This window comes from Spermophilus citellus (genome assembly GCF_964194105.1).
Source record: "Spermophilus citellus genome assembly, chromosome: 14".
NCBI classification, from domain to species: Eukaryota; Metazoa; Chordata; class Mammalia; order Rodentia; family Sciuridae; genus Spermophilus; species Spermophilus citellus.
The window spans coordinates 52,527,347-52,592,759 of NC_138194.1; the positions used below are offsets into that span (position 1 = coordinate 52,527,347).

A 65,413-nucleotide genomic window follows, 5' to 3' on the forward strand; every position below is an offset into this window, starting at 1 on the left:
TTCTACTGCACTGGAGGTGCCGATGGTTATGGAGAGTTCTGTTGCCATGATGATGATGACTCCTGGCAAGCAGCCTCGGAGACACGTCTGGAGCTTGCGTGACACAGGACATGTTTTTCCCAACAAAAGGACAGGGAGTCAAGGCTTTCTGACCTCACCTCTGAAAAATGGCCTGTACTGGAGACTGAGAGCGACTGTAGCTGAAAACATGTTGTATATGGAAAGAGTATGGGCCACTTGTTCAGAAGGTAGCAGGGATGGGGTAGCTATCAGAGGGAAATAGAGAAACTGATTTGTTGCTAAAGAAAAATAAAAGGAAATGGATGTACTTCCTGATATCACTTAATATTGAGAGAGATGAAGGGAACCATAAATATTGAAGACTATCAATTGCATACTCTTTTTTATATTTGGAAGGCAATATTTATCTGTTTTCTTAAAATGTTAGGAAAAGAAGAGGCATCCTTAACTTTCATGCTTTATAGATTTATGCTTGGCACCAGGTGGAAATAGAAAAATTTTCCATCAACATTGGTAGCCTTCTCCCCTCTGAATTGTGAAACTTGAGATAAACTTGGTGGGAACAAGAGCTCACCTCACATGTGGGGCTGCTAAATGAATTGTAAAATGCTAGAAATGTCATCTTCCCCGCAAAAACCTCACCTAACAAATGTAACTCTGACAATAGTGTTAAGAATGAATTAGATGCGTTTTCTCTATGACCACTTTGGCTCTCTCTCATTAATTGTCACAGGAAGCAAGACTTGATCATCCCCTGATATATGAGCAGGCCTGGAGTGGTCACAATACTTGTTTGGGAAGAAAACAATGGATTCCTGAGGGGAGTGGAGGGGATATGCCAATTCTACAATATTTGTTTTTACATCATTACTGTCCTGGATGAAGCATTCATTTTTTTTCAGAGGTCATTTATTCATTTTGATTTATTGGGGATCTGACCCAGGGCTTTGTGCATGCCAGTCAAGTTCTCTACCAATGAGCTATATCCTCATTCCCCATTATGCTTTGGTGAAAGTAAACTTGGGGATTTTATATTACTCCTGCCTAAGGAGAAATGCTTCACCATCATTTGTTCCTGGAAAATAAAATCTGGGGATTATTAGATTGTGATAGTAAAGAAATTGTACAATATCATTTTATCTCCTGAAAAAGCATTCCCAAGCTTCAGGTTCTGTTCAGATAAACATTGGCCAAGAGCCAATTTCTTGCTTCTACCCTAGCTCCCCCAGGTCACGGAAAGTTCCAGGAGTGACAGATTTCTTCCTGTATGTTATCAGGTATGAACTCCACCCTGATATTCTAAACAAAAATGGTTTAGTTACTGAAAAGAATGCAAAGGAAAAAAAAAATGAACAGAGCATTTACTCGACTTCTTTTTTTTTCAGTAATTTTTCTTTCTTTTTTATTTATATATGACAGTGGAATGCATTATAATTCTTATTACACATATAGAGCACAATTTTCATATCTCTGGTTGATACAATTTGTGTCTTCATACATGTAACATGAATCAGCCTCCTTACATTAAAGAAAACATTTGGTTATTTGGGATTGGCTAACTTCACTTAACATTATCTTCTCTAACTTTATCCATTTGCCTGCAAATGCCATGATTTTATTCTCTTTTAATGCTGAGTAAAATTCCATTGTGTATATATACCACATTTTTTTTATTCATTCAACCACTGAAGGATATCTAGGTTGGCTCCACTGTTTAGCTATTGTGAATTGTGCTGCTATAAACATTGATGTGGCTGTGTCCCTGGGTCCTTTGGGTATAGACTGAGGAGAGGAACAGCTGGGTCAAATGGTGGTTCCATTCCCAATTTTCCAAGGAATCTCCATACTGCTTTCCATATTGGCTGCACCAATTTGCAGTCCCACCAGCAATGATGAGTGTACCTTTATCCCCACATCTTCGCCAACACTTATTGTTATTTGTATTCATAATAGCTGCCATTCTGGCCGGAGTGAGATGAAATATGAATTTAAAATAAATAGTTTGAGAATGTCATCTGGTGCAGCATTGCATAAAAAGACAGTATGCAATGATAAGCTTCATCCATACTGCTAATTATGATTTAGCAATGAAAATTAATTTGATTAATATGCACACTTACGGATCTCCTGCATGATACATGGAACTTCAGGTTAATGAAATCTATACTATTTTGGGCATCTAAGGGAATGAAATCTGATGTGAACCTTACAGAAGGTTATTTCTCTAGCAGGCATTAAGAACATTCTGAAATATGGTGAAGTCTAGTGTGATTTAAGAGAATACCTCTTGATTAAATTATAATTTATGCTCCTTTTTGTTAGCTTAAAACATACAGCACTCAAATATGTATGACTTATGGACATTTCTGGCACCTTAATGTCAGTTTTATTTATGTTGGTCTCGACAGTTAAAAAGAGAGCTGGTCTGGTTTTAGCAGAGGAGAAGGTGAGAACACTGGCCAAGTCCTGAATATATACTTGCAGTTATTTATTTTAATATCTTCCCACTTTTCCCCTAATAGGATATCATGTTATATTCTAACAGCAACATTTCATGGTTATTATACCTTTTAACACAGGTTAAATTGGAAAATTTGAAGAGAGACATAAAATTACCTACTTTCTATGATTATGAAACCACTTAGTAGAAAACACCAGTGACATTATTTTTATTCGAAGGACAATATAAAAATTGGGGCACTGGAAAACTATTTAGGAAATGCAAATTTTACCATAATGAATAATTTCAATTACATTTTTCTATGTAAGAAAAATAAAATGCAGAGATTCCATGTATTGTATACGTTAGAAATTCACTTCAAAATAATGTAAAAATTTGGAATGAAACCCAATCTTATCTAGAAAATTAACACATTGGAATTGATGACTAATTTCACAAAGAAGCCAAAGAAATTAAAAATGACATTTGAAGTACATTTAGACATAATGCTATTTCTTTTTTCCTCTCACTTTATTAAGATATCATTAACAAATGAAGACTATATATTGGAGATATACAACATGATGTTTGGACTCAGACATTATAAAAACACATACGTAGTTGTCTGTGTTTTCTCATAGCTCACTGATCTTATTTAAAACAATTATTCTGAATTCTTTGTCAGACAGCTTGTGGATCTGCATTTCTTTAGGATTGATTACTGGTGCTTTATTTTATTCCTATAGTAGTTTCAGGTTTCCCTGTTTATTCATGATTCTTGTGGTATGTTGGCATCTGTGTATTTGAAGATATAGGCAGCTATTCCAGGATTTATATTCTGGCTTTGATAGAGAAAGCTCTTTCCTAGTCAGCCTGGCCAGAGGATTCTGGGTGGCTCAATGGTCACAGCCCATGGGCAGACTTGCCCATTACTTGGGTTCTGCCCAGCCTGGTTCCTGGGCATGTGGATGAATGGGCCTGCTTTTAGAGTCCAGCTTGAAGCCTGGTTCCACTAAGGTTAGTAAGGGGCTGGGGTGGGCCCAGAGCCTGAAGAGTAGGGGTCAAGTTTGGTATCAAAGTTCCTTGGGATGGGTCTGGTGCTGGGGGCTGGGAGAAATTAAAAACCCACTTCACTTTCTTTCTCCCACATGGAAGATGTTTCTTTCCACGTACTGCACTATACAGACTTTGGGGAAGAATAACATATGTACTGTGAACTATTTTCCTTCCCATCCTCTTCTTATTTTTTTATTTCCATGCTCTATCAAGGTGCTGTGATCTCTCACCTGGACTCCTTAGCTCTTGTGAAGGTATTTTCTTGTGTGGTGAATATCCCAATTAATGTATCCATGAGAGGACAAGTGTTGAAAATTACTATTTTAGCATCTTGATGACATTATTTCATTGATTTCTCGTTCAATAATTAAAATCACTATCAATACAAAATGCACATTTTAAACAATAGTATTGAATAAGTATTGATTACCAAAAAACTTAAGCTTTTTGATAAAAAATGATTTTAAAAAAGCTTAACTTTTTTCTTAACTACTCTTATTAAAAATTTTAATATAAAACTTAAATGCTATTGCTTGTAATACAAAACCCAGATAATTCTTAGATAAAATTGCTCAGCAGCTATTGCATAGTGATGATACCTATCATCCCTGCCTAGCAATAAGACTTGGCTGTTTTTTTTTTCCCCATAAAAAGGCACTTTACCAACAATTTTTCTATTAAAGAAAATTCATGCTTCAGCCTAGATAAGAAGGAAGCCAGTTATAATCAATATTGTTGCTAGGTTTGTCTATTAAATTACTTCTTATTTAAAGGATGGACAGAGTAATGGGGTGCAATCAAATGCTAAATAAATAACACATTATTAAAGAAATGGGGATTGCATAGCTGAGATGACATTAAAGAGTAGAATAAAACACTCCTGGGTTGGAGTTGTGGCTGAGTGGTAGAGAGCTTGCCTAGCATGTGTGAGGAACTGGGTTCTAGCTTCAGCACCACATAAAAATAACAAACTAAAATAAAAGGATTGTGTCCATCTACAACTAAAAATATTTTAAAAAAAAACACTCTTTACCTAATAAAAGGCACAGAAGAGTTCTAAAGTCTCTTGAGCTATCAAAGTCTGAGTCAGACCAAAGACAAATACCAAATATAGGAATATCAAAATATAAGAATAATTACTAATTTTTGTATAGTGTTTTATTTCCACAGTTCTTTCAAGAAAACCATATTTAGTCCTTGTAATAAACCTTAGAATATTTGAGGGTAGAGTCTAAAATTTCTTACTATTATATTTAATAAAATTTTAATGGATGAATAAAAGAAAAAGTAACTTAGTCAAAACGAACAAGGTGGAGGAAATTGGGTTTGATTTGGTCTTATTGTTTCAAATACCTGTTTATTTTAGAAATTTTGCTTCATCTTTCTATAGAGAATAACCAAATATTTGATATATCTTTTCTCTTTTTTGGATTCCAAAATTAAATTTGAAGAGTTCTTCAGAACTCATACACTCTTTCACGATTAGTTAACAATAATGTATTATATATCTTAAAATGGAGAGAATTTTGAATATACTCATCACAAGGAAATGATAAAAGTTTAAGGTAATATGCTAATTAGTCTTATTTGAGAATTATACAATGTATATACATGAACAAAAACATCACATTATGCCTCATAAATATGTACAATTATTATATGTCAACCAAAAATATTTTCAAAACTCAGGTATTGACCATTTTTTAATAAAAGAGCAGACGGTACACATTTTTAGCCTTTTAGATAATTTTTTAAATTTCCCAATTCTTTCATTTTAGTATTAAAAAAAAACACACAGGGTGGGGAATTAGGGAAGAGTAGAATTACTTTGGATTAGACAAAAGAGAGTGAAGAGAAGGGGGAATGGGAATAGAAAAGATAATAGAATGAATTGGACATTACTATCCTATGTGCATATATAATTACTTGACCAATGTAGTTCTACATCCTGTACAACCAGAAGAATGAGATGTTATACTCCATAAAAATAAATTAAATTAAATTAAAAAAAACACGGATCACATGTAAATTAATAGGTGTGGTGTGTTCCAATACAACTTTACTTATGAGCGCTAATATTCCAATTTCATGCAATTTTCTTGTGTGTCAAAATATTTTTTTCTTTTGATTTTTAAAAAACAGAAGTGTAAAAGCTGCTTTTGGCTTCTGAGCCCAACTAAAACAGGCAGCTACTTCATAGATTTTACTTTACCAACTCCTGTTTAAAATGGTGAATTCTATGTTCAGGGAAAAGAGTATTTATTAGAATTTTCTTGTGAATTCTCTTTAATGCTATCTAAATGGGTAAAGGTGGTAAATATGGAAAAGTTATCAGTGATAGAGTGTTACTTTGTTCGGGTGACTGATAAACAGTGGCAGAGAGATTTGGGAAAAAGAAAAAATTTCCAAAGTGTCCTCTTTTTCTACAATTTTATGATGTGCAATCAGTTCAGGACTATGTCAGTGTTGAATCTATCCAGGAATCAGGAAAGGAAATGCTAGCACTAACAAAAGAGAGTTTTCCTGCCTGAAAACATAAATCATACTATTTATTTTTAAACAAAGTATTTTTTTGTTTGAAAACCAAACGTGCCTGTCCAGGCATATTTACAATCAGAGAAGAGAGTAAAACTCAAATACTGCATACGCTGTGGGAAAAACAAAGACATCATGCCTAGTATCCACGGAGTAACGAAGAATAAATTCAGTGAAAAAAGATACAGAAGTGCTCTCTATAGAAGGGAGAAGTGGTGGAAGAAGGAGACATGTCTAAGTTAAAGAGACAAGAAGATAAGTCTTATTTGATGCAGAAAGAGAAGGGTCTGGCTTTCTCCTGGACTGTGTGTTGCATCAGTATTTCAAGATGGCTAAAGTACTGTAGTGTCTTCAGAGCATGACTATAAGGTCATCTGTCATGTTTCATGAATACTGAAACTTTAGGATAAGAGTGTGATCTCTGCATTCATTCATTCACTCACAGCTTTTTTTCTTTTATTCTTGCAGTTGGATAAGAGAGGGAGAAAGTGAATCATCTCACCCGTGGGCTCCTGATTTTGAGGGGGTCAATTTCAAGTGTGTTTTTGATCCATCCATTCACTGTTAACTCTCAAGGAGCACATATTCATCTCATTTTGAAGAAGAAAATATAAATCTGAAAAAAAAATTTCATCTGAGAACATCATTTTCCATTATTTTCCAAGTTCCCATGGACACATGTTTGGATTAAATTGTTATTCTTCTGCTAAGTCAATGAAGACATTCTCTACACCTGGAATGGTGGGATCATGTTTTAGTAGAGACTTTGTTAAACATTCTCATGAGAAACATACATTCTGTGTGAAAACTAGGCAAACATCCCCCTGAAAACATTCTTTTGATCTCATGGAAAGATTTTCCTCATTACAATCCACAAATCAGGGCAGGCCAAGCTATGTAGGATCTTCCTTCTCATTTGACCTAAGGCTTTTGTTGTGGTTTTACTCAACAGGAGGCAAGACATGAAATCCTGGAGAGGCATGAGTTCTTTGACAACACCCAGCAGAGCCTGAGATGGTGCTTGCCAAGTACAAAGTTTAAATTTTAGTTTGGACTGTTGACTTGTTGCTTGTATATAAAGCTTCCCGCTTTCAATGTTGACTTTGGGAATCACATGAAGATTTCAGGTTTCTCCTCTGCCATTTCCAGATGTTTATTTCCTTAGAATTAATGAGAGTATATTTCCTGTGTGTCATAGGAGTTTCCTTTCCATCTTTCTTTTTTTCTTGAAGTGGAATATCAGACTTTGACCTCCTGTTCTTCAGTAAGTCCTTTGTCTTCTCTGGACAGTCTCTATGGGAAGAAGGTATTTACTCCTTATTAGCTCAGATTTTAACAGGACTTAAAGAAGAAAGACCTTCCTGTTGGAGGAGTGTCCTGTTTGGTACCAAAAAGGACACACACTGATCAACAATGAAAAACAAACAGAGTGGTTTGTGTTAGTTCTGCATTAATAACTTTGAAACCTTGGGAAATGCACTAAATTTCTTCTAGGTTATTCATCTATACACTGTGGTTAGTTAAACTGAATTTCAGTCAGGATAGGCTTGTTTTTGCTTTGGTAACAAAGATGCCCCAAATTTCAGTTATATAAAGAAACAAGGGTTTTCAAATGTCCATGGTGGATTGGAGGTTCTTAGACCTGGGTAGATACTTAAGGACTCAGGCTCAGTACCTTGTCAAATGCTGCCCAAAGCAACCAACACCTCCTACAAACTTATTAAGATCTTGAGTTAACTGAATATGCAATATGCTTTCAGTTAGTTTCAGGTAAGTATTTACTAAATATTTTGCCACTGAAAAATACAGACTACCATCCTTTAGGCCTCCAACAAACAGTTTTTTCACCTAACACTACTTGGTTCCTAAACTAATAACATATCTTTATTTATATATAATAATTTCTATATATGCCCATAAGTATGGATTATGCTATGATGCCATATAATTTCCATAAATAATTTCTTAAAAATCGTGAAAAATGTCTTCTCACTGAAGACATATCCCATTAGTGTTGGTTGGACATTTATTCATTTCAGTCACCCAGGGTCTAACTTCAACAAAGTTTATCCACCACATCTAAGATTCTTGATTTCTATTCCAAAGAACTAAGAAGACCATCGAGGGTTTCACAGCAGCATAGGTCCCTTCTACTCAGATCTCAATGGCAAGAAAAGGGCACATATTCCTACTAAAAGGACTTAACTTCATGCCCAGAAAGGAGAAACTTGTAAAAAATTTGATGAAAGGCACTGATGACTATCAGAAGCTAGGTAAACTTTATTTCCCTTTTATATTATTTCTATGACATATCATGGCATATTACATTATGACATTGCATATTGTGATATTTATGATATTCAATGATATTATTCTGATTATGACATTGCATATTGTGATATTTATGATATTCAATGATATTATTCTGATTACTTTATTATTACTTTATTATTCTATGGTTCAAAGAAGTCTTTGGGCCCTCACCCTAGGCCACTTCTGTGATAATCATTATGTATGTAAGAGGTAGTTTAATGCCTAAAGAAATATCCCTGGATCTGTATAAATTTCAGTGCCTATGAATATGTATCTATCCATAACACTAGGAGAAAGTATATAAACAGCATTCAGCTCACACCTCCTAAGCTACTGTGCCATGATTTCTCTGGGACGAACATAGTCAATTCTAGAAAAGTCTCAAATCAGGGTTGGAAAAAAGACACAGCCCTCTCAGCTGTTCTCACCCAGTGCGTGGGTTGGCATTGACAGCACTGAATTTGTTGGCAGCCAATTTACCCCCATTTCCCGGCTGTTCTGAAGGACTTGCTGTGACAGCAGTCATGAACAGAGGCATCCTTGTTTGGTGAGGTTGTATAGTATTTTAAGCACACTGATTGATGTTTAGCCTAGAAATCACTGTAGCTTGGTTGCATAAAAGTTGCTAAGCCCATATATTGACACAAAATATGGCTTGTATAATGGCCAGAGAGACATATTTTCCAGTTCTGTCATCTTTTTGTCCTTTCCTTACAGGAAGTAAGGGAAAATAGATATGCTCTGTTGTGATTGTCTGTGCAAATGTTAGTTATAGTTATTAAGACTGCAGGTAAAAAATAAAGAAACTTTCTTCCCCAATATGTGACCCACAGCCTGCAGACAAAATAACAGAGACAGTATATTTTATCAGGAACAAGTATAGCTTCATTCTGGGGAAAGGAATGACGGGATTATGTGAAATTTAACTAGCTCCCAACATATAATTATGTCCTACAGAAGTTTAGTCTTCTAGATGAGAACTTCTAGACTCATCTTTGGCAGCTGTGTCTGTAGCCTTTCAGCTGTAGGACTTCATGCAGTTATTTAATCTCTCTGTGCTTGTGTCCTCATAAGTGGACACATTACCATATGTAAATCCCTTGGTCCATAGTAGGAAGTGTGCAACCTCCATGGGCTCAGAAACCAGTAGAGACTGATGAATATACAATCTACTGTAATTTTACCTCTAAGTAGTGGACAGAGGGAAGATTCTTCAAGGCCTTCATGAATTTAAGGATGCTCTTGGAAAGGATAATACTAAGCAGTTCCCCCTGTTCTACCAGGGCTTCCTGCAAAAGCTTGAGTTCAAAAAGTCTGGTTTACTTCTGTGTTTTGAAACTCAGAAGATTTGTTCACAAAGACTCAAGTTCAGAATTTTCTGCATCCTGGAACATTATGAAACATGGACTCCATGTTTTGGAGACTTGATTCAATCTACTCCTCTAAATCCTTTTTGGGAGAAAAGAATTTTCCCTTACTGAAAAGTTGCCAGCAACTGCCGCAGTCTTGGCTGGGCACAGAATCACAAGCCACCACACAGCTTTGTAGATTCAAACAGCAAATCTTTATTCCCGAACTCACACCAGCCTCCACACACGTTCTGGGACAATCCCAGTTCTGCTGCCACCCAATTCACCTACTCCACGAGGCTCTCTTTCCCAAAATCCTCTCTGAATCTCACGAGAACTCAATGAGAGCTCAGGCAGCAGGAACGCCCTAATTCCAGCAGCAATAATCCTCAACATCGAACTTCCCTAAAATCCAAGGTCTTAAACTGGGAACGCCTTAAACTTGTCTTAAACCGGGAACGCCCTAAACCCAAGGACTGGGATACTTCCTCAAACTGCAGGATACACCCTAATCCTGGATCCACCCTCGTCCTTGGGCAGGGTCACCTAACATGCAATGTCAACAGCGAAATTAACATGGGGTACGCTGGCAAGGAAATTTCCTACTTGGTAATGGCCCTCAGCAAGCAACAGTAACACAACTCTTCATAACTTGGAATGCCATCTTCAGCTACCTTCCGGCACTTAGAAAGTCACTCTAGGACTGTGTTGGAGATAGTTCTCGTTCAACATATATTCAGTTATTCTATTCCCAGAAATGACCACAGAATTCCCAGGAGAAGAGAAGGATGTAAAGAACAATTTGAACTTAAAATCAAATCGATTACTTTTATTTATTTTTATTTTTTTTAGAACTTTGGAAAAGATGTAGAATTCTATGTGGACATCTTATATGGGGGTGTAGATTTGGCAGCGGCAATAACAGTGTTATAACTGAGAAGGAGGTTTGTTTCACTTTCCTGTGCAAGTCTAAACTATATAGTAGCTCCCTCCCTGCAAATCAGCTCCCTGCAATTCCGATCCTCCATCTCTGGGATATTACCCTCATTGCTATGGTACTAAATGACTTCCCCCAATTCCACATTCCAGAAAACAGGAATAAGTTATTTCAGAAATGTATAACACAAATTACTGAAATGTAAAGTGCAAAAATACTAGAACATGATTAATTTTAACTTATGATGTAGCCAGTTTTTAATTGAGTGCTTCTAAAACAGATCTCATTTTAGTTTTGTGCCCGCACCATCTTTCTTGCATTTAGCTGGGGATGCGTTTACTTTATAACTGGAAGAAGGATCCATTCTTGGTTCTTCAGGATTTCAAGCAGGACTGTTTCCTCCATCTCAAGGACAGGTCTCTCTTCCAACTCCAGTCCCTGGGGAGGGCGCAGGTTCACATCTGGAAACTCCATCATGTTCCTCCCATCACTGTGACGTCACTCTTGTGTGCTTTTAATCTCCTCCACCCCTCTTACTTACAGAATAGATGCTTATGATACAGCATGGAATTTTTACTTCCCCTTTTTTTGTGCTATCTTTAAATATATGAGGAAAGCATTTTGGAGATTATATCAAGAAGGTTCAAATTTCCAAACTTACTCAGTAACTTCCCAAATTACAAAGTCACCTTTTATCCCGAAGTTGAAAGCTTACAGAGATTTGGTGAAGAAATCTGATTTTTTTTTCAAAGATGTTCTAACTTTTGTCCTTTAATGATGATCTGCCAAAGACTAGCATATTCTTTGGAATAGAAACCCTGGGGTCAGAAACATTGGCCCACGGGTGTAAGCATTTGATGTTTTCTTAAGTGCCATGTGCAACTCCATACATGGTGGAACACATGCTTTCACAACATGGAGATTAGTGACAATGGCTTTGCTAAAGAAACTCTTCTCAGAAAAATGTGTCTGTTGATTCCTAATGAAGAAATCCCCAAATGTCAAGTTGAAAGTTTCCAGATGTAGAAGGGATATGAAGAGGCTTTGAGGAAATTTGAACAAGTACAGAAATCTACATAAAGCAACAATGACTTTTGGTAAAAAAGGAAATAGATCCAGGGAACATGGTGGTGGTATGGGCTCTGATTGGCTTTTGGGAAGCCTGTGGACTGGGTGGGAAAAGTGCTGGAAATTTCCCAGAGTTCCTGTGGTAGGCTCCAGCTTGACTGCTCATCTCAGCTCTTCCTGTGATATGCTTGAGAGGGTTGCTGACAGGGAGAGCACGTGGACGAGTACAAATTGTTTTCTTCTCTTCCTTTGCTCATGATTATGCTTAGCTCCTAATCAGGAAGAGGCTGAATATCTTTAAGAAAATCTAATAGACTTGATTGTATGTCCCTGTCATCAGAAAATAGAATTTAGAAAAGGTGACTGCAGATTATACTTCATTTTCATTACAGTAACTTTCCACCTTTTCCCAATCTTCTTGATGTCCTTAATTTATTATTTTCTCCCCCCATTCTCTCTTCAGATAGGCTGTGCATGCATCATAGTAAAGTAGCCAAAGGAGCTACTTCTAAACTACACTTGGAGTCAGAAAACTAGTGGCGTGTGATTGGAACAGGTCACCTAACTTACATCAACCAAAATTTTCAAATCTATAAAACAAGAATTATGACCCATACCTAATTCTCAGCCATGCTGTGAGCATCAAGTGTGATTATGAAAGCATTTTGTAAATTGTAAAAGGATAAACAAATATTGGTTGTTAATTGTTGGTCTTATTTTTGTCTTGGAGGAAAAGAATTGATATTGAATTATGAATTTCTTGGATGATTTGAAGATGCAGAAATAAAACTACCAAAAAAGGATCAATGTCCCAAATTTCTCTAATTGTTAGCAGGACAAAACATATCTTCAGGAAGATATCCAGTGTACTTTGGTGCACAAACAAATCACCTGCAGCTTTTGTGTTTTGTTTTGTTTTTCCCAAATGCAGAATCAATTTGAATGGGATCTGAGATTATGGTTTCTAGAAGCTTCCAGGTGATGTCTATACTGCTGGTCCACAGACTGCACAAGGGGTTGCAATGAATGAAGGAGATTGGGGTGAAAGCAAAAGTTAACACAGATGAAGAGTGTGATAAGGACAGAGACTTCCTGTCTGCTGTTCCTTCATCCTGGTACATGCTGGCAAAGTGACTTATGGGGTAATAGTAGTTGTTAAGAAATCTTCCTGCTACTTGAGAGAATTATGTTAAGAAAAGTAAGCCAAACTCAGAAAATTAAGGGTCGTATGTTTTCTCTCACATGGGAGAGGAAAAAGAAAGAAAATTTTAAAAAGATGGAGGTTGGAGATCCTATGAGCATGGAAGAAAGACCAGTAAAATAGAGAAAAGGGACTAGGGGAGAGAGGGAGGAAGGAAAAAGGGACATAGTAGGGAACAATATAGACCAAATTATATTGCTATAGTATGTGCATGTACAAGTATCTAACAATGCATCCCATTATTATGTATAATTTATATTACATCAGTAAAAGATAAATAAAATGGAAAAAAAAAGAAGTCTTTCTGTTAAAACTGTACCTGGATGTGGTTTGTTGTTCTTCACTGATCATCTTTCTTAGGAAATAAATCTAGTGCAAGAAACACAAAAGAAAAAACTGTGGCCTCACTAGGAACATATCAGTCCTGCCTATGGTCTTTGACCTACCTGGTAGAAGACGAGGGAAATTCAGTTTGTAAAAGAATCATGGCGCATTCTGCCAACTGGGAAGTGATCCAAGGATGATAAAATCATTAGTTACTGTGACTTTAGCTGTATTTAAAAGGTATTCTCTTGGGAGTCCTGGTAGAACTTGCCTTGATTGGACATTGTGAACTAACATCCTTGTCATTCACATTTAGAACCAAATGACTTCCTTTTGGCATTTGCACAGTGATTTGGTAGCTTGCCATGATATTATGCATTGTTCAGAATAATTTTCCATGTTACTGAGGTCGATTTCCCTGATTTATAGCTATTTCTAAAAGTTGGCTCTCAAAAGAGGTGGAGAAGTCAAGGAGAAAATAACTTTATAATAAACTACTGCAAACAAAAAGCAGATGGTGAAATTCTTGAAATAGTTTAGTATTCTATAAAAGTATAGGCTTACGATATATGACTCTTGTTGACCAAATTCTAATGTGCAGCTGTTACACATTTTTTTTTAAAGATTCAAGAATGTCTTGGTTCTTTGTTAGCAACTGAAATAACTACCCTGTGAAAATACGCTGTTCTGATTTGTAACAAAGCTACCCAGGCACGTACTTGGTTGAGGCACTATTCTCTTAAGATTCTCTGCTTACCAAGGGACCCCACTTGGATTACCAGAATCTTGATCTCAATGATCTGTAGGGGAACATACAGTGAAATATTCAACCACAACAACTGATGGGGACCTTTGAGTCAATATTTTAGGTTCAAATCAGAAAAGAACTCACTTTGTTGAGTGAATCCCATCTATATAATAAGAACTCTATTCTATTAGGGAGAATATAAGAAAACAGAAATAGTACACTAGTTTGGCTCTATTGCTAATTTCCTGTATCCTTTAAAAGGATGAACGTGGCTGATGCACATGCAATCAATGTGCAGTCTCTGTCCAAACTGGCAGTTTGTGTCAGCACTGAAATCTGTTTTAGGTTCCATGTTAACCTTTGTTACCCTGGAACGATCCCATTCATGTGCAAGGGTTTTTAACATTGCAGGCAATTCTTAGGCCAGCAGTCTTATTACTCAAAAGTCTAATGCTGAGTTTTCACTAAGTCTATTTCTACAGCTTTAGCTATCTCTGTTAAAGGGGTGGTCTGTGCCACCAAAACAATGTGGAAGGTCCCTCTGGCAATTGTTTACAAGCTGGGGGATGGCTGTTGCCTTTCCACGTTTTATCTGACATCAGGTGCTAATGGTTTTATCACTCTGAATGTGGCAGAAAATCCTCTTTCAACCTGATTACAAATAGAAAAAGGTCTCTTTTATTCTGCTACAATATGGAAGGTACTGACTGAACTCAGTGCACCCCTCCTTCACCTACATATGAAGTGCCACTGTCAAGAGGAAATGGATGATTTTTTTAAAATTCTCTTTTTACTGAGAGCACCTGGCATTAATATTTTTGTGATATCTGTAGAATAAACAAGTGAGACAAAAATTTTTTCTAAAATAAAACTATCTTTCTGATATATAAGTGATTTTGCTCATGTGGGAAAAAATATGTAAAATACAGGAAATCATGAAATCCTTACAAAATCCCATCACTTAGAGATAATCAGAGTTAATATTATGCATGAACACTCTGAAAATAATGCTTTCTTCATATTCTTGAGCAAGTTAGTCCATCCTTCAAAATGTAAGCATCTTTTCCCTTCCTATAGAAAGCAAACAAAGAATAGTACCCATCATCAAGGGTGTTTGGAGATTTAGATGAATTAGTTTATATAAAATGTGACTTACTATCTGTCAATAAACAGCTAAAAGAAAGCCGGGCATGGTGGCCCACGCCTGCAATTCCAAAAGCTCAGGATGCTGAGGTAGGAGGATCACAAGTTCAAATCCAGCCTCAGCAAAAGAAAGACACTAAGCAACTCAGTGAGACTCAATCTCTAAATAAAATACAAAATAGGGCTGGGGATGTGGCTTAGTGGTCAACTTCCGCTGAATTTAATCTCTGGTACCCCCCCAAAAAAAGATTTAATCATATTATAATTACCATGTATTCATATTTACAATTAATAGGAATATTATTTTTTAAAATGGGATAGAATTGTATATGTTACTTTGTAGCTTTTCTTCACTTAGGAACATGTTGAGATTATCCTTCCACATCAAGTGAATACAAACTTATGCCATTATTTTCAACTGTTGCATAATATTCCATAAGACCAACACAGTCACATTTGTTAAAGTTTTGGTTTTTCCCTTGATTTTCCTCACTGGTACATCTTTGCACATTTTCTTTAAGTTCCTAAAAGTGGAATAGCAGGTCAAACAATCCATATCTAAAAGTAAGTTTTTTAAATATCTCAGCTTAAGGAACTAAAAATCTAATTTATTTTAACAGTCATATTTGATAGGCAAATGAGAGAAACCTGGTGATCTGCTGCATACGTAAGTGGTTATGACAATGGCTTTGAGGGAGTTTACCTGATTCAGATTAAGATCCACTGCTGGCTGGTTGTGTGATCTCAAATAACTTAATCAGTCTGAGCCTCAGTTGCCCTATCTGTAAAATAGGAAATATTCTTTCTCTCTCTCTTTTCTTTTTTTACAGTCCTGGGGCGCCAACCCATGGCATCACACTTTAGGCAAGCACTCTGCCACTGAACTATATCCCCAGCCCTAGATAGGAATTTTTAAAAGGACCCACTTTATAGGTTATTTTGAGAATGAAATAGAATTATACAAACAAGGACTAAGAATAGTGCCTTTGAGTAAAACCTCAATAGTTATTTGATTTTTTTTCCCTCATAGATTAAATGAGATAGAAAAGAGTAATTGTCTACTGAAATTGATCTTTCTGTAACTTGGAAGAAATAATCTAATTTTTCACAACTTTTTTCCCAAAAAAACTATTAAATTTTTTTGATTTGTTTTAAATTCATTTTTCCCCACATGTCTGATCTAGAATTACTAGGGGAAGTGCTTTGATTTGTGGCCAATAGACGTCCAAATTATGTGAGCTAGACAGGCTCTGAGATGCTGCTTTCTAATGCTGTCATTTGCACAGCGATTGCCTTAAACCCTAAGGCACTAACAGAACGAAAGCTTTCCTTGGCTCTGTTGGATGCTTAGCAATAAGATAGAAAAGAAAACAATTTTTAAAAGGCTGAAAAGTAACAGCTATTCTATTTTGTTCTGCAAAATGAATTTATCTTGTTTCCCCAACTGACCCTCTCAAGGTAGTGTGTTATTACCAAAGGAGTAAATTTAAGGTAAGATGCAGGGGTAGGTCTTAATTGAATTCTTTAAAAAATTTTAGAATATGTCTTGACATTTGTTTTGAGTTTCTTCTTTAGACTCTCTCAGTTAATGTCATTCATCAGTCATGCAGACTATTTAAAAGAGACAAAAGTAGAATTTGACCTTTGTACTTAAGTAGTTTCCCAGACCAACAAAAGTTTGTAAAAATATCTAAGATCAGTACTGAGTGTCATAAGAATTTCCACTTCATCAAAAAAGTAAAATTGCCAGATGGCTCCTTTGAACACAGGAAGATTTTCCCATAGGCTCACATAGGCCTGGCCTTGCTGCATCTCTTTGGCCATGAGACTGCAGAGACTGCCAGTATAGCAGGTAAGAGACCATGGTGAGCAGTATGTCCCTGGGGCATCCTCTGAGACAAACGGGTAGGCAGGGCAGGGAATGTGCACTTCATGTCAGGCATGGCTAAGCCATTGCAGCAGCCTTAAGATAAATATTTTATTTAAGTGGTGCTATGGATGCTGAGGTTGTAGGAATGTCACTAAGAGAACCTCTAAGGAGTCTTGCTGTGCCATCCAGGTAAGATTCTTAATAAAGGGCAATGGATGATATTGCAAAGGACTATTCCACATCTGTGTTACATATCACTTATTCTCCTTAAACCCAGCCTCAAAAAAACATGGATGCATGAGATTTTTTTTTCTCATCCAACCTCCCTCAACAGGTTTCTGTTCTCCACCCTTCTTCAAGGTAGGACAAGCCTACCTTGAAGGCAGGGCTTGTCCCCATTCATCTTTCTTTCTCTACTATTTGTTCAATCTGTCTCTGCCCATGGAAGCTAGGTTGTGATTTGCCAAGCAGGGTACTTGTTTAAGGAGTTGTTGTGAAGAATCTTGAGAACAATCACTGTAGAAATTGCATGGTGTTTTTTTTTTTTGTTTTGTTTTTTTGTTTTTTTCTGTATTCTCTGAGATTAAGAAAGTAGAATGGCGGGGAGTGTTATTTTCTGTCCTGGCAGCTTTGAATCATGCTTTTGCTTTCTGGAGTAAATGCTGCCAACCGTGAGAGCTCTTATTTATGGCGTGATGACATTGCCTTCTACTTTCTCCAGTGAGAACATCTCATTAGGAGAGATTTATGTTCGTTTATGTCACCTGGGAGTTATTTCAAGTACCTTCCCTCCATTTTCACCCAGGATGACCAGACAGTTTGGACTGAAAGTAGACAAATAGGCTTAAATGTAGACCTTTGCTGACTGTGGAAGGTCTGACTAAAAGTGACCTCACCTGTCTACCTGCTGAATCAGCAAAATGGCTGTAAATCAGCAGGAAGCCTGATGGATCTCATGGGAATTCTGGACTCAATGAGCTATAAAGACAGTTCATAAAAATCACAGGAGAACTGAAAGGGCTTCCTTCTGTACTTTTCTGACTATTCCTTGCATTTACCCCACTCCAATGTTTAGCACTCGTACCAACATTTCAAAAAGTTAAAGCCAAGATGTGGCCAGTGCGTGATACACATAGTGGGCCACTGGAAACAAACTGATCTAGTTTGTCCTCCTTGTTCAAGCAGAAATAAGTTTTAATCATATTACTCATTCACAGACTCCCTCACTTGTCTTTCATGATTTTTAAATAGGAGAATTCCTCTGATTTCCTGTGGAATCATTTCCGGTAGAATCTCTGGATTCTGTATGTAATTTTCCAGAGAAACGGAGAAGGACACAGGTTTCCTGTTTATAGTTAACACTCCAGACCTAACCATTTCAAAAGGGAAGAAAGGAACATTAGATGTGATTGTCTATTAAAACAGTATTTTGTTGTTCTCCACTGTTGGTGAAATTCCAAGGAGAAGAATTTACCTTGACTAACTTCTGGAAAACTCATCTGTCTGCTAATTTGGTGTGGATTGAGGACTCTGTGTGCAGGATACTGTGGTCAGAATGGGTGAAGCGGTACTCATTTCTGCATCATTTACCCAGCAAACATTTACATAGCCTTGTCTATAAATCAAACACTGGACTGAAAATTTTTAAAATTTAAAAAATTAAGGCCTGACATGGTGGCATCCACCTGTATGTACTCTCAGCAACTTGGGAGGAGGGTTGAAAGTTCAAGGCCAGACTCAGCAACGCCCTTAGTGACTTAGACCTTGTCTTAAAATTAAAAAATAAAAATAAAAAAAGAGGATCGGGCATGTAACTCAGAGGTAAAGCACCCCTGGGTTCAATCTCCATTCATGAAATAAAAAAACCAACAACACATGAATAAAAATTTCAATTGGACTCTTGATCAAGAATTAGAGATTTAAATAAATTGCTACACAGTGATGGTGGCACATTGAAGTTATTAAACACACCTCCTTTGAGGCAAGTCAGGTAACTCCGCATTGAATTTTTACCTCTTAAAGGATGGTAGGGGATCTTTTGGTGGGAAACTGGGTCGGGTGTGGATGGGGAAAAAAAAAAAAACCATAAAATATATATCGCTCTCCACATGGAACTTCTGGAAGAAAACAGGCAGCTATTAAATAGAAAATTCACAAACATATAAGATTATTTCAATATTAAATAGACAATATAAAATTTAGAACTAACTAAGGTCTTAGAGACCATCCAGATCAGCCCCTCCTTTTTCTTAAAAATATTTTTATTTTATTTGTTTATTTATTTATTTTTTTTAATGTGGTGCTGAGGATCAAACCCAGGGCCTCACAAGTGCTAGGCAAGCACTCTACCACTGAGCCACAACCCTAGCCCCTAGCTTCTCCTTTTAAAAAATGGAGATTGCAGTGAAGAATGAGCTAGCAGGAAATGCAGCAAGAGCTAAGGCTGTCACTTCAGAAACTGAGCAATATCCTATTTAACAGCATCTTTTTCTTAGTTTTGCTTTACTAGTGGAATGAATCAGACTGTCTAATATAATTGAATTCATTCAATCTATATTTTTACAACTAATCATTCAGGACCCTGATAAATAAAAACATCTCTCTATACACTCATTATTTGGAGAGCTCATATACAAAAAAATCCTCCAAAACAAACAAAAATCTCCTGTATCCTGAATACAAGGATCATATTTATAAGTACTAAGAAATATAGACACAATTATGATATTTTATGTATGAAAAATGCTTTCTACTTCATGAAGTACTTTCATATGTACACATCCACCCCTCCCTACATGTCCTAACTATGTGGAGGTAACTATAGAGTCCTGTTGGACGAATTAGGAAATTGCAAGCTAAAGTTTATGACTTCATGCCACACAGGTAAAAAGTGGTAAAACAGGTCTGTAATCTACATTTCTACTACCTGTGTGGTATTCTGGCTAGTTCCATCACCTCTTTAATGCATGGAATATGTGATAGATGCCCTGATGTCATTCAGATAGTTGATTCATACTGGCTATGAGAGATTTACACTCTCCTGAAAGCCTTCATGGACACAAAGAAGTTTAGGACACAAAGCAGTTTAGGCATTATGGTCCTACCCTCAACAGGGTGCAATATTGCCAAGGGAGATGGACTTGAAATTAAAAAAATGGTACATTCATGAGATAGGTCTTCATAAAAGTCTAATTTAATTTTAATAAAAGTCTAAATTTAATTTAATAAAAATCCAAATTTGGGCAGTAAATAATTTTCAGATATTAAATTATATTAGGAAATAAAAGTCTACCAATGATTTATTTTGGAAATACTAAAACTAAACTCTATCATTTATTTATAGTGCATTATTCAATTTACTTAACGAAATTTACATACATTGATCGTGCATTAATAATTTGAAAAAGATTAATTATAGGAGATCAAGAATAATAGTACTATAATGTCAAATGACAGGTTGTAAAAAATTCATGTCTGTTTTAAATTTCAATAATAAAAAAATCATATTATTTGATATTCCTTGGTCTTTTTATTGTCTGTGAAACAGCCCTGTCACACATCTAGTTTCCAAAACCCCCCACTGCAAAAGCATCAATTTTTTAAATATATATATTTTAGAGAAAATTTTATTCTAGATACAGACAGAATAAAATTTTATTGAAAGACAAAAAGGTCAGAATTTTGAAAAACTTGATACATCCATTTGTTTTGAAAACAATGTTATCTTTTAGAAATGTGATATCACACGTAGAAATGAGGTAAGACGGATAGAAAGTTAAATATCTCTTTGCAAAAAAAAAATAATTTAAAATAGATATTTCTAGGAAATATCAGGATAATTTAGGCCTTTTATATATAGTCCCTCCCTGTGGAGATTTGAAGCACTGTATTAGGGTAGAACAGGGTTGTTGCAAAAAAAAAAAAAAAAAAATGAACCTAGAAGTATCAGCAACCTAACAATACCAGTAAGAACAAGGATAAATTTCTGTTTGATTATACCCAGTTGGTAAGGAACTTCACTCCACATGTGTTAGGGTTTGTAAACAAGTCTGGATGGCGCCTGGCAAAATGTCAGAGGGAGTGGTTTGAGAAGTGACGCCAGCGAGCCATTAGGTGTGGAGATTTCTTATTGGTTGACTGCTGTATCTAGTTTATGTTAATTAAGATAAGCTGTGTGGAATGTATAAATATCTCTCCTGTTCTATAATAAACGGCTCCCACTCCTGCTGTATCAATCTACACAAGTTCTTCGTCATCCCCCCGGTTATTTTGCTGCAGCCGGACTGCGGCACACATGGCTGCTAAAATCCATGCTATTGGGTACATTGGACAATGTATAGTTTCATCCTCTGAAAAGGAGCTTCCTTTTCACTCATTGGAACTTATCAATGGCCCCACCTAACTCTGAGAAACTTAGAAATATAAGGGAGGTCTATGGAATCTTGGTGATTAGCAAATATCTTTGCTCAAATTACCTACTTGGTTTGGTTACATCTAGGCCAACCAATAGCTCAACTATATAGCTATATAGGACTTCAGGTCAAAATCTTCAACTCTCATAGAAAGTTAGAAACTATCCCTATCTTCTTGGATAGCCAGAACATATGGATCTTCTTTCCACTGGAAAAACATCAAGTCTTTGATGCAACTGGAATAGTCACTCTGTACCACCAAGCCCATTAAAATGATTGCACAACATTTGGTTAAGGGGAGGATTTTATATTTCAATAGATACTGCCAAAATTCACAGCCAGATAGATAACTGGGACCTGAAAGCTTGGCATTCCATTACTAAATTTTTTAATAGCAAAATGTGGAAAATATTTCAAAAATTAGTTCTATACTACATTTTTTTTGAGTAACTTGATCTTTCTAAATTCTACTGAAAAATCATTTATATTTTGCGAAGTTTACTTTATAGCTTTGTTTTCTCCCTGGATCCACGTTTTGCTATTTTTAAACCTTCACTTTTCCACGGGCATTATCATGAGTAATAATAATTGTGTTGCCTCCTGTGGAAATAACAAAGATAAGAGGTAAATAGTTGCTTCCCTAACAAAGGACTTGATTACATCTGAATTGTTTTTAAGATTGTAATTTTATTACCACTGTTACATGATTTCACATTGAGAACTCTTGGTACTCTTGATTTTGATCACCTTTCACTTTATTTCAATTCGTAGCAACATAATAGCAGCCTACCATGTTCTTAATTTTTAAAGTTGGAAGACTGGTACAGTGGATCTCAAACTGGCCACACATTGGAATCACCTGGAGAGTTAAAAAAAAAAAAAGTGTTGAAAAGTAATTGGTTTTGATTTTCATTTGCCTGATTGCTAAGAACACTGAATTTTTTTTCCATATAATTGTTGGTACTTTGCATTTTTTATTTTGAGAAATGTCTGTTTAGTTTATTTGCTCGTTTATTTTGATTGGGTTATTGGTTTTTTTTGAATTCTATATATATTCTGGTTATTAATCTTCTGTCAGAAAAGTAGCTGCCTCTTTGCACTCTTGTTTCCTTTGCTATGCAGAAGCTTTTTAATTTGAAGTCACCCAACTAATTAATTCTTGGTTTTATTTCTTGAATTTAGGGAGTCTTATTAAGGTAGTTGGTGCCCGTGCCAATATGTTGGAGTGTTGATCCTATGTTTTCTTCTAGCAATTGCAATGCATCTGGTCTTATTCGTAGGTCTTTGATCCACTTTGAGTTTATTTTTGTGTGTGATGAGAAATAGGGACATAGTTTCACTTTTTTTACATATGTATCCAGTTTTCCCATTTTTGTTAAAAATGTTATCTTTTCTCCAATGTATGTTTTTGGCATCTTTATCAATGATCTGATGATATCTGTATGTATTTGACTCTGGTCTTCGATTCCATTGGTCTTCGTGTCTGTTTTTATGCCAATACCATGCTGCTTTTGTTGCTATAGCTCTGTGCTATAGTTTGAGATCAGATATTGTGATGCCTTCAGCATCATTCTTATTGCTCATGGTTGCTTTGGCTATTCTTGGTCTTTTATCCTTCCTTATGAATTTTATGATTTTTTTCTAGTTCCATGAAGGATGTCATTAGTATTTTGGTGGGGATTACATTGAATCTGTATATTGCTTTTTTGTGGTCATATTGACTATATTAATTCTGCCTATTCAAGAGCATGGTAGATCTTCCATCTTATAAAGGTCTTTTTCAAATTATTTCTTCATTTTTTTTCTATAATTTCACTGTACAGTTCTTTTACCTCCTTGGTTAGATTTATTCCTAAGTATTTTATGTATTTATTTTTTTGAGGATATTATGAATGGAATTGTTTTCCTAATTTATTTTGCAGGGGGTGGGGATACTGGGGATTGAATTCGGGGGCACTAGACCACTGAGCCACATCCCCATCCCTATTTTGTATTTTATTTATAGGCAGGGTATCACTGAGTTGCTTAGCATCTTGCTTTTGCTGAGGCTGGCTTTGGCCTTGCAATCCTCCTGCCTCAGCCTCCCAAGCTGCTAGTATTACAGGAATGCACACTATGCCTGGCGTTTTCCTGATGTCTTTCTCAGAAAATTCATTATTAACATTCAGGGGAATGAAAATCAAAGCTATGTTGAAATTTCATATTACTCTAGTTAGGATGGTAATAATCAAAATTAAAAGTAATAAAAAAAAATTCTGGTGAGATGTGGTGAAAAAGGTACACTCACACATTATTTTGGGGTTGGAAAATTAATACAACCACTATGGAAAACAGTATGGAGATTTCTCAGAAGACTAGGAATGGAACTACCATATTATCTAGCTCTCCCACTCCTGGGTATTTATCCAAAAGAATTAAAATCAGCATACTAGAGTGATGCATGCTGTTTGTAGCAGCACAATTTACAATAATCAAATTATGGAATCTCTCAACAGACAACTGGATGAAGAAAATGCAGTATATATACACAATGAAATTTTACTCAGCCATAGAGAAGACTGAAATTAGGTCATTTGCTAGTAAATGGATGAAACTGGAGAACATCATGCTGAGTGAAATAACTCAGATGCAGAAAGTCAAGGGTCAAATATTATCTCTTATATAGAGAAGCTAGAGAGAAATAAGAAATCAAAAGGAGAAATTTCATAAAAATAGAATGAAGAACAGTGAAGTAAAGGAAAGATAATGAGGGGGAGGAGAAGGAATGGGAAAGGGGAGGAACAGAAGAATGAAATTATCCAAACTATGTCATGTTCATGTATGAATATCTCAGTGAATTTCACTCTTATGTATAGCTATAATACACCTGTTTTAAATATAACTTAAAATGTAATTGTAATTAGGCTGAGATAGCTCCAGAGTTCTGGATTCCTACCTAAATAAAGTAAAACACAACTCAGTGGAAAATAAAATAAAACCTAAATGTAACCAGTCAGAAAATATCAACTAACCTCCACTTAGGGACTTCCCACTTCAACCAATCAAGTAGTTTCCTCCTTTAGCTCTTCTAAATATCCTCATAAGCATTTCCCCCAGCTGGGTGTGAGGGCATATGCTTGTAATGTCAGTGACTCAGCTGAGGTAGGGGATCACAAGTTCAAGGCCAGCCTCAGCAACTTAGCAAGACCCTAAACATTGTAGTATTTTGAGACAGAAGACATCATCTATGAATGAGGAAGACACTTATCAGACAGCAAATCTGCCAGTTTCTTGATCTTGGACTTCCCAGTTGCCAGAACTGTGAAAAATAAATTTCTGTTGTGCATAAGTCATCCAGGTTATAGTGTTTTGTTATAGCAGCAGAAATGGACTAAGACCTAAGGTTCCCCCAGTTTCTTTTCTGGTTGTTTAAAAGTCCTTTTCAAATCTAGCAACTTGGACTACCTGCTTAAATGATTATTTTATTTTCCTCATTATCAGTGCTTCACTTTTCCTATTATGAAAGTAAAAAAGTACTCGTGATTTTTGTAAAACAAATCAGAAATCAAAAAATAACATCCAGACACTAGTCAACAGAAAACTGAGAGGAAGGGAAATGCTTGCCAACTGCCATGCTGCGGGATCAAACCCAGGGCATCACACACGCTATGCAAGGATGAACTACATCCCCAACTTTTAGGAACCTTAAAGGGAACAACTTTCAAATATACAGAAAAGTGGCAAGAATCATATTAATTCAAAGAAAATTCCTCAGCTCTTCAATTTTACCTATTTGCTTTATCAATTTTTTTCTATGTATATGTATATGTACATGTACACACACACACAAACATACACACATAGATTTTTTTTGAAGTTTTTTTTTTTGAAGTTTTTGAGAGTAAACTGCATGCACATGGCCCATGACCCCAAACTATATCAGTATGTGTTTCTCAAGAAGGTACCCTTTTACATGCCAATGTACTTTTATTCCAATCTCCCATCTACCGTCTAATAGATCTAATATTATCCTTTGGAGCATTTATTTTACCTTTAGCACAAGATACATTTTAAGATTTTTTTTTTTGTTATAGTTGTCACATGTTTTTAGTATAATTTAATCTGGAATATTTCCACATCCTTTCTTTGTCCAAGCATTTTTTTTTAAAAGAATTCCGTCAACTCCCTCCTGCATGCACCCCTCCCCCTTTTTTTGATAGAACATTCCTCTTTTGGAATTTGTCTGATATTTCCTCATATTCAGATTCAGGTATGGATTCCAGGCCAAAACACTACAAAAATGACCTTATCTCCTTCTCTACACATCATATTTGAAGGTACATCTTGTTCATCTGCCCTTTATTGTCGAAGTTAGTTTTGGTAACCCAGTCAAGGGGTTCCGTGTTTTCACTGCTTAGAACTATTATTTTTTTCCCCCTTGAAAGAAAGAAATCCGCAGGTTTTTAAAAAAATTTTTTTAATGGTTGTTCACAACATTACAAAGCTCTTGACATATCATATTTCATACATTAGATTCAAGTGGGTTATGAACTCCCAATTTTTACCCCAAATGCAGATTGCAGAATCACATCGGTTACGCATCCACAATTTTACATAATGCCCTTTTAGTAACTGTTGTATTCTGATACCTTTCCTATCCTCTACTATCCCCCTTCCCCTTCCCTCCAGAAATCCGCAGTTTGCAAGGAGATGTTGTAAGGCCAAGCTAATACTCTGCTCCTCATCAGAATTTCACCCTAGCTTTAGCATCCATGATAATTCTTGCCTGAGTCAATATATTTTGTGATGCTTGGAAAATGATGGTTCTCTGGTTCCAGAACTTCTTCCACATTTACCAGGAAGCACATGCCATTTTACTGTAAAGAAAATACCTCCTTTTCATTTCTCTCTCTCTCTCTCTCTCTCTCTCTCTCTCTCTCTCTCTCTCTCTCTCTCTCATTATCATTATGGATATATGAGTTCTATCTTTTCATTTCTCTCTCTCTCTTGTATTATCATTATGGATGTACAAGTTCTACTTTTTTCTTAATGGTTTACAATTTATGATTTCTTATATTTTTGCATTCAAATTGTCCTAAATTTGGCCAACTCGAGTTCCTTCATATTTGGTTATAATACCTCTATTATTTCTCTGAGCATTTAAAAATTTTTCTAGTGCAAAAAGACATTTTAGGCTCATCTTGTACCTACCCTGCCTTTGCTTTGGAATCAACCATTTCTCCAAGGAACATTGATTCCTTTAGTTGTGAATGATATCAGACATCAAAATCTGAGTCCTAAGCATGCTCATTCCTACTGAGGTTTTACTAACTTCTTTTGGCAGATAAAACTGCATGTGTATATGTATGTGTATACACATAAATAGATATGTACATTGCACACACATATGCATGCAGATATGTATATGGAATTATTTCTATTTATACCCATTGTTATAGTTTGGATCTGGAATATCCCTCAAAGGCTCATATGTTGAAGGCTTTGTCTCCAATGCAGCAATGTTTAGAGGTGGGCCTTTTGAAAGTGATTGGATCATGGACTCCGCTCTCATGAGTGGATTAATCCATTGATGGATTCATAATTTGATGGCATTATTGAGAGATGGTAGAAACCTTAGGAGTGTGTGTGGGGGGGGGCTAGTTGGAGGAAATGGATCACTGGGAATATGCCCTGGAACAGTATATCTTGTCCCTGGTCCCTTTCTTGCTTTCTTTCTACTTCCTACCTGCCATGAGGTGAGAAATTTTCTCTGCCATCCCCTTTCACTGATTTTCTGTCTCACCACAGATCCAGAAACAATAGTCAGACTTGAACTGAAACTTCTGAAACTGTGAGTTAAAATAAACATTTCCTTCTTTAATTTGTTTTTCTCAGGTATTTTATCATAGCAATGAAAAGCTAACTAACACCATATAACATATTCATGGGTTTAGAAACCATGAGTTTACATAGATCCATTATATTCCTACATGGTTCCTTCTTTTCTTCCCTCATTACATATTTATATGTGCCTTCTTCCTCAATGAACATCCTGTTTCTTACCAACATCGATGCATTTTCTCATTTACTCAGTCATATAATACAGTTTCATTCATACTTGGGCACAGTGGTCCCCATTCTTGCCTTTCAAAAATTACCAGACTCAATAACTCTATGAATATTTATTTATCCAAAGGACGGAACACATATGTCCACAAAAAGTCTTGTACAAGAATGTAGCAGCTTTATTCACAGTAACCAAAAATTGGTAACAGCCCAATTGTATTAACTGAAGGATAAACAGATAAAACGACATAATCATACAATGGAATAGTATTTGGAACAAAAGGATCAAACCACTATTACATGCAACAATAAGGATGAATTTTAAAGAATACTAAGTTTAAATGGGCAAACAGAAAACACTATGGTTCCATATATAGGAACACACAAAACTAACTTATGGTGATAGAACCAAATCACTACTGTATTTGCTTTCGGTAGGGATGGTTCAGGGCAGGGCATTGCCTGGGAAGGGGATTGAGAAAACTTTCTGAGATTAAGGAAATGTTTTGTATCTTGGTTTAGATGAGAGTTATATGAGTGCTTGCATCTGTCACAGTGCATTCAACTCTGTCCTCAGTATCTGTGCCTTTCACTGCCTATAAACTAGCCCTTAATTTTTTAAAAAAAAACTGGTTGAAGTTGAGTTAAGGCTGCTCCTTTTAGTTGAAACTAGAACTCCTTCATTTAAAACTGCTCTTTCTGAATTGCTTCTTTGTGGCTTCCTTATGGGCTTATAACTCTCTGGTCCCAGAAGGCGTTTGAGTTTGCTACCCCCATAAGTAAACGTTTACATCCTTTTACTATCCCATTACTTCTTTTTAATCATTATTTTAAATAATCAGAATACCATAGATTATAATTTCTTAGAAATTAACGACATTAGCAATTATTTAAGTATGGCTAAACATAGATGAGTTAATATAATAAGGACATGTACACAGATTGAAAATATTTAAATAGCAGTGGTTTTTAGATTAAGACTCAGTTAAGGGCTTTGTCAATCTGGCATGTGAAGACAAAAACCCAAACAAAACAAAAACAAAAACAAAAAAATTCAAACCAAAAAGCAAACTGGAGAATAGTTGGGTCTTGCCAATGGAAGCAATTTATTTCCAATATTAATGACTAAATACCACTCAGTGGGTAAATGTTTTTCTCAGACCTTCTCGTAAATTCTGGTGCACACCACGCCCTTCATCATACATTCCTTAAGAAAAGAAAAAAAAAAGATTAATTATCTAAAACTCAAGACAGAGAACAACAAATTTATGATAAAAGTAGAAATTAAAAATAAACATATAAGATGAAATTTAGAAAGAAATAAAATATCCCAGTATGCCAATATCCAGTAATTTAGGATGATGACCACTGAAACTAGAGAAATAGTTTTAAAGTTGATCTTTTACTATAAAGGAATTTTTTAAAGTGGCAAGGTTTTTGCATTATTTGTATGCATTTAAATATTCTAAAAGAGTGGTTTTCAAAATGATTTACACTATCTGGAGAATATTTAAACATACTGATCCCACCCTAGGAGATCTGCATTCAATTGATCCATATTGGGCCCCCATTTTGGAATATACCCCTATGTTAATCTATTGTGCAGCAAGGGCTAAGTACCTCTTAAAAGTAACATTCCTAACACGACAGGAATCAGTTTACATTTGATGTATTTGTTAATTATTAAGCATGGAGCCTTAACCTTAAAAAAATTATCAGAGGTCATCTCAGGTAACCTTTGTCATCAATCTCATCTACTAAGAAGAGGTCTCCCTGGAACTCAGCTTGCCTGATAACATGGTTCGGTGTATGTTACTATAGATTCGTGGAAGCAGAATGCTTAGGTGTCTACAAATATTCTACAATTGAGCCTTTCAGGATGCATTTTGCTATTAAAGTTTAGACATGTATTTTAGAGTTCAAACCAGTAAGAGATTTATTCATACTTTCTTGAATTTTACTCTCACTTTGTAGATATTGTTATTTCTAAAAATAACAAATCAACTTTGTTATTTCTAAAATCTTGATCCAGTTTTTGCAGATGAGTCTTTTATGATTTAAATATCAGTCAAGCATTAATCTTGACTTTATTCTTTGCCATTTTGTCCTTTGTATTCCAAAGAACAAAGAACATTTTGAAAATAATATAACCCTCTTATTTACATAGCATTACTTTGGTATTTAGAATTAGAAATACTCTTACCATTACCAGTTTTCCGTCCACCACTTTTCTCTTTATGGTGGTCTCTTTGCCGTCCCATTTCTGTACTTGATTCAGTGAGCCTTTCTCCAGGGTTACAATGCTCTGCAAACACAACTGCATGTCACTGACTTGCTAGACTTAAGCTGATCCAAGAAGCCATTCATTCAGTCCTGAACCATTTCATAGCAGATGTCTCGAGAAGCATGATCATTTCAACTCTGTTAAAATACTAGCAGCATAACCTTCTCTCTCTCAAGCAGTTGCTTGAACCAACAGTAAAGAAAAATGTTAAAGATTACCTTGGTTTTCCTATTGTCAGCTGTGGTTTCTTCAAATTCCTGGCCCAGCTTGAAGGTGATCTCTGTGTTTTTAAAAGCACTTTCAGTTCGTATAGTAATATAGTCCCCTTTCTTGCTGATGATCACACTGGGTTTGGCCAGATTTCCCAGTTTCCTGGTGGCTAACCCCACACCTGAAAACCAAGGTAGTGTTATAACATTGTGTTGACAAAGAGCGCACCTGGGGAGGCTAGGGTGACCTGTCCAGTGCTCATTGTCTGTTATATGTATAGGTAGGCAGGTAGGCCCACTTACTACTAAGGGCCTCCTCCCATGTTTCCCCACCCAATAAAAATAAGAGTCTGCTACACATATATTTTAGGGTTTATTATTACAAATAAATATTTAAAAAGTAAGTTTAATTAATACCTGTAGATTTAAAAAAGTAAACATGTTCAGGGGAAAGAGTGCACGTTGTCTACTTTTGCCCTAATCCTACTCTTCACTGTAAGTCAGTAATTAGGGATTTGTATGAAACATTGAAGATGTTTAGTAGCTCCAAAAAAATAGTATATGTACAATTTTAATGAGACTATGCTATACACAGCAGTTCTGTGATATTTTCCCCATTAATAATATACTATGGCTATAGAGAAGAATTACCTTGATATCCTTGATATCCTCATTTCTGAAATTTTGTGGCTCCTAAGTCTAGCTGGTCAGAAAAAATAGCCACCTACCTTCAAAATCTGTATGGTTACAAATAGCCAGAGATGAATGAAAAGATTTTTTCAAAACTTTTCTACATTTGAAAAACTAAACAAAATTGGGCTCAAGCCTTATTGCCATCGCTATCAAATACATGGAAAAGAAGAAATGTCATACAAGAAATAAATGAAAAGAAATATAGTTTTCTAAGACTCCAGTTGGGAGCCAAAATTCTTTATTTTTCCACATTGAAAACAACTTGTTTATCTCTATCTATACTAAATAAGAAGTGAAAAGTTGTAGCTAATATATATGGACGGTATTCTTTCTTCTAATTCTGATTAAACTTTCATTATTTTGTGTGATTGAAAACCATGTTTTTCAAACTATAATCTTCAGAGCCGGTGAGTCTACATTTACCAAGCCCCCTCAAGGGATCTTGTGCACTCTGTAATTTGAAAACAATGAAATTAGAAAGTTCCTTGTTGAGACCTTCTTGAATTTTCATTTTTCCTCCAGCTATGAAGTTAAGTCCATAAATCTAACCAGTCTCACAATATGGACCCATACCCGTAAGTTCTCAAAGTTTACTAGGCAACAATGACAGGCTTTTGTTCATTTATCTAAAATTAGAAGTGTATACATGAACTTCCAAAAGGTAAATAAAGCTACAGGCACTTTGACAAACATGGCAACCTGATGTTATCACCGTCATTCTTTACTATATTTACACAATTCTGGAAATTCCCAAAGATTCTTCTTATCTATTATGTTTCTGGAACATTCTCTAGAAATGGTATGAAGTACAGTTGTAACCAAGGATGATTTTTTAATTTCCATCTTCTGCTCCAACATCAGGAAAGTCTGATGTTTGGGTAACAGAGTTTGAATTCACTACCACAAACCTGGTTTCTTTTTCCTCTCAGCACCTGCACTAGGCCATGAACATCCTACATGATTCTGTAATAATGGACAAAAATAGAAAAAATTTTTTAGTTTGCCTCAATACCAAAATTTTAAACTGAGATTTTTGTCTGTTTTGTTTTTAATACTGGGAATTGAACCCAGAGCCTTGTGCACAGTAGATAATTGTTCTACCACTATATACCCAGGACTTTACAAATTTTTTTTCAGATTGAGTCTCTCTGAGTTGACCAGGCTAGCCTCAAATTTGTGATCCTCCTGCCTCAGCCTCCCAAGTAGCTGGGATTATAGCCATGTACCCAGCTTAAATGGAGGTTTTCTATCATTCAACTCCTTATTTTACATGTACCTTAGTTGCTATTTAAAAAAAAAATTATCATAAAAGTCAGTGAATAGGTTGACTAAGCTTCTAAAATGTCTTTCTTCCAGGTTTCCAATGAAAACCTTATTGGTATGAAACTACCTTTGGATCAGTGTGAGTTCCAGGCATTTCAGTAGTTTAAATTCAGTTCTAGTACAACTGGCATGGATAAAACACAAGTACATTATCTGAATGACATAAGATTAATCCCAGGACTGTACTTCAGCCTGTGTAAACGTCCCCAGACTCCTAGAAACAAAGTCAGAAGGAAATATTAGGCAGTTTTCCTAAAAAGGATCTCTGCAGCCAGAACAAGGAGCATTTCTTACCTAGAGCCTTCATGTAATCATCAAAGTGCTCACTGGAGACAAGTTTCCAGGTGCCCAAGAATTTGTTGCTCATGGTGACGACTGAGAGTTGAACACAGTACTTGGTAGGATTCAGGAGACTGAGATGAGACACGGAGGCCTCAGAAGATTCTTTTCAAAGATATCCAGAGCATGTGACTCTCACAGAGACCCAATGGGGAGAGGCAGTGTCAGGACTGTTGATGAATGGCTCTTCAATCACCAGCTGCCCATCCATCCTAGGAAGACAAAACCTACATAATGTTTCCTATTGTTTCCAAGAAAAAAAAATGTCTAAAAATGAATGAGAGTTCTATTTGAGCCTTCAAGAAATTTTTGGCTGGTCTCACATTGATAAATCATCTTACATTTTTACAGTCTTTTAGTGCTTCAGAAAGGACTCCACAGAGGCTATGACTGCAAATGAATGTGTGTGTGTGTGTGTGTGTGTATGTGTGTGCATGCGCATGCGTGTGTGCGTGCTGTTTAGGCATCTTAGTCACTCTTGATGCTGAGTTTGCACAATTAAGAATTCTTATTGACAGAGAAGAAAATGTTCCTGAGTACTGTGATAAGAGTCTCAAATATGTTGTGGGAGAGAAACGCAGGGGAGCAGTGTGAGGAAGCATTCAGAGGTGAGGGAGGCTTGGCATAGTTCACATATACATCCCAGGCAGGCAGAGTGGGCAGACAATGAGGGCCGTGCAGCACAGTGGAGTACAGAAATTGTATTCATGTAATAGGACAAGAAGTTGCACTGTGACATGCTCTTTGACCGCAGCTAAGATTTTCATCTAAAAAAGCTTAAGTGCCAATTAAGCAGGTTCCTAATTGCCATGACAACTTTGAGTCATTGAAAGTAAATCTGCAGTTTTATAAAGTGGATTTTTCTATAATAATAGTAATGGATATTGAGAGTGCACTGTGGGCCAGTCACCGAGCTAAGCACTTAATACAGATTGTCTCATTTAATCCTGTCAGCACCATAAGAGTTAGGTATTGTTGATGCATCCATTTTCCCAGTGAGGAAGACTGGAGCTCAGAGAAGTTAAAAATTGCGTCCAAAACTCATATAAGAAGAGGCAGGATTTGGACAGAGCATCATTCTCCACTACCTACACTCTGGTTGATTCTCTTACCCCATCCCTGCATACAGGGTCTGACCAAAGATCCAGTAATACAGACATTGCCACAATTGCCTAAAGGCCCTCATTCTCTTTTCAAAAATCAGAAGAGGTGCCAACCAAGAGAATCAGATGATTATGATACTGCAGAGCCCCATCTTTGACCAGGGAGAACAAATGAAAATCCACGTGGAACATACTGGTACTCGTGGGAAGGCCTACTTGCTGTTGTGTCTTTCCTAACAGCTTTTCCTTGATAGCACCAATTTTGACTATGAGAAAACTAACAATACCAGGTCTTATAAATTTAGTTCATAAGTTGGCACCCTTCACAACAATGAAAATATCACATGGTGAATTTACTCAGGGCAGGCAGAATCCTCGACTTCAAAGTCTCAGGTAACTGGGTACCATAGCTGTGCCCTAACTATTGCAGTTATGTGGTCTGGTTTCAAGCTGAATGAAAACAGAATGTGGAATCATCTAGAGTCAGGGCAAGTCTGCCACATTACCAGTCCCTGGGGAGGAGAGTAGGAAAAAAATACTGAACAGGAAAATTCCTCAGATAACCCAATGACTGGACCCTGGACCCAAGGAATGTGATTGGAGGGAGGACATTGGATTGGGATGGGAAGAAAAAGAAAACCCAGCATGAAAAAAGGGCTTTTGTTTCATGGAAACATTGCTTTCTTTTCCAGACCACTATAAAAATGATAGTAACACTTATACTTCCAACAATTTTTGTCAGCTCCACTCTATTAAGAAGTGTATTGTGCTATAACCACGACTACAGAAAGTGATGCTGTACATAAAAGTTGTATATAAATGGTAAAATAATTACTTGAGGTTCAACAGATGACTGAAAAAGAAATGCAATATTTAGCATTTTGGTTTCCTGCCTACATCAATGAAGGACTCTAAACCTTCACCCTGGAGCTGGGCCCTGTATTCAGAGGTAGAACTATAGGAGAGTTCTGGATTCTCAGTAGTCCTTGACTGGCGCATAGGAATGAGGGTGGAGTTTAAAACACACATTGAACCATCTATTGGCAAGGCAGAAATATTATGAAACTGAATTAATTTTAGATCAAGAAAACGATTTTCTACTTTAGGCTATTGGCAACTGGATCTGACTGCTCGGATTGACCAGATGAGTTTGGACTAAGACGGAATTTAGAGGTCAATGTGTGGGTCAAAGGTACTGATCAAAGCAATGAGGGAAGATCCAGACAACCCATTAGGTCCTCCCTAATTCGGAAAGGCATCATATCATATCCTAGCAGGAAAAGAGGCATACTAAACTCCAGAACCTTTTGGTAACAGAGGCATGCATTTAGGCTGGAAATGTTAGTAAGACAGATATATTTTATCTACAGTGTGGATTCACTCCTCTTCCTTTCTGTAACTTATAGCCCATGCAAATTCTAATCAGGGGAGTTATTTAAATCATACTCTGAAAAAGACAACCAGAGATCCAAAGAAAATGATAAGAAAAACTTGCTCTACATAACATGTCATAGAAATGTCCCTTAATTGCAGTTTTCAAGCTACATCAAATTGTATATTTGGGAAAGAGATAAGACCAATCATCATGTAGCAAATAAACAAAGAATTCATAATCTTTCACTTGGATGCCAGAGAACCAACTCTGTTTTTTTTGTCATTCATTTAAGTACAAAATTATTTATTGAAAGCCTACTAAATGCCATCCACTGTTTGAGGTGCTGGTTAAATCCCATTGAAAAAATTTCTTGCCCTTGTGGAATTTACATTACAATCATGATTCCATCAAGGCTTGAGGTCAGACGTTTTAATTTTAGTGAATTTAAAATTACTATTAAAGAGAAATACCATGATAATAGTTGTTGACAAAAATGCACATCATATAGTACTAGAAGGAATAATTATTTTTTAAACAATTGAGAAGATAATAAACATAGACTTGGAACTTTCACTTTCATAGATGAGAAATGAGGACATTAAACTAATTTTTCACCAGGTATGGTGGTGTGTGCTTCTCAGGAGGCTGAGGCAGGAGGAACACAAGTTCAACACAAGTGAGCCTGGGCAACTTAGTGAGACCCTGTCCCAAAATAAAAATTAAGAGCTGAGTGTGGTGGTGCATGCCTATAATCTTGGTGACTTGGCAGGCTGAGGCAGGAGAATCACAAGTTCAAAGCCAGCCTCAGCAATGGTGAGGTACTAAGCAACTGTCTCTAAATAAAATATAAAAAATAGGGCTGGGGATATGGTTTAGTGGTTGAGTACCCCTGAGTCAATCCCCAGTACCCTCCCCCCAAATTTTTTTTTAATAAATAAAAAATAAGAAAGGACTGGAGATATAACTCAGTAATAGAGCACTGCTGGGTTCAGTCTGAAGTATCACAAGACAAACAAATAAAGAAAAAAACTTTCCGACTGCGACATCAAGAGGGACAAAGTTAAAAGGAAAATTCTCCATGGCACCAGAGAAAAAGAGAAAAATTGAGTCTAGGATTAGGAGAGAAAGGAAAATCCAGAGGGGTAAATACAGTATTTGGGGCTGCTGCTTCTCCAGGGATCTATGAATTTGTAATATCCAGGTGACAGGCAAAATCTGAGGAACATTTGTGACGATGTTACAGTAAGAAAGAGTTCTGGCTAACCATCATACTTAGGGCTTGAAACTTTGAAGAGCTATGACATTGTAAGAATGATCTGAAAATAAACTGTGTTGGTATCAATTCAGTTGTTAAAATTAGATTTATGTGATTGGAGACAGAGAACATAGCTACTAGAAAAAACTAATTAAAACCTCTCTGAAAAAAGAATGTCACCCCAGGTCTAAATTTATCTTTATAATTTTTTTGTATGCATGGCTAATAAAAAATAAATCTCTTAAAAGAGAATAAAATATGGTCAAAAAGCAAAAGAAACAATCGATAGTAGAAATAAATGACCCACAGAACAAATGTTAATAAAATAAGAATATAGAATAGAAAACATTTACAAACCCAAAAACATTTTTAAGACTAATAAAATTGATAAGGTCCTGGGGCTGGGGATGTGGCTCAAGCGGTAGCGCGTTCGTCTTGCATGCGTGCGGCCCGGGTTCGATCCTCAGCACCATGTACCAACAAAGATGTTGTGTCCGCCGATAACTAAAAAATAAATATTAAAAATTCTCTCTCTCTCTCTCTCCCTCTATCACTCTCTCTTAAAAAAAAATTGATAAGGTCTTTGCAAGATGGATTAAAAATAGAGAAGGCAAAAGTTACTGATTATAGAAATTAAAAAAAGGCACATTAATAGCCTGGCACAATGTCACATGCCTGTAATCCCAGAGGCTTGGGAGGCCGAGGGAAGGATTGCAAATTCAAAGCTAGTCCCAGCAATTTAACCAGGCCCTAGGTAATTTAGTGAGACCGTGTCTCAAAACAAAAAATGAAAAGGTCTGGGGATGTGGTTCAGTGGTTAAGTACCTCTGGATTTAATCCCCAGTACAAACAACAACAACAACAACAAAGGAACATTAATAAATCCTATGGTTTTAGTCAAGAGCTGATAGTCAGATTTATGGTCAGAACTCAGGAGGGTATCTGGTGCCCTTGCAGATTCCATTTTGCTCTGGATATCCCTAAACTCCTCTGTCAAGTTTCAAATAAATGTTTTCTCCATGTTTAATGATTAAAATTGCTTTCTTAGAGCAAATCATTCCTGTGACTTCCTCAGCTACCCCTGGATAGTTAGACTTTTGGTTACTATGGTGACAATTGCATTTATTCTGCCCCAAAGGTAGTCAATAGCTTTTCTTGTGTTGAATAGCAATAAAGAGAATAAAGAAGTAGTCTGTGATTCCTCCAAATAATGCAATTAGCTTGGCTTTTTATTAGAAGCTAACATGTATGGTCTTTTTTCCAAAGGCTAGACTGAGTCCTAATAGTACACCTGAGTATTGAAGTTTCTCACTGGGGAGGGAATATAAGAAAGGATTTCTGCATTTCAGTTTCTTTCTCTGCCATTGTAATATACATTGGGCCTCCCACAGTTTTTCTATTCCCTTTGCATTTCTCTAGGACAGAAAGTAATACTGCTGATAGAAGAAAATAATTCCTTAAAAATTATTCACCTACAAAACATAGTGAAAAGTGTGTTGTGTGTGTGTGTGTGTGTGTGTGGTATGTGTGTGTAGTGTGATTTTATAAAGAACCAATAAAAACTGATAGACATTTGAGTAATCGTTAAATCATGTGCTATCCAGGCAGCAGCTTACCTTATTTATTTCCTTGATTGTACCTTACAAAATGTTTTACACAACTGATATACTGTGAGAGAATGTTTAATTTACATGTAGTCTTTTCCATAGAAAGAGATTTCAGGTAAAACTAGATCAGACAATCAACTAAATTCATGTTAGATCAGAGAATCAGCTAAATTCATATTTAAACTGTGGTTTCTTTCATTCAACCAACCCTACCTTTATTCTCTTTAAACAACTGAAAGCTAGATTTGTAGTTACATTTCAGCCAATAAGAGGCTTGTGACACGATACACTGTAACAAAGAAATCTCTTAAATTTTGTTTGAACACTAGCTGCTGCAATAAACTCCAACATTCCAGTGGCTTAACCCAGATGTTCTTGTTTGATGTCCCAGTCCAGTGTAGGGGCTCCTAGTGTATGGAGCTATGAGGTCCTTCAGAAGTCTTGGATCCCTTCTCCTATACCATTCCCCAAAGTTTCACAGTCTACCTGCTAGCAGACAGGCATGGATTTGCTTCTTCACCGTCTTGACTCAGAAGTGGCACATATCAATTCCACTCAGATTGCATGCAAAGAAGTAGTCATAAAACCCAATGCACTGAGCAGTGCCACACCTTGATTATAGGCTGTTCTAAGTAGTAACTCAATGCTAGGGAAGGGCAACCTCAGGTTTCCAAGGGGCAATTAATCACCTGTCTTATTGGCATTTAAATCATAATTCACAGAGTTGTGACATTCTTTGTTTCTTTTCTCATGTCTGCTTTTGCAGTTTTGGGGATTGAACCCAGAGGCTCTTGCATGCTAGGTAAGTACTCTACCACTGAGCCACATCCCCAGTCCCTATGTCATTATTTTTTAATGTAAAAAGATGAAATGCTATAGTGAATTTGTATTAAGTTCTCACCTAGCTTTATTATTTGCTAAATGGGTAGCATTTGGGATGCTATCATCTGTTTTTATCATCTGTTAAAACACAAATTTATTTGAGGATCAAGAAAGATAACTTGTGAAGTTGCTTTATAACTTACTTATTGAAAGTTTTTATTTTTTATAAGTAACCACAGAAATCTGAATTCTGTTTTACAAAGTAAACCATAATCCATTTTCCTGAAAGCTGATTTCTAATTGGTTGCTTCAAGCCTTTGCCTTAAGCTAAACCCTGCTGAGACTCTTCCCTCTTCTTCTTCTGCTCACTGTTTTGGTAAACATCCCCACCAATTATGTTCTTCCCATTCTAACTGCTTTGTCTTCTGAGAAGAGGGCTCAGGAAAACTGCAATACTTGTGTGGTCCTTTTTAGACAATCTCCTTCACCCTTGCCACAACCCTGGGAAATAAGTCAGTGTCCATTTTGCAAAGAAACAAACTGGTCAAGCAGCTCTTGCAGACTTGAGGAAGATGTGGAAGAGCATAGGCAACCAGGGCATGGCAAGTGGACGTCAGGGGGCAGACTCAGAACAATGGAGCATGGAGATGGTCATCTAATGATGTCAACTTCCTGGTTGATGAAAGTGCTCATGGACACAAACAGGGGACCTAATTAGACACTTCCTTACCCATGCTCCTAAGTGGGGGATCCAACAAAAAAAATTAAAATAGGTGTGTGAACAAAGGGAGCATCAATCAATTATAGTGAGGAGAGCATGAACAGGGGAAGAGATAAGGAAAGGAGGAAATTCCAGAGACCATAAAATGAACAGGCCAAAACTCCCCCACCGGATTCTCGTCTCCTGGGCTCCTTCTCTTCGTAGAATTCTGTCTCTGTTGCTTTTGTAATAAACCTGCTGCTTGCTTGTTATCTCTGTGTCCCATTCTTCAATTCTTTGCTGAATGAACACCCCTAGATGGTAACAGGCTCTCATGTAGTCATAGATGTAGAAGCAGGATTCAAGTCTGCTCTGATGAGTCATCAAACCCCATTCTACTTCTTCACTGTTTGCCCCCTGTGGGGCAACTAATAACTCCTGTTCTCCTGGTGGGGCTGGTGGTTAGATGGTCTCTCTCTGACTTTCTCAAAAAAAAAAAAAAAAAAAGACAAAGGGCTTGGACACCAAACATCAAAAAAAGGTAGACATATTTTCCCCCTAAATATTGGAAGTAGGAATTTCAAGAACATATCATTTTGGAATTAGGATATATCCCAATACTTCATCCTATAGTTCTTTCTACTTTTGGTTACTCATGGGCCAGTCCATTGTCTTTTAATGTTTATTGCATTTTGGGTACAAAAAGTGTGATAGTAAAATACTACAGAGAATGTTCAAAACTATTCTTGTCAAAGATTTACCACATAGTGTTAGGTAGCATAAAAGAAAAGCTGGTGAATTATTCTTGGATAATAATACTAAGGATGGCATAATGGGATAATTAATGCTGTCTTACAAACTTCAGTATCAATCTGAAGTCTAATGATTTGCTACTGAGTTTTTCAGGCTAAAATATTTCAAAATAAAATACATTTTCCAGTGTGGCTTATACAAACTGCTCTCATTTCTTTTATTTCAAACCTCTAGGAAAGTAAATAAGTGATTGATGAATTCACTATAATGAAAAGTTCCATTGTTTTCTTTCTCCTTTAAAACCCAATGCAATGTGACAAACATACATGTTATCATTTCTTAGAGATAGATGATGATTTTCAAAAGCAAGTTAGATATATCCAAAGGCTGATTGTGTGAAAGTTCTTACTAAATACTGACCAGTCTAAGTATAATTTCTAATAATTTCATAACAAAAATTTTGACATGATTTAATTGAGGATAAAAGGAAAGGTTTAGTGTTTCAAGATGGCTCTGTCTCGTGAAACAACAAACGGTAGTTGTAGTTGGGCATGGTGATGCACATTTGTAATCCCAGTGACTTGGGAAGCTCAGGCAGGAGGATCACAAACTTGAGGCCAGCCTCAGCAACTTAGCAAGGCCCTAAGCAACTTAATGAGATCATGTCTCAAAATAAAAATAAAATAAAATAAAATAAAATAAACAAAAGAAAAAGCTGAATATGTTGATCAGTGGAAAAGGCACCCAGTACCTTAAGAAAAAAAAAAGAAAAGAAAATGCATTTTGACCTTCATGACTAACTTGGCGCTATTTGCCAGCACCTAAGAGTGTCAGACACAGTGGTCACCAAGGTAGAACTTGGATGAATGAGTGAATGATTCCTAAAGAGTAGTACATTTGATGCTTCGTATAACATACTTAACACCGGGGTCTTATTTCTCATTTAGGCTCTTTGTACTTGGAGTGGTGATATTTGTGAGAAGAGAAATGTTTCAAAAATTGAGAACTTCATTATTTTTTTTTAAATCATGCTTCTGTAAAGACACAGATTTGAATGGCATTTCTTCTTCCTTATGATTGTAGGAAATGCTCTGGCTCCTGCTCTTAGGGGTCCCTAAAGCAGCTGTGGTCTCCAGCTCACTATGGAGGCTGTTTGAGGAGGGGTTGTCCTGCTCCTCTTTTCCCAGGACACCATCTGGGTGAGAAAGCCTCTTTAACCTCTGAAGACAAACGTGGTCATGTTTTGTATATACCTGAGTCCTTTAAAAAGGAGAAGGACATGTCATATGGGGATAAATGTCATCGTTCCCCCCTGGTGGATACCTGGCCAGAACCAGGGCTACCACTCTGGTGTAGAGCCAGATGCTCGGAGATCTTCAGGTTTAAGATGACAGCCCAGGTGGTTCCTACCCTTAGACAGGGAATCAGTTCACAGCCCAGCCCCAAGCTGTAGTCCTGCTGTTCATTACTCTTCAATTTCCTTCCTAAATTGACCATGCCCCTCAGTTTGCCTAGGGCAGTCTGTATTTATGGTTAAGTCCTTAACAGTGCCCCTTTGTCACTTTTAATTCTCACCCAGTTTAGATGACAAAGTGCATGGGCATTCATTCTACTCTGGTGTATATAAGTATGACTCTTAGTAAGGCAGGAGAAAGTGTTAAAAGAGGCAAAAAGGAAATACGGGCCTCTTCCAGGTCAGGTCTCTGTATAGCAAGGCTGAGAAACTATAAGCACAAGCCAGACATCCTCAAGGTCAGCTTGATTCCTGTGCTAGCAGAAAAACTAACTGATAGTGAGATACTGGTTGCTTAGGATCCAGACCTCCAGTAGCCATTCTCTGGCAAACCCTGTCCTTCAGAAGCTCTTCTTTCTATTACTTCAACAAATCCTGCTACATATCCATGGATTTTATTCTTTAAATTTGTCAAAGAACTCACCGAATCACACTCTGTGCTACATTAGGACTTAGGTTTGACCAAGGATTGCCCATTTTTAAATTTAAGGTACAACGTGATTATCTACATAATTTCTCCACTTTCTTCTTTTTATCCTCCCACTGCTACAGATGGGCTGAGTTTTCTAAGCTTTATTCTTTCATTTACCCCCATCGCTGTGTTTTGCTCTGAGTTCTGAGAGCCCTTATATCTAACAACAGCATTTGGTGAAACTATCAGGGGACATGGTGGAGTTCAAACAATTAAATTCTCACCAGACATTCAGAAATTCAGAACTGATATCTAATAACACTCCATTCTTCAAGGATTAAGCTGTGAGCGGTGTGACAGATGCACTAGCCTAATTATTATAAATGGATTTGTGAAGAAGGGCGTCAATGACTGTTTTAAATGCTCATCTGTCACAACTCAACCACAGTATGTGAAGTCTATTTTGTACTCATGTATCTATCATCTATCTCTCACTATCTTCTAATCTATCCATCTTTGATTTTGTGTGTACAGTGCTGTCTTCCTCAAGCAATTGACAGACCTTGTAAAAATGAAAAAAAAAAAAAAAGATCAACATTGGTTTTTGATTTGTGCTGACCAAAGTAGGTATCAAAGATATAATATACCTCCCCTTGTGGTCACATCAATTTCCACATGGATTTGATAAAATGAAAGGGATACATTGTGAGAATGGGTCCAGGACTGTGGAAATCAAGTGGGCACAGGGCAAAGGAGACTTTAAAGCTGTTAGAGTCACACTATAGGCCAGTATCTTCTTGTTTCCCGGATTCATCAGACTTTCCCTAACCCTCATCATCAAACAGCTCCCAAACTGTACTTACTTTGATGCTTTTATTGAGTAAGCTTATACTAGATTATTAAAAAATTACAGGCCTTGAGGCATATTTTCTTCAAGTACCAGTTTCCTCTTGGTGGACTAGTGCTCCTTGATGTGGACTTTTTTTCTTCACACCTTTTCATAGGTTCTAGTGCTGACAATGTTATTCATGGTACATTCCTAAAAGCAAAAAGGAATGATTAAAGTTGGGAGGTGACAGATTGTTCTGCTCCTTTTTCCCCAGGCCAGACCTTCAATGCAGGGTGCATAAACTAACGGGTAGCTTGACAAGCATGTATCAAACAAGAGACATAAGAATTTAAATTTAGAAAAAAGAAAAAACTCACCGCCACCATTTTTCCATCTACAATTTTTCTTTTGATTGTTGTCTCTTTGTCGAGCCATTTTTGGACGTGAATCATTGAGCCACTGTCTAATGTTACGATGCTCTATAAATGTATAAGAAAATCTGTTAGAAGTAGAATTCACTGTGTTCTATCTGACACAGGACTAGATATCCATCTTTCTATCTGTATTTTTAAATTCTGCTCTTCAAAATCCTCACATTAGTTCTTGTCATAATTGAATACTGTCAAACTAGAAGGTTTGAGAGACCCTTTTAATTAATTTTCTCTTCTAGGCAAATAATTCCTAAACTATTTGTGCCTAATTTCTCCCTTCTATCTGATCTTTAATATAATGACTAAGTGAGATCAGGAAAAAAAAAGTGAGAGTAAATTGATTTTTTTTTTTTTTTTTTTTTAGCTTCACTCAGTCCTCAGAGTAATTAGCAAAAGGAATGACTTTGGAGATGTGCAGATATATATAAAAAAACATGCCCAAACCAACTTGATAATAAGTCAAATTACATAGCACAGACCACGCCTCGCCACCCCAGGTTTGTTTCTGACAGCTGAACACCAGGAAGATTTAGTTCTGACCGACCTTTACATTTCGGTCGTCTGCAGTAGTTTCATCAAATTCTTCCCCCAGTTTGAAGGAGATCTCGGTGTTCTTGAAAGAGCTTTCTGTTCGCATCTTCACCTTATCTCCATCCATGCTAATAATTACGTTTGGCTTCACTAACACTGCCGCGTTGCGAGCCGCAGCATTCACTCCTGGAAGGCAGAGAAAGCATCACACTTTATTCAGACATTTAGACAGATGTGTTAACAATCATTTTGGAAAGGAATTTCCTAAAACAAAACAAAAAACAATTTCTTCCCTCATTCAAGTTTTGGATAATGTATGTCGTGGTCTTTTATGCTCTCTGTTATCTGGACTGAGCCAGATCCTCCCAATCAGAATGTATAGCTGGCTAGTATTCCATCTGATATTTTGAAAAGCTAAATTCACTTTCTGAAGCTATTGAGCTTCCTGGAAAAATGTTTATTTGCAAGGTGCCTTTCAGGTGATCAGATACTGGCTCTGGACCTCACAGAAGCTACAGAGTATAGGAGGAGTTTGGCTTAGAGCTGGGTCCTGTTGCTCAGTCTGGGGATTTCTATTGTCAAACTTCACTCCTACAAAAGGTGGGCAGAAGAGCTGACTCCTTCTCTGTCTCTCTCAGTCATTATCAGACCGTTTCCCACTCAAATTATGAAATGGATGTGATGCACTTCACGGCGGAGTAGCAGTTTTAGATCCAAGGATCACAAGCAGGATTGCCTGGCTCCAATTTTGCCACCTGCCAGCCTGGGTGTGTTATGCACCTTCTCTACCCTTCAACTCTCTTGGTAGTAAAATGTGTTTAAGTGGTTCTAACCTTACAGGTGTGTTGGAAGAGTAGCTAAAGGACTTAGTATGGTATTCACATAGAGGAGCTCAGCTGCTATTGAGACACATCTAACCCAGCTCCTAGTCAAAACAAGGACTGCCTTGACATGGTGGTGCACACCTGGAATCCCAGCGGCTTGGGAGGCTGAGGCAGGAGGATCTCCACTTCATAAGCCTACCTCAGCAAATTAGGGAGGCCCTAAGCAACTTAGTGAGATCCTGTCTCTAAAAAAAATTTTAAAAAAGGGCTGAGGGTATGCCTCAGTGGTTAAGTGCCCTGGTAAGTTACTAAAAAATTGTTTTATTTACAAACAAACAAATAAAAAACCCATGAGGATTGTTCTGGCCCTAAACCTTGAGTTTCATTAAACCTCCAAATTTTATTCAAAATAAAAGTATCTTTAAATCCATGGGTAAGGAAACCTATTTATTGCTCCCTGAGAATGTTAATACTGAGACAAAAGAGGAACAAATAATATACTTGGGGTTTTTTTGGGTTTTTTTTTTTTTTTTTTTTGGTACCCGGGATTGAACTCGGGGCACTTGGTCACTGAGCCCCATCCCCAGCCCTATTTTGTATTTTATTTAGAGACAGGGTCTCACTGAGTTGCTTAGTGCCTCACTTTTGCTGAAGAGGTCTTTAAACTCGCGATCCTCCTGTCTCAGCTTCCCGAGCTGCTCGGATTACAGGCGTGCGCCACTACATCTGGCCAAATAGTACACTTATAAGCACACTAACTTATTATGCAGGATAAAGCATGGTTGTTTCATTGTCTAGAATGAGTAAACATATTGTTAATAACAGTAAGCATCTACTGATCATTCCAAACAAGTTAGGAAAAAAAAAAAACTAAAGAAGATTCTTGGCTTCATACATAGTTATTTATCATAAAAGAGATTTCTCTTAATTAAATATAAAAAATAAGTAATTACCATTCTTCTAGCATTCAGAAAAAAAATCTGTGCAGCTATTATAGACCCAAGTCATTATAATTGATGTTTGACCATTTAACTTGAGAGGAAAGGATAGGTAGGGTTTATACTTCTGAGAAACATCCCATCACTAGACTTTCAATGAGTAAAAGTGTTCTATTTCTCCCACCAAAGGAATTTTTCAAAGTAATGTCTTACAGATCACTTATATGAATGAGAACTCTAAAAATTAACTGCCTAGAAATTTTATTTGTTACTACTACCTTTTAAAATTTATAATGTAAAGCAAACTCTGAGATAAGTTTAATTATAGATGGTGATTACTGTCTATAAATTTGAAACTGGAAAAAACTGTTCAATAAAGTGACCAAGCAAAATAGATCCTCATTCTAAAGGTTAGCAAGAAGTATTATCAAAAGGATAAATGGCCTTATACATGGATTTTGACTGAAGGTATCTATGAACCTCATATTTTTTAAAAGACAATTTATTACTAATACTAAGGGAAAGCAAAAGTAGTAGTAATAATAAGTAGGATCATAAACTATGTTAGTCTCAAATGAATATACCCCAGAATCACAAAAGAGAGAGAATTGTAGGAAAATTCATTGTAAAGTGCAAATACAACCACATCACAAAGTGCTTTGCTAGTTTCCCCCATCCCATAAAGGTATTTCTCACCCAGCTCTTTCATATAATCCTCAAAGTTTTCACTGGAGACCAGTTTCCAGGTTCCCAAGAAGGGCTCCATCGTCAGAAGGCGAGCTGAGAAGAGCCACTCACACAGGAAAACCAACGAAATGCAGGCACTGCAATGCCACCAGGAGCTTGATTTAAAGAACGTCCTTATCATGTGATGCTCCTGGTGTGGCCAATGAGCAGCAGCAAGACTAAGACTCAGCATTTGAGTCACTTTATTTACCTCCACATTAAGAGGCAGAAAATTAACATGTGAAGTTTAATTCAGGTCAACGATTACAGCTTCTAGCAAAGAGATTTGTACCCGAGTCACCTGATAAGTACTATTTGTGGAATGGAGACAATTTTCAATAGAGATCAGCCTTTTGAACAATAAATGCTGTTACCCTGAAGGGGTGTCCCAATGAATATCTGATGAACAACTGCGTGGAATGTTTTTCCATCCAAGACAAGGGCATCTACATCAGCTGTTTCGTGTTTGGGCAAGTCATAGTGCCAGAACATTCTCTTCATTAAAATAATCCCTTCCCTTCCTTGCAGGGTTGATGTATTGATATTAGTTAATGTAACCACAATGCCTGCAGTGGCTTGGAGGGAGGGGTAGGGCATTATTAATACTATCATTGTTGTTAATCAAGGGTAATTGAGGATGGGGCAAGAAAGGTGACTATTATCACTGAGTAGTGACTTGCAGTTTCAACCTTAAAAAGAAGGTAGAGCCTATTCCTGGAAAATTCGTATTTCAGTTCTACAAAGTAATATTGAAGGCTGTCATAAATAATTAAAGAGAACCAATTAAAAAAAGAAATTGTGAGGGTAAATTTTTGGAAGTTTTAGGAAGAAAAATGTGCTTGAAATCTATATGCTAAAATAAAAACAAAGGTAGCAAGTAAATTTAATCTCTGTGCAAATAGTCCTGAAGTCATTTCAGGCAACCCAAGTAATGGAAGTAGACTTTGTGGGTATTGAGTTTACTAAGAAGAATTAATCCAAGGGCTGGGTTTTACTCCTAGCTTTGAACACTATTTGTTTTCAAATTAGTGAAAAGGCAGAGAGAGAGAGAGAGTCAGGGACCAGAAGAAAGATATTCACACTTTTATATGCTTTGTGTCAAATATTCCTTCCAGTCAGAGAAATATCTGTTCAAGTGATGTTTATGTGGACAAAGCAAAAAAAGAGGTTAATGATTTGGCACCACAAAGCAAGGACTTTAGTAAAATAAAGGATTTCCTTTGAAGAAAACATGAAGATGTGTATGTTATGTCTTTGTAGGTGGAAGAGTTATTAAGATATCTGGAGGACAAAATAGGGTAAGTAAAAATCCTAGAGTCAATTTCAGGAAACAGACTCAGGCTCAAAGTAAGTGCCTGAGAAGTTGAAGATGTATTCAGATGTGATGTTCCCATGGAGAACAAGTTACTAGAGCTTGCTTGACCGGTTCTAGAAGTGTATGCACTCTCTATTTGAAAGAGCATAAATGTCTATGCATGTTGGCCAGTGGGGTAGTATAACCAAAGTTTCCCATTGGTGTAACCAACCTTGTTGTTGTGAATCTCCTGTCATTGATTATTTCAGAAATCAATGTGGTGGTTCATTTTAGAAGTCACCTGGCCCATGTGACAAAAAATGAAAGTCAAATTTCTGGCTTCTACAAAGTCCCCCATCCCTGAGAGGGAGTTAGAAGGAGAGACACCACTAGTCTTCCTCTGCATGTTTTGCTTTCTTATATGATATTTGCAGTGCTATATCCACTGAGGTACCCACTCAAAGACAGAACCAGAATGAATGATGGCAGAGACGAAAGGTGGGAGGAACTGAGGATTGCTTTATTTCCAGAAGTTCTATCATGTGAGTTCATAAACTTCATTATTAAACTGTTTTGTGCCTGAGCGTTTGCTGTTTGCAGACTAAGCTTTCATAATTGATATGCCTTTGTTAACAGCTTCACCAAATGGTTAATTTGTACTTGACAGCAGCCAATTACATGTGTCCCGTGCATTGGCTTAGAGCACAGCATTCAAATCTAACATCTCCTCTGAGATGCTGATTCAGAGCTGGTTGATCCCTACTATGTGATACAATTCTGCCTTTAACAGAAGTATTTTGGAGAATATACCTCATAGTAGTGTGATGAATTCTCCCTCAGCTGTCTCATGAGCTATTCTGTGAGTACCTCCAGAAAGGATGATACTTCTTATTTATCTGTGTATCCCTAAGATAGTACCTGACAAATAATAAATACTTAATAAATGTTTTACAAATGAGTGGCAAAAGAAATAAGCATTCTTTTTTTTTTACTTTTTAAAATTTGTTCTAATTAGTTACACATGATTGGTAGAATGTATTTTGACATATTATACGTATACGGAGTATAACTTCTCATTCTTCTGGTTGTACATGATGTAGAATTACTTTGGTTGTGTAATGCACATAAAATAGTAATGTCTGATTTATTCTACTATCTTTCCTATTCCCATTTCCCCTCCTTTCCTTTCATTCGCCTTTCTCTAATCTGGTGTATTTCTATTCTTCCCTAAAACCTCCCACCCTTATTGTGAATTAGCATCCACATATCAGAGAAAACATTCTGCCTTCATTTTTTTGGAATTGGCTTATTTCACTTAGTATGATATTCTCCAGCTTCATCTATTTACCAGCAAATGCCATGATTCATTCTTCTTTATGGCTGAGTAATATGCCATTGTGTTATACAGACGTTCTCAGTGTTGTTTTTTTTTAAATCTCTATAACAATGACTAAAGGTAGGGTTTTTGTACATTGTCCTCTCCTGACCTGTCCCTATTCTGTGCCTTTCATGCTGGTGGTCTTTGGATGATGAATGGATCCCCAGACCCCTGTCATCTTTTCTGGTATCTCATTATTACTATAGGGTCTCCCTTCTCAAGTGACAGAGTTCTCTGCTCTTCAATATCACTTTAGTTACTATGTTTATTATTCAAATTTCAATTGTCTATTTATTTTATTTTTTAGTTGTTGATGGACCTTTATTGTATTTATTTATTTTTACGTGGTGCTAGGAATTGAACCCAGTGTCTCTACATGTATGAGGCAAGCACTCTACTGCTGAGCTACAACTCGAGCCCCTCAATTATCCTTTTTTGTATGTAGTTCATACTTATAATAATAATATTCCAAAATGTATACTAATCTAAAAAACTAAAAAGTAATTCAGCATTATAAATATTTCTTTTTAAGATGATATTCTCTTCTCCAATATGGAGAACAGTTATTCTGAAATTTAATTTTGGTAATAACTGGTTCAAATGTGAGATGTGCAGTTGAAATATTCAGTCCTTATTTTGCTAGTATGTTCTACTTTGGAGAAAATGGTGTGAAGTTTGAGAAACTGTTTGCTTAGAATAAATGACATATTGTGTAAACCTCATTTTAATAATTTGTATACATTTGGAGGCTTTGAGAAGAATTTTTATATTGTTTTGGTTTCTGTATTACCTTTCTTACAACATAAATTTTACTCAAAATAATCATGCCAAATTAATTCTTAATTCTTAGCAAATATATTTTTAAAATGAAAACTTCCAATTTATTTCTTCTGCAGTATAAAATAAGCCCATCTCTTATCTACTATGTGTTATTTAAAATATAAATAAAAATAAAAGTAGGAACTCCTTTCTAAAGAGCTAAGTATAAAATTTTATTAATGGGTAAAGAATTTTTTGAATGGATTTTTTTTGACAATTGGTACTTTCTATTGCTTCACCCCACCCCACACCTACCTTATATTTTTGTTGATTTTTTTGCTATAGTAGTAGTTCATATTAATTTGGTTTTTTTTTTTTTTTGGTTACCTTTCAATTTGGAAATAATTTCAAAATTATAAAGAAGAAATTGAAAGAGAAATACCAAAAGTACACTCTTTGCCTGGCATTCCCAGGTGTCAAGATTTTAATGAACTTGCCCCACCTCCTTTTCTCCTTCTCTTCCCACCCCCTCTCTTCTCTGACAGAGAGCCTTTTTTTTTTTTTTTGAACCATTTTAGAGAAAGCTGAGAAATTTACTCCATTTCTAATATGGTTTGGATATGAGATGTCCCCCCAAATCTCCTATATTAATGCAGGAATGTTCAGAAGTGAAATGATTGGATTTTTAAGAACTGAATTTTGCTTCGTTCAGTTTCATCTTTTGGTTGTTGTCCACTATCTGTACTAAAGATCAGGTTGAAGAGCCAACTTAAGGTCTTTTCTGAACCTTCCCTCGGCATGCACAGTGACTTTCTAATTTGCCCACATAGGTAGCTTCTTTTGAATGTCTTAGTGTTTAATGACTGGCTGCCAAAAGGGAAAAATCAGAAAATGAAGTGGGGAGGAGCCAATCCTCTAAAAACCCTGAGCTTGCTTCAGTCTAAGGAGAGGGACTCGCAACAATGAGGGTTGTGTGACAGTGGCTGTTGGCATCTGTGAATGCACATCTGTGATCGTAAGCAGCCATCATCAATTAAAACACAGATGCACAATGTTTGGGAAACACAGGGTTCTTATTGCCTATCCTGGCTTCTACAAACTGTGTGCCATGGGGCTGGGGATGGAGGGTAAGTGTCTGCTACTATGGCAGGAGCTGAAATGAACAAAAAATAATGTCAGTTTTATCATCCAGGACTTTCCCTGAATGTTGCAAGGATCTAGTAGACTCCAGAGTTTCAAAATAGTTCCATCAAACAGATTCTTCCAATGCAAGTATCGTCTAGGTAAGGAGTATATTCCTGGTGCTTCCTAGTCCCTGTCTTCTTAGGATCCTCTCAAAATCAACCTCATCACATTTTATGAATCAAATTACCATTTGGACACTGATGATCAGATCTACATTCCATCCAGAATAGCTCTCTTAAATTTTAGATTCCCAGACCTATTCTCTATTTAGTTTTATGGGGACTGGGGATGTAGCTCAGCTAGAGTGCTTGGCTAGCACACATAAAGTCCTGGGTTACATCCCAGGACTGAAAATAAAACAACAAAAAAGTCGCCTTCTAGTTTTATGATATTAAGTTCTGAGTTTCGGTCACCTCATTTGTAAACAGAAATCCGAAATCCTCTCTCAGTGTTTTGATGATAAATGACATGAATTATGCAGATTGCCTAAACCATTGTTAGCATCTAGTAAATATTGGTTTACAAATATTTGTCCTAATTGGCCCTCCCAGATATCTATGTAAGTCCTCCACATCTCTAGTGAGCCCCAACTGACAGTCATACTCTTTGTTTTTGGAAAAAAACAAACTCTTATGACCAAGTCCACCTCTCTGTTCTGTCCACATCATGGTGTTACATATATGACAGCTACTCAGAATTGGACTTATTTTTAAAGTGAACATACAAACTGAATGATATCAACTGCAGTATATATTTTATTTTTAATTTTCCATTAACACATAGTAATTATACATACTGAGGTTCCATGTGATACTTCAATACATGCATACAATGCTCATTGATGAATCCAGCCTCCCTTCCTAACCTCCATTAATCACTATTCTACGTTAGATTGACTTTTGTTTCTCTTTAACTTTCACATAGGAGAGAGAATATGTGGCACTCGTCTTTCTGTGTATAACTTATTTCACTTAACATAATGTCCCCTATGGTATACACCTAAACAGATTTTTGTCTTACTATAAATGTAACTGTGTGATTAAGAAATTTTGCCCTATATAAGTGAAAACCCAATCTGTATAATCTGTAGAAGTGCTTCATGGCTTTTACAGGACACAGGAGAAACACACACACACACACACACAAAACACACACTTGGCAAACCTCAGTATACTTTGTATGTTTTGAATATTAAGATTACAAGGAGATTATATTTGAATAAAAAGTTTTGCTAGTAAGAAAACAATAAATGTGAAACTACTACAATGACGTGAATCTTTACTCATGGACAAAACTGTCACCACTTTTGTGGAATACACTATGGAATTATTTGCACTGAAGTCTGTAGCTTTCAGAAATAGACTGTGATGGTTTGGAAGTTGTTTGTCCTATAAAGGGTCATGTACTAGACACTTGGTTCTCTATGTGGTGGTAATGTTGTGATAACTTTAAGAGGTGGAGCCTACTGTAAAGTAGTTAGATCAATGGGGGACATAGCTCCCCAAAAGAATTAGGGAGATACTGGATAGACCCTATAAGAGTGGGCTGTTACAAAAAAGCAAGACTGATCTGTCCCTGCTCTCTGGCTTTCTGTCTCACTACATGATCTCTCTTCATATGTACTCCATCCATGATGTAATTTGTCATCAGGTCCTCACCAAAGGCTAAATTGATGTGACAACCTCATCTTGGATGTTCAGCCTCCAAAACTGTGAGCTAAACTTTTTTCTTATAACACCAGCCTTGGGAATTTTGTTATAGCAATAGAAAACTAAGACACCTGATTCATCAATATTTTGGGGGGTGGGGGGTACTGGAGATTGAACTCAGGGGCACTCAACTACTGAGCCACAACTCCATCCCTATTTTGTATTTTATTTAGAAACAGGGTCTCACTGAGTTGCTTAGTGCCTCACTACGTTGCTGAGGCTGACCTTGAACTTGCAATCCTCTTGTCTCAGCCTCCCAAGGCGCTGGGATTATAGATGTGTACCCACTGACTAAAAATTACAGACTAAAGATTTTTTTTCTACAACATGCAACAAGAATGTACAACTCACTTGCAAAGATCCAGGACAGGGCAGGTATGAAACATAAGCATTTATACCAGCTGACAATAGACAATTTTACTCTATTTAAAACTACATTAAGTCTCCAAGAGATAGTTTCTTAATTAGATATACAGAGAAAGGGACCTAATATTCAGTCATGGTACATATTGCCTCCTACCTGGGCAAATAGAAAATTCACAGATATTAATGTTTTTTTACCTTGCATTATTATTGTGAAAGATCTTATGACTTATATGAGAAACAAATCAATAATGCAATTATTCTATTTTCTTCACTCAATTATGAGTAAATGAAATTACAAAGCACAATAAATATATCATCCATCATACCATGTTCTAAATCTAAAAAGTTTTATTTAACCAAACCAACCATATTTAGCAAAATCCAGCTCGGGAGAAAATTAGTTGCTTGGTAATTATGGGAAAATAATAATATCTTTTTGAGCAATTCATCCAACAGAATGTCGTGGAGTTTGATACAAACTTCAGTCCAGGTCGCCGTGTCTCTTGGCTTATGCTCTCTCATAAACTCTGGTGGAAGTGACGCCTTTCATGACACATTCCTAGACATGCAAAATACAACAAAATGAATTCTCGGTTACTCACTGGGACTACACTATGGGTTTAATTATGGTGTTTCTTAATGTTAGAAAGGAAGCAATATTCATTCAAAAGACATTTGTTGTGGTAGGGGCACTGCTGCAGACAAGCTTTTGTGCCAGAGAGGGGGCAGGAAATGCCTTCTGGGAGATAGCATGCCTGGGCTGAGCTTAAAAGCACAGAGGGACTGGGGTGTGCCTCAATGGTGTTATGTGTGCTTAGCGAGTACCAGTGCCTGGGTTCAATCCCCAGTATCACAAAAAACAGAAAGGGAAATAGCCAGGGTGGAAAGATAATCCTAATAAAAATTACTAGGTTATTTCATGATCATTATTCTACTTAAGGAAATTCACCTTGCTTATAAATACAAAATTCTAGATCCTAGTAGTAGAATCTTGAATAAGTTCCTAGAAGATACTCACCACCACCAGCTTATCATCCTCTCTTTTTCTCTTTATGGTGGTCGACTTGCCATCCCACTTCTGCACCTGAACCAGGACACCCCCATCTAAGGTTATGATGCTCTGAAGACACAATAAAAAGTGATTATAATCTGAATATGAAGGCAGAAAATAAAATTTTAAAATATTACCCTGTTTCAAAGATATACTTTGAGGTCATTAGTAATTCTAAATGAGAAGAATGTATTCAAAAAGTGAGTCTTAAAAATAACAGCATAGGACTGGGATTGTGACTCAGCGGTAGAGCTCTTGCCTAGCACGTGCAAGGCCCTGGGTTTGATCCTCAGCACCACATAAAAAAATAAATAAAATAAAGGTATTGTGTCCAACTACAACTAAAAACTAAATATTTTTTAAAAATAACAGCATAGAATATATTGTATGTGTGTGTGTGTAATGACTATAATATGCAAAATTGCATTTGAAAAAATATTGTGGAAGAATATAGATCATAAATTTATACTGAGATGGTAAGATTATAGGTGATTTTTTTCTTTATTTCTTCCATTCTTATATAAGCTTTTTCTAACATGTTTTATTACTTTAATTCCTTTCAAATATTCTATGTATTATGTGACTTATAAATTATGTTAATCATTTTTTTAAAAAAATATGAGGTCCACTTAGTAAAAAGGGGAAAAATTTACCAACTACTTATTGAAGGCAACATGGTGTAGATGGTGGAATTCAGGGATCTTGGCCCACGAGAGAACAGTTTTTCTGCTTTTATTATGCCTTTTCTTGCAGGCAAAGGCAATTTAGAAACCAGGTGTTCACTCTGCCAATACTCTGCTCCTCACCTTGACTTTCCTGTCATCTGCAGTGACTTCATCAAATTCCTGGCCCAGTTTGAAGGAAATCTCAGTGTTTTTAAAGGTGCTTTCTGATCTAATGGTGATCACATCTCCATTCACACTGATGATCATGTTGGGTTTGGCCATGCCAGCCACTTTCCGGGTGGCAAAGCCCACTCCTGCAGTTAGGAAAGGAAAAATGTAAGGTTGACACTTTCTCTCACATCAGTAAGTCAGAGAAGTGTGGTGTCAGAGGAAAGAGGGAAAGAGATACCCGCGAGTTTCTTAAGGCCTCACTTAAATAGTTCCTGAGGATAAGCACACTAGGCTAACATAAGAAAAATTCTGAGGCTTAGTCTTTAAACTTCTCCTTCTTTAGTTCTGGACATAACTCCTCAGGAGACCCACTGTTAATTCTCAACAAAAATATTTATAGAAATTAAGTTTTATGGAACATATATATACACACACATATACACACACACACACACACACACACACACATATGCTCATACACACACAAACACACACATACAGACACATATCTATCTCTATTAACGTTATTTTCTATTTATAGAATATGGAAATACTTCAGGCAACAGAACCACTTCATTCTTTCTTAGCTTTTAAAAATTTTATTAAAAAATCCACAGTCAGAATTTTAAATAGGACTTTGTGGGCTATTATAGAGTTATTCAGGTAAGAGATTATCTATTTTGAGTGTACAAAAGTCACAATTCCTAGCATTTACTATCAAGTCTAATTTTGTGGGCTTCTTTCCCAAATTATTCCCCAATGGAATGAGGATTTGGATTAATTCCTATGAAAGGGGGGAAAATGTTCTGTAAATACATATCATTTTATAATGGTGATAGAATTGCCAGAAATTTATAGGAAATATTAAGGAGAGACTAGGCAACGAGTGTGTGAAAATATCAAAATTTAATAAATCACTATTTCTAGGGCTGGGTATGTAGCTCAGTGGTAGAGTGTTTGCCTAGCAAACATGAATAATAAAGCAAAGAAAGAAAAAGGAAGAAAAGACTTCACTGTTTCTCACGAAAACAATATTTTGATTCCTTATCACCTAAGTCATGAACTTTTTAAATATAAAAAGAGTAATGTATTTTCTTGTATAAAGTATGAAGTGAACAATTACAACGTAATATGAACTGTGGTAACTTGCCATCACTACAGATACAGAACTCACGAGAGTCATAGATGTGTTGAATTTTTTTTTTTTGACACATGCACATAAATGTAGGTTCTCTCTTTGATGAAAAGCAACCAAAGGCTAGAAAGAGGAAGAAACTGGGAGATAAATATGATGTGAAATAAGTATTACTGAGGCTCAGATTTAGCTTCCTATTCAAAAAGTGGCACAGTGGGAAGATGAGACATTGCTTCAAGTCCCTGCTTTGTTGCAAAATACATTAAACGTATGTATTGAATCAGCAGAGAGAACAGATGCAACACAGAGGGATTCTGCAAGGACCGACTATGGAAAAAAAACTCTACTTGTTTCATTCTCTCCTTATTTGACTGCTCAGAAGACAAAACCTGTTCACCCAGCCTCAATTAGAGCAGCCAGCTTCATTCAGGAGGCATCTTATTGTCTTTATCAGCCTTTTATAATTTAAGCAGTGTCACAAGAATTTATATGTGAATATTAAAAGTGTAAAATGCTTCCAAAAAATGAGGGGTAAATGCCTTCCAATCCTGGCATTTCTATATCGGTACATTTTGATTAGTGTATTGAATCACAACTAGTTGATATTCTAGAAAGTTAGATGTTTCCCGTGCTGAAATTCTTTATTTCCTTGTCATCAATAATCAAGAAAAAAAAAAACAGTAGTTTCAGACAAGTTAAAAAAAAACTGCTTATATAAAATTGAGGACAAGGTCAAGTGTTTTGAGATTTAGGGAATTGACTTCTAATCCCTAATAAAGATACTGTATAAAATTTCTCCCCATTTTGATAGTCTTGGATCTCACTTTATCATGTATGAGGCTTGGGATAGAAAGAGCTTTCAAAGCCAAAGTGAACTGAGAAGGTACTTTTATAATTTACATTTATTACTTTCCTGCCATAATTATCTGACGAACATTCATACACAACATAATGACAATGTTAACAAAGTCTAAAAATCTATAGGTCACATACGCAACATTCTCCTTTTGAATTACTCAATAATCTATGGCATCCTGTTTCTAGTCAAAGTATTTCAATATTTTACAGAACATATCTTCTGAAATTAATATTTTTGTCTACAATAAAATAACTACATATGTTAATGCATTGACACTGGGACAAGAAAATAATTTGTTAACATACATTTACTAAAAAAAATTTAATTTGCTAAGCTGAGAAATACAGTGGCTTCAGTTTCAAATGGAAATTATTGTATGCTACGATAGAAGTATGTTTTTAAGGTATTGCACATTTAATATGCAAAAGAGGATGAAAGAGAAACAAGCAAAGAGCCAAGTAAATCAAAGACACCCAAGTTTTGTAATTAGAGTAAAATCTTGGCATTCAATAGATTATAAAAAATTTCATTTAGACCCTTTGGTTCACCTTTAAGAAGCTTTAGTTATAGCTTTGGTTGAGAATGTTTCTAGAAATAGATTCTCACTTGCTGCTTGTACGGCCTCCGTATAGAAAAATAGCATTTTTGTTTGAGACCAGTGCTTCCAGGGTGAAAACCCAGCTGTAAGCCCTTTCTCCCCAGAAAAAAAAAAAGTTAAAAATCCCATCATTCCACAGCACATTTACTTACCCACTTCTTTCATGTAATCATCAAAGTTTTCACTGGAGACAAGTTTCCAGGTACCTACAAAAGCATCACACATTTTGCCAGGTTTCTAGGAGTATGCTTCCAGGTGAGAAAGAGGCTGCAGGATTCCAGAAGGTGCTGTGACCCCCTGGAGTCCAGACGATGCCCTTTTAAAGATGCTCAGAACATGTGATCATAGGACTAACCAATTGGGAAGGATATCAGATTGTTTCCTTCATTACCAGCCTCTGTATTTTTTCCTCTGAGTCATGTTTTTAATAGAAATTTCTCAACTTTAGTTCTCCCTGGCAAATGGTCATTGGACTGGGAGTACAAATTATTTTTAACAACGAACAGAATATTTTAAATGTTCCTGCTTTGCCTGTTTAATGCTCAGTGGCTTGAACTTCCCCCTATTATTTCCATACATATTTACTCATTGCGGAGTGGAACAATTATCTTGGGGTGAACTTTGACCCTCTTTTCTTGAGTTCTCATTTTATTAAAATTGCAATTATGTGGTTCTTTTGAATGGAGGAACATTAAAAACTACCTAGGAGATTCTTAAACAATTGCAGTCTCTTTTTGACAGAACTGTCTCAGAACAAACCCAGCAATTAAAACAAAATAAATACTGACATTTTAAAGTGCCCCGGATTTCTAATTTCAAATGTTTTATATGAATATAAAGAGCATTTAATCCACCAGGAATCCAGATTGTAGATTTTATTAAAATAAGAATTTAATCTCTTAGTCTTTCCACCCCGTAATGACAACATGGTGTTGAATTCTAAGGACTCCTTTAAAAATAGGCTCAAATTAAAGATATACTCTTCATTCTGTTCCTGAACTATAGTAAATACTCCAAATTTAACCCATTCTAGATGATACTGTTTTATTTGAGTGATCAGAAATGATGTTGTCACAAGCTATCAAAACCTTTTTTGCATTTACATGATGACTGACCTGTGAAATTACTTTTCGAAAGTGATTTTCAATCTTCTCACCCCATACCAGCATAATGGAAGATTTTCACATGTACTACAGTCTCCTATGAACATATCTAGATTTTAGGACATTGTGGAGAGATGAGTTCTGACCCCGTGGATCTCACTAAGCAGAACATGCAGAGCACGTGATTGACTTGTGAGCCAGTGTCCCTACCCTGGGGCTTCACAGAAAGGTTTGGGACAAGGAATTCTGTAAATAATAGGATTTTCTGTAGGAATGTAAGTTAAATAAAGTTAAATTACAATGATAATTTTTTTTAACTGCTATCTTTTTAATGGCATGATAATAACATTCATCCATTAGGGTCTGTTGCATAGATCCATAGACTGGTGATGTTCAGTTCATGATAGTTCATGATAGAGATTAAGCTGTTACTCATTCAATAAGCTCTTTAAAATGTGAAGTAAATAAATATAACTATTTTTAGTAAAGGAATAATTTTGATAATGTTCTAAATTAATTATAGTTTTCTTTTTAGCATATATGTTGATTCCTGGTATGTAGTAACAAGGTGCTTCAGACCAATCTTAAATGATTATCATGTTTGAATATATACCACATGTGTTGTAACACTACTATTTAACCATGTTGTTTTAGAGATGAACCATCCAAGACTTGTGTCTCTAGTCACATGTGGCTTAAACACTTGCAGTGTGGTTGGTGTGATTGTGAAACTGAATTTCATTCAGTAAGAACATAAAAAATGATCTCCAATTTGGTTCTTGGAGAAATTTTAAATGTGTTTGGAGCAATTTGGATATGTCAATCTATACCTTCAACTGTAAATTTTAGGAAATAATATACAACATATTATTAAAATTCCCTAAATTGATTATATGCTGAAATGACAATAATTTAGACACATAGGATTAAATGAAATGTGTGACTACAATTAGCTTCACCTGTTTCTTTTTTACTTTCTTAACGTGGCTACTAGAAAACTTAATATTATATATGTGGCTCACCTTACCGTTGTCTTGAACAAGGCTATTTTCGAGTACCATCATGACACCAAGGTTCATTTGTTCATGCAATGTATGAACCAGGCACTGAACTAAGTGCAGGAGTTGACAGTGAGAAGCCGCCCTAGGACTTGCCTCCTCTTGTGAAGCTTATAGTCTAGAATGGGAGAAGGTAATATGCAAGGGGACAAAGACACCAGTTATAGGTACAGCTTGTTTCTGAGCAAAGAGAGCAGGGTCATTTGATGTAATGACTGTTGTTGGCAATACCAGAGGGAGCAATCCAGGAGAACCCACTGAAAGAGGTGGACCATTAACTTATCACCTAATAGATGAGAAGACAGCCATAGGAAGATCAGGGGGAAAAGTAGTCTGGCCATAGGGAACATCATGAATTGCTGTTTTTGTTCCCTTTCAATACAGTTGCATCCAATCTGGTCACCAACAGTACCTACAAACCTTGACAAACATACGGATATGCATTCTTGGTGAGCAAAGGCCAAGGGCTATTGAGGTGGTGTCTTTTGTTCAGATTTACCCACTGTTAGATACCAAGCAATTAAATATTCAATGAAATACCTGAAGGAAGCTCTCATTAGGTGGGCTAGCTAGTACAAGTCCATTGGCACTCTTCTAAAAAATCTTCAAGAATATTTCTGTGTGACAGCATCATCTTTTTATATTTAATGCCTGACCATCATTGGACAAATGGCAGAGCTGAGATTTTCTAGAAATAACCTCCTTTAATGATTTTATATATACAAATAGTAGTAACTTACAGTAAAGGGCTTTGGTAACTTAAATAATTATAAAGAAAGAATTGAGATGTGAGAGAGTAGTTGAGTCTACATGAAGAAACTTTATTTTATTACTGTGGAAAGTAACAAATAGGCCTGGCAGAGTTTCTTACATGAAGGGATGTTGTCCTTAGAAGCCTCTCAGTTTATGTTCCCAACATATGGACCATTTTGTGAAATACTAATATTTTTAACTATGCACAAGACTACCATGCTATATCTGATGTAAGGTATGGAACTCTTTCTATACAATAAATAGGCCAGAAACTTACTACAGAGGCCCATACCTTATGCGTCACAGTATAAACAGAAAGACACCCAATTGTTTGGTTCCTCCAGAGATTATCTCCACCTCAACCCTTAAGATGAAATGTTCACTCACCAAATCATTATCATGTTTCACCACAATATCAGTGGAATTCTGTGTGAAAGAAGTAGTAAAAAAGAAAGAGAATCATGCTTTAAAAAAATTCAATATTATATGGTCTTGGACATAGTGTTTTTTGAAGAATATCCTACCTCAGAATTAAGAAAGAATTAAAATTTATTTGAGTCGTGGGAATGGGAGAGAGAAGGGGAATTGCACAGAAGATGGTAGGAGACCCTCATTGTTATGCAAAATTACATATAAGATGGTGTGAGGGGCTGGGGATGTGGCTCAAGCGGTAGCGTGCTCGCCTAGCATGCGTGCGGCCCGGGTTCGATCCTCAGCACCACATACAAACAAAGATGTTGTGTCCGCCGAGAACTGAAAAATAAATATTTAAAAAAAAAAAGATGGTGTGAGGGGGAAGAAAAAAGAGAGAGAGAGAAACGTGTCACAGTAGATTGGGTAGAAAGAGGTGATGGGAGGGGAGGGGAGGGGAGGGGAGGGGAGGGGAGGGGAGGGGCGATAGGAAGGGTAGCATAATACAATAGACACTAGTATGGCCCTATGTATAAACGTGGCTGTATAACCAATGTGATCCTGCAATTTGTACATGTGGAAAAATAAGATTACGTACCCCATTTGAATCAAATGTATGATATGTCAAGATCATTGTAATGTTTTGAGCAACTAATAAAAAAGAAGAGTTAAAATTTAACTGAAAGTTTGTCATTCTTTCTTGCAAACTTGCAGAAATTAGTCACATTTCCACATATAGTTTCATTATACAAAGTTCACACTGGCAAATAAGTTTAAAAAAATATTTTACTATAAGCCTGCTATGTCCAAGGCATGGTTCTACATGGGGTAAGGGAATATAATAGTAAATAAGACAAGATTTATGTCTGCCTTCACTGATCCAAGTTCCCATTTTAGTTACCATCCTGGGACCAAAGTAAAATACAGAGCCTTTTTTAAAGGATTTTGTTTGGATAATTATCTTTTTTTGGGTGGGAGGGGTACCAGGGATTGAATTCAGGGGCACTCAACCACTGAGCCACATCCCCAACCCTATTTTGTATTTTATTTAGAGACAGGGTCTCACTGAATTACTTAGCACCTCACCATTGTTGAGTCTGGCTTTGAACACTTGATCATCCTGCCTTAGCCTCCCAAGCCACTGGAATTATAGGCATGTGCAGCCGCCACTGGCCCTTGTTTTGATAATTACCTTAAGATGGGAATTTTTGAAATAAGATGCACCGGCTGATTTCCTAATTTTAAAAATATTTTTGGCATCTTTTATTAACACAAAATATATACAAAGAGACACCTCCATCCCATCCCACTCTCTTCTCATTCCTAACTTCCCTTCTCTATCCTGAATGTTTTCCCATCTACGAGTTAAAGTTCCTAGCACTTGCTCATTCATTGAATATTTAGATTGATGAATTAATTAACAAATGAATCATGCTTCATACTTGTGTATGTGTTTTAAATGAAGAAAGCCAGGGACTCTTATTTGAATTTTAAAAGCATGTACATAGTAGCCCTAGAAAAAGTAGATTATAAAGGGTAGAATGGACAGATGTGAATCTGCTCACAAGGCAAGAGTTAGAAAATGACAAGCAAGAAAATGGCCACAGAACAATGGGAAAGCAGTGGGAGAAATCGAGAAATGGGATGGAAAGGGTAAAGGATGCTGCTTCCTTCTGGAGGGGTCTAACACCCACAAACAAGGCACATGGCAGACAGTTTGCCTTTGATTGCAAAAAGAATTCCTGCAGGAATGACTATGCTTTTTGGCATTAATAGAGCATGAAAATGCACACATGCCAGGCCAGAATGTTCCTTAGAGCTGTGGGGATGGGAACTGCAGCAGAGAGAGACCCACTTTTCCTTGGGAGTGTAGAGCCGGGGGATAAGACCCCAGATGCTCGGGGCTGACAGGAAGGTACTCTCTGGTCCAGGCCGTCTGCCTTGCACTTTGCTCTCCTATGGGCAGCTTCCATGGAATGCATCCCTCTGACCTTTGCCTGTGTTTATTTCTTTTGGAGGAAATGAGGGCATTTTTTGGACAATTTTTAAGCTGAAGAGGAAACATACCTCTCTCTGGATAAAGAGCAGGGACAAAGCCAATGTGAGGGTGGAGAGTTAGGTGAGGGTTCATGCCCAGGCTCTCCTTTTATTGGAAGAAAAGTTCCTTTACTAACAGATGATTATTAAACGCTTTGGAATTTTTTTTGGAGTTTTAAGATGGAACCTTAACCACAAAATTAGGCATATTTTATTTGACTTTCACTCCCCAGGTACTAGTGGGAACATATGAGAATTGTCTTGTGTTTCCCATCCTAGGTTTAAGAGACAAAGTCAAAGTCGTGTGTGAGTTTGTATATTACTTGTTGCACACATGTTCACAGTGACTGATCATTGACTCTTGACTCTTTGACTTCAAAATGGTGGCAGTTTTGGCAAGAGGGAGTAAGCCACAGGCTATGCGTCAGTTAAAAGGGTAGTGGCTAATTACAGACTTTGCTGTGCCCAGAAGCCTATTGTGAAACTTCTCCACTTGTCCTCTTACTCATAAAAGGGACTCTTCACACATAGTTCAGTGGGTGCAAGTGAGAACCAACCAAAGAGCTGGCGAAGCACTTTCCAAATATAAACTGTAACCTACTTTGCCTTTATTTAATAAAGAAAACATTATTATGAACTGACTATAGGCAAAAATGAAAAAATTAACTAGAAAAACCAGAAAGGAATATACAAATAGTTACAATATCAGCAGAAGTCACCAAAATAATATCCAGAGGGGCAGCATACATGCATGCATGCGCACACACACATGCAGACATGTGAAAATTGTTCTCTTCTTTGTGTTCACCTATCTGTCCTTGTGTACCTCAGGCTTAGCAAGATGTATGAGTTGTGGTAGGTTTGTATAGTTCATCATTGAGTCAGGAGAAAATAAGATTAATTCAGATCACTTTAAGGTATAAATGACAGATAATATCATATTACCTGAAGTATTTGTATTATAAAAAAGGTCCCGATTGACCTCCCAAATTGTTTGTGACACGGTGAGGGAGACATTTCACACATGGGGCAGAAGAATCAATGTGAGCCTTGAAGTTTTAATTGACATAAACTCTTTGTAAAAGCTCTTTCAATCCACAAAGAACAAGAACATCCTATTTCTTCCAAACTTCTGTTCATAACCTCATCTTTACTAATCTCAGTTTACTTACATTTTATATGTTTTTTCAAATTGCACATATGTGTGTAATTTAAATTACATGAATAGACCGTAATGCAAGGGAGATATTCAGACATGTATTTATTAGATACCTAATAAGTGCCAGTTACAGAGTTTGATGTCCTGGTACAAGAATGAATAAAACAAGTAGGAGAAGGTACATGAGGATCAGGATGGCATTAGAGGACTATAAGTAAAGAACCACAGAGTGCTCCGAGAACAAGACGTCTCACGCAGCCTTGACCAGGTGAGAGGGGGACTGGCAAAGATTTCCCAAACGCTGAGACCCGAGAAGAACCATATGATCATCTCAATAGATGCAGAAAAAGCATTTGACAAAGTACAGCATCCCTTTATGTTCAAAACATTAGAAAAAATAGGGATAACGGGAACTTACCTCAACATTGTAAAAGCTATCTATGCTAAGCCTCAGGCTAGCATCATTCTGAATGGAGAAAAATTGAAGGCATTCCCTCTAAAATCTGGAACAAGACAAGGATGCCCGCTCTCACCACTTCTGTTCAACATAGTTCTAGAAACACTGGCCAGAGCAATTAGACAGACGAAAGAAATTAAAGGCATAAAAATTGGAAAAGAAGAACTTAAATTATCACTATTTGCAGATGACATGATTCTATACCTAGAAGACCCAAAAGGGTCTACAAAAAAACTACTAGAACTAATAAATGAATTCAGCAAAGTGGCAGGATATAAAATCAACACACATAAATCAAAGGCATTTCTGTATATCAGCGACAAAACTTCTGAAACGGAAATGAGGAAAAACACCCCATTCACAATATCCTCAAAAAAAATAAAATACTTGGGAATCAACCTAACAAAAGAGGTGAAAGACCTTACAATGAAAACTACAGAACCCTAAAGAAAGAAATAGAAGAGGATCTTAGAAGATGGAAAAATATACCCTGTTCATGGATAGGCAGAACTAACATTACCAAAATGGCAATGTTACCAAAAGTTCTCTATAGGTTTAATGCAATGCCAATCAAAATCCCAATGGCACTTCTTGTAGAAATAGATAAAGCAATCATGAAATTCATATGGAAAAATAAAAGACCCAGAATAGCAAAAGCAATACTAAGCAGGAAGAGTGAATCAGGCGGTATTGCAATACCAGACTTCAAACTATATTACAGAGCAATAGTAACAAAAACAGCATGGTACTGGTACCAAAACCGGCGGGTGGACCAATGGTACAGAATAGAGGACACAGAGACTAACCCACAAAGTTACAACTACCTTATATTTGATAAAGGGGCTAAAAGCAAGCAATGGAGGAAGGATAGCATCTTCAACAAATGGTGTTGGGAAAACTGGAAATTCATATGCAACAAAATGAAACTAAACCCTCTCCTCTCACCATGTACAAAAGTTAACTCAAAATGGATCAAAGACCTTGATATCAAAACAGAGACTCTGCGTCTGATAGAAGAAAAAGTTGGCTCCGATCTACATATTGTAGGGTCAGGCCCCAAATTCCTTAATAGGACACCCATAGCACAAGAGTTAATAACAAGAATCAACAATTGGGACTTACTTAAACTAAAAAGT

At 36.5% G+C, this 65,413-nt stretch overlaps 3 protein-coding genes and 1 long non-coding RNA gene across 5 annotated transcripts; 1 reads left to right on the forward strand and 3 right to left on the reverse strand.

Moving 5' to 3' along the window:
- The first annotated feature begins 16,891 nt into the window (after nt 1-16,891).
- LOC308633343 lies at nt 16,892-54,748 on the forward strand. Of its 2 annotated transcripts, none has more exons than XR_014018761.1 (5): nt 16,892-16,987; nt 47,390-47,427; nt 47,858-47,965; nt 48,060-48,282; nt 54,625-54,748. It is a non-coding gene; the product is annotated as an uncharacterized lncRNA (long non-coding RNA). The 2 variants fall into 2 exon arrangements; XR_014018762.1 differs by lacking the exon at nt 16,892-16,987 and adding an exon at nt 25,922-27,247.
- On the reverse strand, nt 27,619-32,658 carry LOC308633342 (myelin P2 protein). The gene is made up of 4 exons (XM_081265970.1): nt 32,266-32,658; nt 29,965-30,137; nt 29,666-29,767; nt 27,619-28,669 (listed from the first exon to the last, which is right to left on the reverse strand). The coding sequence occupies exons 1-4, from the start codon at nt 32,336-32,338 to the stop codon at nt 28,619-28,621; spliced, it is 399 nt and encodes a 132-aa protein (XP_081122096.1). The 5' UTR covers nt 32,339-32,658; the 3' UTR covers nt 27,619-28,618.
- Nucleotides 42,839-47,366, reverse strand: LOC308633340 (fatty acid-binding protein 9-like; the record flags this gene model as incomplete). The annotated part of the gene is made up of 4 exons (XM_081265968.1): nt 46,100-47,366; nt 43,655-43,827; nt 43,057-43,158; nt 42,839-42,889 (listed from the first exon to the last, which is right to left on the reverse strand). The coding sequence occupies exons 1-4, from the start codon at nt 46,320-46,322 to the stop codon at nt 42,839-42,841; spliced, it is 549 nt and encodes a 182-aa protein (XP_081122094.1). The 5' UTR covers nt 46,323-47,366.
- Nucleotides 51,483-57,609, reverse strand: LOC308633341 (fatty acid-binding protein, adipocyte). Its single transcript, XM_081265969.1, has 4 exons — nt 57,452-57,609; nt 54,678-54,850; nt 53,839-53,940; nt 51,483-53,379 (listed from the first exon to the last, which is right to left on the reverse strand). The coding sequence occupies exons 1-4, from the start codon at nt 57,522-57,524 to the stop codon at nt 53,329-53,331; spliced, it is 399 nt and encodes a 132-aa protein (XP_081122095.1). The 5' UTR covers nt 57,525-57,609; the 3' UTR covers nt 51,483-53,328.
- Between the last annotated feature and the right edge of the window lie 7,804 nt (nt 57,610-65,413).

Coding starts and splice junctions, on each gene's coding strand:
- LOC308633342 (XM_081265970.1), bottom strand. CDS start 32,338: ATGAGCAACAAATTCTTGGGCACCTGGAAACTTGTCTCCAGTGAGCAC. Junction 29,768..29,964: donor CTGACAATAGGAAAACCAAG/GTAATCTTTAAC, acceptor TTGTGTTTGCAG/AGCATTGTAACCCTGGAGAA. Junction 28,670..29,665: donor TGGACGGAAAACTGGTAATG/GTAAGAGTATTT, acceptor TCTTTTCTTAAG/GAATGTATGATGAAGGGCGT.
- LOC308633341 (XM_081265969.1), bottom strand. CDS start 57,524: ATGTGTGATGCTTTTGTAGGTACCTGGAAACTTGTCTCCAGTGAAAAC. Junction 54,851..57,451: donor TGATTACATGAAAGAAGTGG/GTAAGTAAATGT, acceptor TCCTAACTGCAG/GAGTGGGCTTTGCCACCCGG. Junction 53,380..53,838: donor AGGATGATAAGCTGGTGGTG/GTGAGTATCTTC, acceptor TTGCATGTCTAG/GAATGTGTCATGAAAGGCGT.